This window comes from Arachis stenosperma, chromosome 4 (assembly GCF_014773155.1).
Source record: "Arachis stenosperma cultivar V10309 chromosome 4, arast.V10309.gnm1.PFL2, whole genome shotgun sequence".
NCBI lineage: Eukaryota > Viridiplantae > Streptophyta > Magnoliopsida > Fabales > Fabaceae > Arachis > Arachis stenosperma.
In genome coordinates this window covers 139,423,419-139,495,507 of record NC_080380.1, presented here as the reverse complement: position 1 = coordinate 139,495,507, position 72,089 = coordinate 139,423,419, and the positions used below count along the sequence as shown (strand labels likewise).

The following is a 72,089-nucleotide window of genomic DNA, read 5'->3' as shown; positions in this document are numbered from 1 at the left end:
AAGCCATAAATCATTTTCTCAATTCATTTTTCTTTGAAATCAAGTTTCAACTCTTTTCAGCCTTGGCTTTAAAGGATCTCATTTCTCAAATCATCTCAGGCTCATAAGCCAAATTTACTCAAAGTGAGTTCCCTTTTTAAAACAAAGCCACTCTCGGCATTCTCTTTCCAAAACTTCCAAAACCATGGCAAGTTAAGGATTTATTTCAAAGCATTCGAAATCACCCATCCAACAATGGGATTTTATAACAAAAGTTTCTTGGCAGAGTCCCAAGTCTTTAGGGGAGAATAACATAACTCATTTCGCCAAGTTCATTTAAATTCATTAAAAACCTTGGCTTCCTGATTTGAGTAATAAAATAGAATCTAAGCCAAACCGAGTCACGTGATCATTCACTTCTTTCAAAGGCTTTTCCCTTTACTTAAACAGAAACCAGCTTCAACCCCATGAGGGATTCTAAAGCGTTTCAACTGCTCAGAAACAGTTTTAGTCTTGCAAAAATTCAAAACTCGAGAAGTACTTAAAACCTTTCCGAAAACACTTTAAAATGAGACTTGTCAATAGACACTCGGGTCTTTTAAAAACCATTGAAAACTTCTTTAATTGAAAACCCCCAAGTCAAATTCGAAGGCATAAACCTTTTTCACATTCCAACGGCCTTAAAGCATAAGTTTCATTTAAATAACTTGTTCACAAAGGAAATGTAATACCTTTCTTGAGAAACAAGACTAAATCATAGTTTCTTTTTTAATAACTCATTTCAAAGGCATAAATCGTCATTTTCTTGATAATTCAAATAGAATAGTAGAAGTCTTTAACTCATCATTATTTCAGACAATATATCAATAAAGACTCGGATTTTATAAAAATTTTGGCAGCATCTCCCCTAAAACTTGGACTTTTGCCACCCGGTTCGGGTCCCAACTAAACCATTTCTCATTCCTTTTCAACAGCTCAAAACCAGAAATCAATTTAAAGCAAGCTAAATCCAACAATCGCCTCAGTGGCGTGTCTCAAGGATACCATTTCAAAATCAACTCAATATCAATTGATTTAACTCATTTCCAAAGCTTTAAAGAATCGGTTTAGCAATAAATCATTTATCAAAACCAAATCAATTAAAGCAAACCCGGCTGAATTCAAAAGTACATTCAACTTTTCATATCATCAAAACAATTAACTCAAATCAAATCAATCCTCAGCGGATTAAACTCAGATTTCAAATCTTTAAAGAATCAACTTCAAAACATTACATTTCACAAAGCCGCACAACAATTCAGCCAAACCAACATCCATAATCATTCGAATCAATCAAATAATACATAAGGCAGATACAATCACCAAATACATAATATCTCACATCAGTATCCATATGTAATAATTCCAATACATAAAACATAGTTTTTGGAAAGCGCCCCTACCTCAAAACGCAATTCCATAACCCAAACGTCTCACAGAGTCCTTTCCGCCTCGACTCGAAATCAACAATCAAAATCCCGGCAGCCAAAACCTCGGTTCCAAGCCACTTTCGCAACAGTCTCAACAACTCTAATCGTAACATACAACAACCGAAACTCAATCGTATAGCAAATAACGCCACAAACCTCAGCGTATGATAACAGAACAGTAACTAAAGGGTTTCAAATCGAAACGCTTACCGAACCGAAGGAGGAACGGTTGAACCGAAACAGCGACGATCTCTGAACCGGTTCGGCGGCAGCCCGGCAGCCACTTCAAGCGGCAGCGGCGACGAATTCCAATCATGACGTCTGAAACCAGCAGACAGTGACCATGGTAACCTCGAAATTCAAAAAGGATAGAAACCTCAAACAAAACCCTTACCGGAAGAGTTCTCCGGCGACGGCAGCAAGGTTCTCCGGCGACAGAAACGGGCAGAAACTCCGGTGTGGTTCCGGCGGCCAGGCACGACGGCGTGAGTCAACACGGAACCAGGCAGAGCGGCAGCAGCTCGTTGGCGGCAGCGGCTTCCTCAGGCGGCGCGGACCACGGCGGCGCTGGCTTCTGCAGTAGCTCCTCGCGAGCGTTCTTCCCTCTCTCCCCCATCGATGGTGACAACGGTGGCACTGCGGCGAGGCGCGGCGGGGCACGCAAAGGGCTGAGCACGGCGGCAAGCCCCCTCCGCTCTCTTCTTCCTCTCTCAAATCTCCCTTCTGGCCGCGACGCTGACCACATGCCTCCCTCCTTCTTCGACTCGACCTGACGGCGGACTCCTAGGCGGCGGCAAGGACTTCGGAAGCGTGCGGTCTACTCAGCGATGGCAGTGAGATGCGACCGGTTGGATGACGGCGCGGCATGGAGGTGAACTGAACGGCTACACCGCGGCACTGCAGACAGCTCCCCTCCAGCTCAACGGCGACGAGACGCGCCTCCCTCTCTCTCCCTCCCGCTGGCTCACGGTTTCTTCCTTCTCCGCGGGTATGGGGAAAACTGTGAGTTCTGTGTGGTGAGGGGTGAAACGGCGCTGGAGTGAGGGATGAGTGGGTTAGGATTTTTGAGTAAAAATTAGGGTTAGGGGCATTTTGGTAATTTCACATAAAATTGGGAATAATATAGTAATTGAAACTCAATGTAAATCCAACACTAATTGTACATAGAAAATACTATTTGCTCATCAATTTCACAAATTATTTTTCGTAAAATGCCCAAATCAAAATAATTAGAAGTAATATACTTAATTTCTTCATTTTTCAAAATAGCAGTAATAATATTTAAAATATTATTTATCTAATCCAAATCATATAAAATTCTTATTATTTCATAACTATCAACCTTATACTTTGAATATAGAAAATAATCCAATAACTATAAAATTGGATAATAATTATAACTTATCTCAAATCCAATAAATCAAAACTCGCCTTAATTATCCTTAATAAAATAATCTTTGAAATTAAGGCTATAAATAACTATATGATTTGAGACTTGATCATAAAAAGACTTTTCAAAGATTCTGGGTCTTACAATCTTTCGAATGAGCGGCGATTATGGCCAATGCCACTATTTAATCGCAGCTATCCTCCGATTCTACCGTAGTGTGAATACTGTATTATAAAACTATACTTAACTTAAAATAAAGTTTAAGTTGATAAAAAAATAAACAATTATATTTTTAACACATGTTTGTCACAAAATTTATTATTTTATTCTAAAAATAATTATTGGATAACAAATAATGTGTATTTTTTTTCTATAACAAGTTTATTTTTTACCATTAACATATATTTTATCATCAAAGAGAGAAACGACTGAGAATATATGTAAAATAAAATGATAATATTTTTAATACTAGTAGTATTATCATTAGTGATTCGATTGATAATATGTAAAATAAAATAAAGTCAATATTCAACGTTCAAAAATTGAATGTGCTTCCAAATCGATAATCTTCTCAATAATTATGAGAATATATATAATATTAAAAAACATTCAAATTTTATTAATTTAATATATAAATGCTTTAATAATTATTTAGATCTTAGTCTTACCATCGATATATGTTCATGTGTTTGATTCGAAATAATATATAAATACAAAAACTTCATGGGATCATCAAGAGTTCATATGAAAAATTGATATTGATCAACCATGTTAGATGTTCATTCCACGTTATTTGATCCTTCCATTTTGATATGGCGCTTCCATTTTCTATAAAAACTTTTCTCTTTCCTATTCATCAGTGACCAATATATACAACCTTCAACTGTAAAGAACTTCAAATATATCATCATACCAAGTCAATAAAATACCAAACGGTTAGATTATTGAAAAAAAGAACATCCGAAAATACAAAAATAAAACATCTAAAATTATTTAAAAAAATAATTCAAAATCTGAAAAAAAAAGAAACATCAAAATTAAAATATAAAAAAAGAAATATCCAAACTATATAATAAAAAACAACCACAAAAATTAAAAAAAAAAACCAAAAACATAACAAAAAGAAACAACAAAATTATTACAAAAGATTATCCAAAAATTTTTTAATTATAATAAAGAAGAACGCATCACTTTCGGATATAAAAACATCCAAAAACTAACAAACGATAGATATCGAAAAACATTTTAAAAGCTGCAAGTTATCGGCGAACAGCAAAATCTGACGACAAACAATTAATCTGACAATAATCTTATTATCAGCGGATTATTTTTTTTGTCAATAAATTCGACAGTATTTAATGTTTTTTTATAATATTAGCGGTCATTTATTTTACTTCTAGTGATAATAAAAAAAATTTATCCATTAAGTTTTCTTTATTTTTGGAGTATGAAAATAATCTTCTAAACCTCTTCCTCTATTTTTACTCCACCTATCCTAATATTTGGTACCTCAACTCTTACGAAACAATAAATTATTATTTTAATTATAAAAAAATATGAGTGTTAGCCATTTTAACAAAAAAAATTTGAATTACCCAGATACTCATCAAATAACAGGTTAGGTTAACCAAATTAGCCAAAATGAACTTATAATTAAATTTCTTACAAATGTTGGAGCCTTTTTTTCATATTTTTTTCCTTGTTTAATACTATGTTAATTTTATTTTTTTTTTCAATTGCATAGACTATATAGCATTTTGTCTATATTTTTTTGGTGATTTAATTTTGTTTATATTTTGTTTGTTTGCTTTTTCTTTTATTTTTAGTATAGAGTTTTAGATGCATAACCACTTATTTATTTTTATCTAATAATTTAAATTTTTTAAATAACTGATTTTGTGATATGGTATAAAAAATTTTATGATTAAAAAAATTTATAATTTAATATTTGTTGCTCCTATTCTTCTAAAACAAATTTAAAGAATTCAAATATGGCGAAAACAAAAGAAAAAAATTATGCACAAGTACTCTTTAAGCCTAAAAGAGGATTAAATTTAAATTTTTAGAATAAATAATTTTATAATTAACATAGAGTAATAATAATGGCAATTACTGCCGTGCCGTTTTGAAATTAGAGGATAATTAACTCTAGTATATAGGAGAGGTGAAAAATAGGAATGAAGTTGGTATTATTGTGGATAAGCAGTGGAAGAAGGACGTAGTGGATGTCAAGAGGGTGGAAGATCGGATCATTTCTATTAAACTTGTAGTGAAGGGAGGTGTTTTTCATGTAATTAGTGCCTATGAACCGCAAGTGGGTTCGGACGAACAACACAAGATAAGGTTTTGGGAGGATCTAGAGAGTTTAGTCCAAAACATACTTTCGGGAGATAAGATTTTCTTAGAATGAGATTTAAATGGCCATGCTGGAAGAGAAGTGACTGAGTATGGAAGTATTCACGGAGGCCATGGTTTCGGGGTGATCAATACTGAGGGTAAAACTATTTTGGACTTTTCCTCAACCTTTGACCTTCTCATCGCAAATACATGTTTTAAAAAGAGAGACAAACATCTTATAACCTCTAAGAGTGGCATGACAAGCTCTCAAATCGAATTCTTCTTATTGAGGAGAGTCGACCGAAAATTTTGCATTAATTGTAAAATTATCCCGGGAGAGAGTTTGACAACACAATATAGGATGCTCTCATGTATTTTCGCGTTGAGCAAAAGTTGAAAAAAGACATCATACGAAAAATTCAAGGACGAAGTGGTGGCGGATGAAAGGTGAGGAACAAAGAAGCTTCCTAAGACGGGTAGAAGAAGAGGCAAAGTGGGATGGGAATAGAAGCGCGGAAGAAATGTGGAGGGAGATGGTAGAAGCTATTAGAAGAACAGTAAAAGAAAGTTTTGGTGAATCTAAAGGAATAGGACCAAGAGATAAGGAGTCCTGGTAGTGGAATGCAAGTGTACAAGAAAAGATAAAGATAAAAAGGGAGTGCTTTAAAGAGTAATTTTTATGTCGCAATGCAGATAATTGGAAAAATATAAGGCAGCTAAGAAAGAGACAAAAGTGGCTGTAAGTGAAGCAAGAACAAGAGCATATGAGGGTCTCTACTAGTCTTTGGACACGAAAGAATGAGAAAAATGTATATATAGAATCGCAAAGAGCCATGAAAGAAGAACGAGAGATTTGAATCAGGTTAAGTGCATAAAAGATAAGGATGGAGAGGTGCTGGCTCAAGAGGAGAAGATTAATGAAAGGTGGAAGAGCTACTTCTACGAGTTATTTAATAAAGGATATAAGACTCTTCCGAGCCTTGGTCGGTTATGCACAAGGGAAGAAGATCAAAACTTTGACTACTATCAAAGGATTCGAGACTTCGAAGTAAAAGAGACTCCAAAGCAAATAAAAAATGGCAGGACAGTAGGACCTGATAATATCCCAATTGAGGTTTGGAAGGCCCTTGGAGGAAAAGGCATTAACTGGTTAACCAAGCTTTTTAATGAAATTTTAAGGTCAAAGAAGATGCCTGGTGAGTGGAGAAAGAGCACATTGGTACCTATCTACAAGAATAAGGAGGGTATACAAAATTGCGAAAACTATAGAGGGATCAAACTCATGAGCCATACCATGAAGTTATGGGAAAGGGTGATAGAACGGAGGTTGAAAAAAGAGACACAAGTAACTGATAACCAATTTGGATTTACGCCAGGCAAATCCACCACCGAAGCGATATACTTGGTAAGAAGGATGATGGAGAGGTATCGTAGTAATAAAAGGGATCTACATATGGTGTTTATTGATTTGGAAAAAGCGTACGATAGGGTGCCAAGGGAGGTCTTATGGAAGGCTTTAGAAAAGAGAAGAGTAAGGACTGCATATATTCGTGCAATTAAAGACATATATGACGGGGCCACAATTAGTGTGAAGACTCAAGGTGGTGTGACAGAAGAATTTTCTATTGGTATAAGATTACACCAGGGATCATCCTTAAGTCCATACCTTTTCAAATTAGTCTTGGAAGTACTCACAGAGCACATCCGAGAGCCTGTGCCATGGTGCATGCTTTTTGCCGATGATATCGTCCTTATGGAAGAGTCAAGGGAAGACCTAAATAAGAAGCTGGACTTATGGAGAAAAGCTCTAGAAGTGTATGATTTGCGCATAAGCCGTAGTAAGACGAAATATATGGAATGTAAGTTCGATCTGAGAAGGAAAAACCCTAATATAGAGGTGAAGATTGGAGAAAAAATCTTACGAAAAGTTAAAAGTTTTAAGTATTTTAGGTGTATTATACAGGATAACGGAGAGATTGAACAGGATGCAAATCATATGATCCAAACAGGTTGGTCAAAATGGTGGAGTGCATCTGGTTTTATATGCGACAAAAAAAGTGCTTTTAAAACTTAAAGATAAATTCTATCGCATTGTTATAAGACCATCTATGCTTTATGGTACGGAGTGTTGGACAGCCAAAGGGAAGCACAAACATAAGCTGAGTGTGATAGAGATGAAAATGTTGAGATGGATGAGTGGTCATACGCGATTGGATAAAATAAAGAACAAAGATATAAGGGAGAGAGTTGGAGTTGCACCCATTGTGAAAAAGATGGTAGAATCGCGTCTCAGGTGGTTTGGACATGTGAGAAGAAGACCGATGACAGAACACCCAGTCAGGAGGCTGGATGAGATGGAAGATGGAAAAGGGGTGAAAGACAAAGGAATACCTTAGAAGACCATTCATGAGGTGGTCAAACGAGATCTACATGTAAACGGTCTCTCTGTAAACATGATACATGATAAAGTTTAATGGTGTCGTTTGATTCATGTAGCCGACTCCATTTAGTAAGATAAGATTTTGCTGTTATTTTTTTGTTGTATCATATAAAGCTTAATTATATATATATATATATATATATATATATATATATATATATATATATATATATATATATATTTAACACGCACGTTATATAAATATCTTAACATATCTTATTTGAATATAGAGTATTATGTTTAAACTAAATTCTAAATAATTAATTTATTGTATAATTTCCATTTTCATGAACGTATAAAACTTCAGAAATACTTATGTGATTCTAGAATACATTTAATGTGCATTGTAAAAGCTTATTTTTTTATCTAAATTTTAACTATGTATAAGATTGACTAAAGTGTATAATTATTTCATTTGTTAAAAATGTACAATACAGATCATTATGCAATAATACATGATCCAACAAAAAAATATTTTTCGTTCTTTGATCTTTTTAACTTATAAGTTTGGTTAGTTTTTTTTTAATAATTTTTTTTTCTAAAATTAATAGAGCAGTTAAAAATAATAGAATTAACATTTGAAGCTAATTATACACAACTTTATAATAGAATTAACATTTTTTAAAACAAGTCTTAAATCTGTGTGAAGTTATTATGTATATTTAAATAAAACATAAACAAATTCTAATTTTTGTCTTAAATAATCTGTTGCTAATTTGTTTAAAAAATTCATCAAAAAATATTTGACCAGAAATTTTGGGACCAAATTAACTAACTTTGAAACTATTTTTTTATAACCTACAGAAATCCATTAAAAAGTTAATTTTAAATAACAAACACATGTATTTATTTGATATATACTTGATTTGATGATCAATTGTTTTTAGGTTTAATTACTCTGTTGGTCTCTATAATTTCGCAAAATTTTCAATTAAGTTTCTATACTTTTTTTCCTTTTAATTGGGTCTCTGCACCAATTTTTTTTTCAATTAAGTCCCTTTTAGTAGTAATTGGCTTAATTGTATAGTAGGAGTATTTGCGGTGCAGTTTGGATCGGTTTTGAGTAAAAAACTCATCCGATCCGAACACTAATTTTGTTTGCGGTGCAGTTTGGACTTTGGATTGGATGACTTCTTAAAAAAAATCCGATCCGATCCAATTTCAAGCGGTTTGGATTGGATTGGATTTGCAGTTTTGTAAATTAAAAAAATTAAATACATATAAAAGTCTTAACATCAAATTTTAAATAATCAACAATAACATAACAAGTATCAACAATATCTTTAAAAGCCAACAATAACATAACAATAGAAATAAAATTATAGGTTAGTTAAAATAAATAAATAAATAACATTTTGAACATAAAATATTTATTAAATAATAATAATACTGAATAATATAAAAATGTATAACAAATTAAACATGTTATAAGTATAATTGTAAATATAATAATAAAATAATAATATTATAGTACATTGTGCGGTTTGGATTGGATTGGATCGATTATGAAAAGTAGATTCGAAATCCGATCTGATCCAGCGGTTTGTGAAAAATAGAATCCAATCAAGTCCGAATTAGTGCGGTTTTAATCAGTTTTCGGTTTGGATTGGATTGGATGAGCGGTTTAATTTGGATCGGTTTGGATTTAAATAAAAGGAAAAATAAATTGGTGCAGGTACTCAAATAAAAGGAAAAAAGTGTAGGGACTCAATTAATAAAAAAATTGGTGCAATGATTCAATTAAAAGAAAAAAAGTATAAGGACCTAATTAAAAATTTTACGAAACTATAAGACCAACAAAGTAATTAAACTTTTTTTTATAAACTAAATTTACATGATTAGACAATAATAAATTAAATTCACATTTTTCAACAATAAATTTTTCCCATAATTATTCCGGACAAGATTCTAGGCTTTATTTTTTTCCTTAAATACTCATAATTTTGGACAATAATTTTTTCCCATAATTCTAGGCTTTATTTTTTCCCATAATAATTAAAAAAATCTGAATAGCTTTAGACTTTATAATTAATGTGTTCATGCATCTAGTTACAATTTTATTCGGTATAATGCAATTTGTTTGAGATACAATGGATGTATAAATAATCCTTCTATGCGGTGCAAAAATCCATATGATCTTTTGCTACTCATCATGCTAGATATATTTATTCCATATTATTTAAAGTCTCATATGACCATTCTTGTCTTCGTCATACACTTTTCTTCTTTCATATATGTACTATGTCTTCAAAAAAGATCTACATATCAACTCAATAAAGTACCAAAAAACTATATTATAATGTTCCTTCTTTGATTGATCTCATATATAATTTGAGTGATAATGTTTGTTAAACATACTTTTTATGAGTGTTTTGGGCAAAGCGACTACCTGCGATTGCTACCTAGAAAGGGACATCAAATTATGCATAATTTGAATGTTTCTTTAGAACACATTCATCTAAGGCTCATTCACATACATACCTTGGTGTGATTGTGTAAAAAAAATAAGAACAAGAGAATGCTCATAATGAGGTTTGGGTTACCATTCAAGGTTTTACTATTGTTTTCTTTTTTGTTGAGAATGTAATAATGGAAGTATCTTTTTGAGTTTGTTATGTAATTAGATTATCTTATTAGAGTGACAATGAAAATTTCTGTCAATAATTAATCGAAAAAAAAATTTATTAGAGGAACAACAAAAATCTATGTCAATAATTAATCAAAAAAAATTATTCATTTAAGAATTTAATATTAGATATTTAAAATCTAACAATCACATTTAAAAAACATGCTAATCGGTTTGATTGTTTCCTGTGATTTATCCAAGTGTATAATATATAAGTTATAATATAATTGTATTTAACATTTTGCTTCGGTGTGTACAAATAATGTATGTTTTTATTTCTCTTATTGAGAATCAAGCACTTTATTTAAAGAATAATAATTTAAATTGATACCAACTCAATTCACTAACAATTTTGAATTCAAATTTTGAATTTCTCGATTGTCTTCTCTCATGGATTGCTTTGAATCCTGATCAACTTTCTCGCGATAAAAATTTTATTGAAATTTTTTTTATACAAAACTAGTATTAGATTGAAAATAGTTTTTACAAATAATTATGTTAAATAATCAACTAGCATGCAACCAACTGCAGTCAACTATTGAAAAAAAGATGCCCATTAACGAAAAAAATAGTATTGCAACTTCAGAGCCACCCTAATTTTACTTTTACTCTCATTCATAGTAAAAAAACACAAAAGATAAAAAGAAGCATTCGAAACGTAACAAAAAGAAACATCTAAATCATTGTAAAAGATTATCCAAAACTCTTTCAATTATGATAAAGAAGAACGCATCACTTTTGAATATAAAAACATCCAAAATTAAAAAAAAAAAGAAAAATTCAAAATATAAGAAAAGAAATATCCAAAACATATAACAAAAGCACATCCAAAATCTAGGAGAAAAAAACATCCAAAACTAGTAAAAATAATCATCCCAAACATAAAAGAAGGTTTGAGGCTGGCGAGTATGATGTCGAGGCCACTTGTTAAAAGGCTTTTGCCGAACTTGGGAGCGGGTTGATGTGGCCTTGCGCTAAGAATGCCACCAATAGAACGTGAAGCTCTTTTTTTGTCTCAAAAGCCATAGTTTCACAAACAAAAACTAACAGAGGATGGAGATATTATTAGAGCGTTACTATTTTTTGTTATGAATATTGATTAGTAAATACGTGGGACGACAAGTTGCAGGGGGAGGTGTCGCGGCATGAAGAATTGTAGGGGAATGCGCACGTCATGGCACGAGGGATTATAGGGGAAGGCGTGCACATCACGAGACAAGGTGTTACATGCAGAGGCGCGAGGTCACTGTGATCAAGATTGGATGGGGAGGCGCGTGGCATCACGAAGAGAAGAGTTGGGGGAAGGGGGGAAAGACGCGGAGGCGCGCAAGGAGCGATGGACCTTGAGGGCGTTCGAGAGGAATTGCAGAGGGAGGTCATGGCATAACGGGGGAGAGGAATTAAAGGGAGAGGTTGCGTTCAGTGACGGATCCAGAAAATTTTGGTAGTGGGGGCAAAATTTATATAACATTATAATTATTTTTATAATAAAAATAATATATGTATATAAAAAATTTAATATTAAATTATTTATTAATTATTATATATCTATGTATAAATATATGTATTGTTTAACTTATTTTTAATGTGTATTTTATATTTTAATATATATTTTATACAAATAATTATTTTTTATGTACATATAACATAATTATTGTTATGATTATATTTTATTATTGTAAAATATGATTAGCCTTCAAAATATCTAATATATAAATTACAATACTAAAATAGTAATTTAAATAATAATATATAATTTAAATTTCTATTATTTTAGGTTTTATATTTTAAAAAATTAAATAATTTTTTTGTTAACTACCATCAAAATTTCTCTCTTTTTATATATATTACTAAATAATTATTTAAAAATTCACTTTCTAACACAGTTAGAAGTCGACTCTTATTTATATTTATAGTTAAAAAAGTTCTTTCAATTAATACAGTTGCAATGCAAAAATTAAAGCTAATTTGAAAAGAAGATAAATAATATTCTTTTGAGTTAATTTTTAAAAAAGAATACTAATTTCGTTTAAATTTGAGAATTGATCATTATAAGTTTTAACGAATTTCTAATATAAAATTTTTAAATTGACGATTAAGTACCAAAAGTTGAGTAAAAATTTATTGTGGGGTCAAATTTAATAATCTAATGGGGGCAAATAAATATTATTATCATATACTACTCAAAAAAATTCTAAATTGTAGTGGGGGCGCTTGCCCCCACAACAATGCATGTAGAACCGTCCCTGGTTGCGTTAGAGGTTGAGATGGGATAGTGCGTGTTTTGTGAACCTAATCCTAATTTTTGGAAATTTAAAATTTTTTTGAAAAGTTGTTCAAATTGGCTGTACATGGTTTCTATACTTTCTCTTTTACAAAAGAAAAACATCTTTCTACATTAAATGTTACAAATTTTTAACATGCATACAAAATCCAGATGAAACACTCATACACATTTAGACGAAATTTACATCGATTATTATTTTCGTCCCAAATAAATTTGTACGAAATCTTTTGGATTATTTTAGAAGGTAGTTAAAACTAATATAGTAAAAAAAATTTGAGGCTAATTATATACAAATTTATAATAAAATTAACATTTTTCAAAGCAAATCTTAAATCTATGTGAAGGTATTATGCACATTTAAATGAAATACAAATGAATTCTAATTTGTCTTAAATATGTTGCTAATTTGTTTAAAAAGTTTTTATGCCAGCTAAAAAATGTTTGTCAGGAAATTTTGGGACCAAATTTAGTTAAATTTGAAACTATTTTTTATAACCTTGAAAAGTAACAGTGCTGAATTGAAAGAGAAGAGTAAAGAGTGGTAGAGTGAAGAGAGTCTGAGGAGACGAAAACTGAGACAGAGAAAAAGAAGAGAGAAAGGGTTTCACTAATTTAGTAAAGGTGAATTGAATTGAGACACACACTTACATTTTGTTACTAACAGCTGGCAATTTATTGTGCCTAATGACAACTAATTTGTAGCTAATCTAACTGAAAGAGGTTTTAATTAACTCTGCTGACTCAGCTACCTGGATTACTGATGAGCGGATAATTTATACGCTTTTTGGCATTGTTTTTATATAGTTTTTAGTAAGTTCAAGCTACTTTTAGGGATGTTTTCATTAGTTTTTATGTTAAATTCACATTTCTGGACTTTACTATGAGTTTGTGTGTTTTTCTGTGATTTCAGGTAAATTCTGACTGAAATTGAGGGATTTGAGCAAAACTCTGAAAAAGGCTGATAAAAGGACTGCTGATGCTGTTGGATTCTGACCTCCCTGCACTCGAAATGGATTTTCTGGAGCTACAGAACTCCAAATGTCGCGCTCTCAACGGCGTTGGAAAGTAGACATCCAGGGCTTTCCAGCAATATATAATAGTCCATGCTTTATTCGAAGATTGACGACGTAACTTGGCGTTAAACGCCAAGTTCATGCTGCTGTCTGGAGTAAAACGCCAGAAAAACGTCATGATCCGGAGTTGAACGCCCAAAACACGTCATAACTCAAAGTTCAACGCCAAGAAATGCCTTAGCTCGTGGATTGATCAAGCTCAGCCCAAACACACACCAAGTGGGCCCCAGAAGTGGATTTATGCATCAATTACTTACTCATGTAAACCCTAGTAGCTAGTCTAGTATAAATAGGACATTTAACTATTGTATTAGACATCTTTGGTCTCATCTTTGGTCTCAGTTTTGTTTTATTCTTCATCTTAGGAGATCATTGATCACGTTTAGGGGGGCTGGCCATTCGGCCATGCCTGAACCCTTTGCTTATGTATTTTCAACGGTGGAGTTTCTGCACACCATAGATTAAGGGTGTGGAGCTCTGCTGTACCTCAAAGATTAATGAAGTTCTATTTTCTTTTATTCAATTCCTCTTTTATTCTTATTCCAAGATATTCATTCGTACCCAAGAACATGATGAATCTAATGAGTTAGATAACCCTCATTATTATTCTCACTTATGAGCGCGCGTGATTGACAACCACTTCCGTTCTACATGCAACAGAGCTTGAATGCGTATCTCTTAGATTCCTCAACAGAATCTTCGTGGTATAAGTTAGATAGATGGCGGCATTTATGAAGATCCGGAAAGTCCAACCTTGTCTGTGGTGTTCCGAGTAGGATCCTGGGAATCTGGAAAGTCTACCTTGTCTGTGGTGTCCGAGTAGGATTCTGGTAATGAATGACTGTGACGTGCTTCAAATCTGTAACCTGCTGGGCGTAGTGACAACGCAAAAGAATCAATGGATTCTATTCCAGTAGGGGAGGGAACCAACCGGTGATTGGCCGTACTGTGACAGAGTGCGTGAGCATTAGCTTTCACTGCGAGGATGGGATGTAGCCACTGACAATGGTGAACCCCTATACAAAGCTTGCCATGGAAAGGAGTAAGAAGGATTGAGTAGAGGGAATAGGAGAGCAGGCGTCCGTGAGCTCTACAGCACCTCCATTCCGCTTATCTGAAATTCCTACCAATGAATCTACATAAGTATTTCTATCCTTTTTATTATTTATCTCTTATTTCTATTTTCGAAACCCATAAATCAATATTTAATCTCCCTAACTGAGATTTGCAAGGTGACCATAGCTTGCTTCATACCAACAATCTCTGTGGATTCGACCCTTACTCACGTAAGGTTATTACTTGGACGACCCAGTACACTTGCTGGTTAGTTGAACGGAGTTGTGAAGAAAATAAACAGTGCCATAAGAGTATACATCCTTTATAAACAAAATAACAAGTGATCACAATTTCGTCCACCAAGTTTTTGGCGCCGTTGCCGGGGATTGTTCGAGTATGGACAACTGACGGTTCATCTTGTTGCTCAGATTAGGTAATTTTCTTTTCAAAATATTTTTCAAAAATTTTTTCTTTTATTTTTCGTTTTTCTTCACATTATTTTCGAAAAAAATTAATAAAAATACAAAAAAATTAGAAAATCATAAAAATCAAAAATATTTTGTGTTTCTTGTTTGAATCTTGAGTTAATTTTTAAGTTTGGTGTCAATTGCATGCTTTAAAAATTTTTCTTGCATTTTTCGAAAAATCTATGCATTCATAGTGTTCATCATGATCTTCAAGTTGTTCTTGATAAGTCCTCTTGTTTGATCTTGATGATTTCTTGTTTTGTGTTGTTTCTAGTTTTTCATGTGCATTTTTGCATTCATATTTTTCATGCATTAAAAATTTCTAAGTTTGGTGTCTTGCATGTTTTCTTTGCATCAAAAAAATTTTTCAAAATTATGTTCTTGATGTTCATCATGATCTTCATAGTGTTCTTGGTGTTCATCTTGACATTCATAGCATTCTTGCATGCATCTTGTGTCTTGATCCAAAATTTTCATGTTTTGGGTCATTTTTGTGTTTTTCTTTGAAAATTTAAAAATCAAAAATATCTTTTCCTCATTTCCCTCCAAAATTTCGAAATTTTGGGTTGACTTGGTCAAAAATTTTCAAAATTAGTTGTTTCTTACAAGTCAAGTCAAAATTTCAATTTTTAAAAATCTTATCTTTTCAAAATCTTTTTCAAAAATCATATCTTTTTCATTTTTTTTTATTATTTTCGAAAATTTTAAATATTATTTTTCAAAAAAATCTTTTTCTTATCTTCATATCATATTTTCGAAAATTAGCTAACAATTAATGTGATTGGTTCAAAAATTTGAAGTTTGTTACTTTCTTGTTAAGAAATGTTCAATCTTTAAATTCTAGAATCTTATCTTGTAGTTTCTTGTTAGTTAAGTCATTTTAAAAAATTAAATCTTTTTCAAAATATCTTTTTCTTAAAACTTTTATCTTATCTTTTTATCTTATCCTTTTTAAATTTTATCTTTTTCAAAATTTGATTTCAAAATATCTTATCTAACTTCTTATCTTCTTATCTTTTTAAATTTTGACTTCAAATCTTTTTCAATCAACTAACTAACTTTTTGTTTGTTTCTTATCTTTTTCAAAATCACCTAACTACTTCTCTCTCTTCTATTTTCGAAAATATCTCATCCCTTTTTCAAAAATTCTTTTTAATTAATTAATTGTTTCATGTTTAAATTTTAATTATAATTTTCGAAAATAACTAACCACTTTTTCAAAAATTATTTTCGAATTCTCTCTTCTCTTTTCCACTTCTATTTAATTAATTAATTATTAACACTTCTCTTCACCTCTCTTCATCCAAAAAAATCCGAACCCTCTTCTTCTTTCTTCTACCCCTTTCTTTTTCTACTAACATAAAGGAATCTCTATACTGTGACATAGAGGATTCCTCTTTCTTTTCCTGTTTTCTTCTCGTTCATATGAGCAGGAACAGGGAAAAAGGCACTCTTGTTGAAATAGATCCAGAACCTGAAAGGACTCTGAAGAGAAAATTAAAAGAAGCTAAATTACAACAATCCAGAAGAGACCTTCTTGAAATTTTCGAACAAGAGAAAGAGATGGCAGAAGAAAATAATAATAATAATGCAAGGAGAATGCTTAGTGACTTCACAAAGCCAACGTCCAAGTTTGATGGAAGAAGCATCTCCATTCCTGCCATTGGAGCCAATAACTTTGAGCTTAAGCCTCAACTAGTTGCTTTAATGCAACAAAACTGCAAGTTTTATGGACTTCCATCTGAAGATCCTTACCAGTTTTTAACTGAGTTCTTGCAGATCTGTGACACTGTAAAGACAAATGGAGTTAATCCTGAAGTCTACAGACTCTTGCTTTTCCCTTTTGCTGTAAGAGACAGAGCTAGAGTATGGTTGGATTCACAACCCAAGGATTGCCTGGACTCATGGGATAAGCTTGTCACTGCATTCTTAGATAAGTTCTTTCCTCCTCAAAAGCTGAGCAAGCTGAGAGTGGATGTTCAAACCTTCAAACAAAAAGATGGTGAATCCCTCTATGAAGCTTGGGAAAGATACAAGCAGCTGACCAAGAGATGTCCATCTGACATGTTTTCAGAATGGACCATATTAGATATTTCTATTATGGTCTCTCTGAGTTTTCGAAAATGTCACTGGACCATTCTGCAGGTGGATCTATTCACCTGAAGAAAACGCCTGAAGAGGCTCAAGAACTCATTGACATGGTTACAAACAACCAGTTTATGTACACCTCTGAGAGGAATTCCGTGAATAATGGGGTACCTCAGAAGAAAGGAGTTCTTGAAATTGATGCTCTGAATGCCATATTGGCTCAGAACAAAGTGTTGACTCAACAGGTCAACATGATCTCTCAAAATCTGAATGGATTGCAACATGCATCCAACAGTACTAGAGAGGCAGCTTCTGAAGAAGCTTATGATCCTGAGAACCCTGCCATGGCAGAGGTTAATTACTTAGGTGAACCTTATGGAAACACCTATAACTCATCATGGAGAAATCATCCAAATTTCTCCTGGAAGGATCAACAAAAACCTCAACAAGGTTTTAACAATGGTGGACGCAATAGGCTGAACAATAGTAAGCCATATCCATCATCTTCTCAGCAACAGACAGAGAACTCTGAACAAAACACTTCTAATTTAGCCAATATAGTCTCTGATCTGTCAAAAGCCACTTTCAGTTTCATGAATGAAACCAGATCCTCCATTAGAAATTTGGAGGCACAAGTGGGTCAGCTGAGTAAGAAAGTCATTGACACTCCTCCCAGTACTCTCCCAAGCAATACAGAAGAAAATCCCAAAGGAGAGTGCAAGGCCATTGACATAGTCAATATGGCCGAATGCACAAGGGAGGAGGAGGACGAAAATCCTAGTGAGGGAGACCTCCTGGGACGTTCCTCAAGCAAGAAGGAGTTTCCTATTAAGGATCCAGAGGAATCTGAGACTCATCTAGAGACCATAGAGATTCCTTTGAACCTCCTTCTGCCATTCATGAGCTCTGAAGAATATTCATCCTCTGAAGAGAATGAAGATGTGACTGGAGAGCAAGTTGCTCAATACTTAGGAGCTATCATGAAGCTGAATGCCAAGCTGTTTGGTAATGAGACCTGGGAAAGTGAACCTCCCCTGCTCATTAGTGAACTAGATACTTGGATTCAGAGAACTCTACCTCAAAAGAAACAAGATCCTGGCAAGTTCTTAATACCTTGCACCATTGGCACCATGAGCTTTGAAAAAGCTCTATGTGATCTTGGGTCAGGAATAAATCTTATGCCACTCTCTGTAATGGAGAAGCTGGGAATCATTGAGGTACAACCTGCCTTGTTTTCATTACAATTGGCAGATAAGTCCATAAGACAAGCTTATGGAATAGTGGAGGACGTGCTAGTAAGGGTTGAAGGCCTTTACATCCCCACTGATTTCATAATCCTAGACACTAGGAAGGAAGATGATGAATGCATCATCCTAGGAAGACCTTTCCTAGCCACAGCAGGAGCTGTGATAGATGTCAACAGAGGTGAGTTAGTCCTTCAATTGAATGGGGACTACCTTGTGTTTCAGGCACATGGCCATCCCTCTGTGACAAAAGAGAGTAAGCATGAAGAGCTTCTCTCAGTTCAGAGTCAAGAAGAGCCCACACAGTCAAACTCTAAGTTTGGTGTTGTGAGGCCACAACCAAGCTCTAAATTTGGTGTCCAAACCCCATATCCAAACTCTAAGTTTGGTGTTGGGAATATCACACTTAAATTGACCTGATCACCTTGTGGCTCCATGAGAGCCACTGTCAAGCTACTGACATTAAAGAAGCGCTTGTTGGGAGGCAACCCAATTTTATTTATCTAATTTTATTTTGTTTCTTTGTTATTTTTATGTTTAATTAGGTACATGATCATGAGGAGCCACGAAAAAATCAAAAAAATTAAAAACAGAGTCAAAAACAGAAGAAAAAAATTTTTCACCCTGGAGGACGCACGGGCCGGCGTTCAACGCCCAGAAGATGCATCTGGCTGGCGTTCAACGCCAGAACAGAGCATCTTTCTGGCGCTGAACGCCCAAAACAAGCTACATCCTGACGTTTAACGCCAGGATGCGCACACAGAGGACAATCTGGCGCTGAACGCCAGAAACAAGCATGAAACTGGCGTTCAACGCCAGACACATGCATTACATGGGCGTTTAACGCCCAGAACATGCACCAATGGGCGTTTGAACGCCAGAATGATGCATGAAGGCATGTTACATGCCTATATGGTGAAGGAATGGTATTTGTTTTCACCTCAGGATCTGTGGACCCCACAGGATCCCCACTTCAGGATCTGTGGACCCCACAGGATCCCCACCTAACATATTCCCACCTTACTTCCCAATCCTAGTTTTTGTGATGTGATTCCCCATGTCACAATTCCCAACATCTTCTTCATCAATCACCCAATTCCTCCTCCCAATTACCCCATTCACCATTCACATCAACCTCCTCTTCCCCATACACCCACCTACCTCCATAAAAATTCAAATTCAATTTCCCACCCATTCCCCCAAATTGGCCGAACCTATACCCCTCTCCCTATAACCCTTCTTTTCTTTTACATTTTCACACAACACAAACCCACATTCTCCCACATAGCCGAACCCTCTCTCTCCCTCTCTACCATATTTTCTTCTTCTTCTACTCTTCTTTTCTTTTTTGCTTGGGGACAAGCAAATTTTAAGTTTGGTGTGGTAAAAAGCCTAAGCTTTTTGTTTTCATTCACCATCAATGGCACCCAAGACCGGAGTTTCCTCAAGAAAAGGGAAAGGGAAAGCAAAAGCTTCCACTTCCGAGTCATGGGAGAAAGAGAGATTCATCTCCAAGAGCCATCAAGACCACTTCTATGATGTTGTGGCAAAGAAGAAGGTCCCTGAGGTCCCTTTCAAGCTCAAAAAGAATTAGTATCCGGAGATCCGACATGAAATTCAAGAAGAGGTTGGGAAGTCTTGGCCAACCCCATGCAACAAGTTGGATTATTGATGGTTCAAGAGTTCTATGCCAATGCATGGATCACTAGGAACCATGACCAAAGTATGAACCCAAGCCCAAAGAATTATCTCACAATGGTTAGGGAGAAATACTTGGATTTTAGTCCGGAAAATGTGAGGTTGGCGTTTCACTTACCCATGATGCAAGGTGATGAACGCCCCTACACAAGAAGGGTCAACTTTAACCAAAGGTTGGACCAAGTCCTTATGGACATATGTGGAAGGCGCCCAATGAGAGTAGACTCCAAAGGCAAGCCAGTCCAACTAAGAAGACTGGACCTCAAGCCTGTAGCTAGAGGATGGTTGGAGTTCATTCAAAGATCCATCATCCCTACAAGCACCGATCTGAAGTTACTGTGGATCGGGCCATCATGGTTCATAGCATCATGATTGGAGAGGAGGTGGAAGTTCATGAAGTTATCTCCAATGAACTCTACAAAATAGCTGACAAGCCTTCATACATGGCACGGCTAGCCTTCCCCCACCTTATATGCCATCTATGTTACTCAGCTGGAGTTATCATAGAAGGAGATGTCTCCATTGAAGAAGACAAGCCCATCACCAAGAAAAAGATGGAGCAAACAAGAAAGTTCCTCACGGCCCTCAAGGAGAACATGAAGAAGTCCATCATCAACAAATGCCTCAAGGAATGCACTTTCCTCCCAACAACTATTGGGAGCAACTCAACACCTCCTTAGAAGAATTGAGCCATAATGTGGAACAATTAAGGGTGGAACATCATGAGCACTCCATCATTCTCCAAGAAATAAGAGAAGATCAAAGAGCAATGAGGGAGGAGCAACAAAGGCAAGGAAGGGACATAGAAGAGTTGAAGAACATTATGGGTCCTTCAAGAAGAAGACGCCACTAAGGTGGATTCATTCCTTGTTCTTTATTTTTTTTCTGTTTTCGGTTTTTAATGCTATATTTATCTATGTTTTTGTGTCTCTACTTCATGATCATTAGTATGTAAACCATGCCTTAAAGCTATGAATAAATCCATTAGTCCTTCACTCTCTTAAAAGAAAAATGTTTTAATTCAAAGAACAAGAAGTACATAATTTTCGAAATTATAGTGAATTTAGTTTATTATTTGATGTGGTGGCAATAATTTTTGTTTTCTGAATGAATGATTGAACAGTGCATATGTCTTTTGATCTTGTTGTTTATGAGTGTTTAAAATTGTTGGTTCTTGAAAGAATGAGGAACAAGAGATGTTATTGATGATCTGAAAAATATCATGAAATTGATTCTTGAAGCAAGAAAAAGCAGTGAAAAAAAAAAAAGAGAAGAGGCGAAAATTCTAAAAGCAAGGATCCAAGGCTTTGAGCATCAATGGATAGGAGGGCCCAAGGAAATTAAATCCGGGCCTAAGCGGCTAAATCAAGCTGTCCCTAACCATGTGCTTGTGTCATGAAGGTCCAAGTGAAAAGCTTGAGACTGAGTGGTTAAAGTCGTGATCCAAGCAAAGAGTGTGCTTAAGAGCTCTGGACACCACTAATTGGGGACTTTTAGCAAAGCTAAGTCACAATCTGAAAAGGTTCACCCGTTATGTGTGTCTGTGGCATTTGTGTATCCGGTGGTAATACTGGAAGACAAAGTGCTTAGGGCCACAGCCAAGACTCATGAGTAGCTGTGTTCAAGAATCAACATGCTTAACTAAGAAGTCAATAACACTATCCCAAATTCTAAATTCCCCCAGAGACGCCAATACCTCTAAACTACAAAGGAAAAAGTGAGATGCCAAAACTGTTCAGAAGCAAAAAGCTACAAGTCCCTCATGTAATTAAATTAATATTCATTGATATTTTTGGACTTTATAGTATATTCTCTTCTTTTTATCCTATTTGATTTTCAGTTGCTTGGACAAGCAACAATTTAAGTTTGGTTTGTGATGAGCGGATAATTTATACGCTTTTTGGCATTGTTTTTATAGTTTTTAGTAAGTTCAAGCTACTTTTAGGGATGTTTTCATTAGTTTTATGTTAAATTCACATTTCTGGGACTTTACTATGAGTTTGTGTGTTTTCTGTGATTTCAGGTAAATTCTGACTGAAATTGAGGGATTTGAACAAAACTCTGAAAAAGGCTGACAAAAGGACTGCTGATGCTGTTGGATTCTGACCTTCCTGCACTCGAAATGGATTTTCTGGAGCTACAGAACTCCAAATGGCGCGCTCTCAACGGCGTTGGAAAGTAGACATCCAGGGCTTTCCAGAAATATATAATAGTCCATGCTTTATTCGAAGATTGACGACGTAACTTGGCGTTAAACGCCAAGTTCATGCTGCTGTCTGGAGTAAAACGCCAGAAAAACGTCATGATCCGGAGTTGAACGCCCAAAACACGTCATAACTCAAAGTTCAACGCCAAGAAATGCCTTAGCTCGTGGATTGATCAAGCTCAGCCCAAGCACACACCAAGTGGGCCCCAGAAGTGGATTTATGCATCAATTACTTACTCATGTAAATCCTAGTAGCTAGTCTAGTATAAATAGGACATTTAACTATTGTATTAGACATCTTTGGTCTCATCTTTAGTCTCAGTTTTGTTTTATTCTTCATCTTAGGAGATCATTGATCACGTTTAGGGGGGCTGGCCATTCGGCCATGCCTGAACCCTTTGCTTATGTATTTTCAACGGTGGAGTTTCTGCACACCATAGATTAAGGGTGTGGAGCTCTGCTGTACCTCAAAGATTAATGAAGTTCTATTTTCTTTTATTCAATTCCTCTTTTATTCTTATTCCAAGATATTCATTCGTACCCAAGAACATGATGAATCTAATGAGTTAGATAACCCTCATTATTATTCTCACTTATGAGCGCGCGTGATTGACAACCACTTCCGTTCTACATGCAACAGAGCTTGAATGTGTATCTCTTAGATTCCTCAACAGAATCTTCGTGGTATAAGTTAGATAGATGGCGGCATTTATGAGGATCCGGAAAGTCCAACCTTGTCTGTGGTGTTCCGAGTAGGATCCTGGGAATCCGGAAAGTCTACCTTGTCTGTGGTGTCCGAGTAGGATTCTGGTAATGAATGACTGTGACGTGCTTCAAATCTGTAACCTGCTGGGCGTAGTGACAACGCAAAAGAATCAATGGATTCTATTCCAGTAGGGGAGGGAACCAACCGGTGATTGGCCGTACTGTGACAGAGTGCGTGAGCATTAGCTTTCACTGCGAGGATGGGATGTAGCCACTGACAATGGTGAACCCCTATACAAAGCTTGCCATGGAAAGGAGTAAGAAGGATTGAGTAGAGGGAATAGGAGAGCAGGCGTCCGTGAGCTCTACAGCACCTCCATTCCGCTTATCTGAAATTCCTACCAATGAATCTACATAAGTATTTCTATCCTTTTTATTATTTATCTCTTATTTCTATTTTCGAAACCCATAAATCAATATTTAATCTCCCTAACTGAGATTTGCAAGGTGACCATAGCTTGCTTCATACCAACAATCTCTGTGGATTCGACCCTTACTCACATAAGGTTATTACTTGGACGACCCAGTACACTTGCTGGTTAGTTGAACGGAGTTGTGAAGAAAATAAACAGTGCCATAAGAGTATACATCCTTTATAAACAAAATAACAAGTGATCACAATTTCGTCCACCAATTACCTAATTCAATTCAGCTTAACCATTACTCTATCATATATTCTGCTATCTGACTCCATTATTTAGCTCAACACTCATTCCATCAACCTACACCGAAATTCATTAAAAATAATTAATTTTAAGAAAAAATATAGGTAGACAATGAAAATACGTACTAAACAATGTGAACAATGGATATATCAGATGTTCATTTCACTAGGTGTGCGGATGGTTATTCTAATATTAAGATTTAGGTGCATAATTTAGAAGTGTAATGTGTTTTGATTTGATTGTGCAATGGTTATTCAAATTGTTCAAAAAAGTTATTGGTTACCTAACATAACTCTAATTTTAAACAACTTATTTGATATTTGATTTGAGGGCAAATTTTTTTATAAACTAAATTGACATGATTAGACAATAATAAATTAAATTCACTTTTCAACAATAAATTTTTTCTCATAATTATTCCGGACAAGATTCTAGGCTTTATTTTTTTTCCTTAATAATGAAACAAAAAATCTAAATAGCTTTAGACTTTACAATTAATGTGTTCATGCATCTAGTTATAATTTTATTAGGTATATGCGATTTGTTTGAGATGCAATGAATGTATAAATATCCATCCATGCAGTGCAAAATCTGTATGATTCTTTGCTACTCATGCTAGCTAGATATATTTGTTCCATATTGTTTAAGGTATCATATGGCTTGTCTTTTCTTCATTATACACTTTTGCTCTTTCATATATGTACTATCTCTTAAAAAAAGATCATTGTATATCTACACAATATATCAACTCAATAAAGTACCAAAAAACTATATTATAATATTCATTGATTGATTGTTCTCATATATAATTTTAGCGATAATATTTGTTAAACATATCTTTTGTGGGTGTTTTGGGCAATGCGATTACGTGCGATTGCTACATTGAGAGGGACATCAAATTGAGCATAATTTGAATGTTTCCTTGAAACACATTCATCTAAGGAGCATTCACATACATATATGTTAGTGTGAGTGCTAAAAAAAAATAGTTATGAGCAAGAGACATGTTTCAGAACTTAGCAATTATGTACAAAAAGGGAACAAAATTCAAGGAGAGGAAAAAATGAGAGCAATGGGCGACTAAAGAAACACATCAACAGCTGCTCTGGGACTTTGACGGTACAGGATACAATATGTGATGTGTTGATTTTGTGGATTAGAATATGTTGATTTTGTGTTTGATTTTATGCGTGAGTTATCATATTTTTATTGATATTTTATATACTTTTGTTTGTTTTGCTAATTGATATATTGTATACAGGTGTTGTTCGTCATTGATGGCAATGAGGAAGAAAATAAATAATATCTATTACAAACTCTTTCTCCCCTTCATCCGGTCGAGTAATTTGGAACGATCAAAAAAAGAATTAGAACAAGAGGATGCTCATGATGAGGTTCGGGTTACCATTCAAGGTTTTATTATTGTCGTTTTCTTTGATGTTGAGGATGTAATAATGAAAGTGTCTTTCTAAATTTACTATGTAATTAGATTGCCTTGTTAGAAGGACAATGAAAATCTCTATCATATTAATCAAAGAAAAGAAATATTAGAGAGACAACAAAAATCTGTATCAATAATTAATCGAAAAAAAATATTCATTCAAATAGATTCAAAATATTAGAGAAACAGGATCTCTTGAAGTTATTTTTGGCTGTACCTGTTCACCTCCTCGGCTTGCAATCTGATGCTCAAACTCTTCTACAACCTTGATTAAAATAGATTCAACCAACTGTTCCATGAAGAGAAAAATATTACTTAGATGCTTGTAGGCTCAAACGCACTCTCAATAGTACTGAAGCAGTGGAAGACTAGTGATTGGACTATGCTCCAACTCTCTAGTTCTGAATGAGAAGATTGGACTATGCTCCAACTCACTTCGAGCCTTCTCAGATTAAAAAACAAATAGATGCTGCAGCTCTTAAATGTTTTTGTAATGCATCAACTCTATCATTTGTACATTAACTCCCCTTACCAAAAACCTATAATTTTTAACTGTGATTAATCACATTCCCTTCAACTACAGACATATTAAATTCACACTGAAGACACAAGCATGATGTTGCATACATCAGGTCTAAATCTGGAAGTTAGTAGCACAACAAAGAATAAAATCAAATGCAGCAAAAATCCACCATCATAAAATGTATAGTCTTTGATCAATTAAGCAATCAAGAACTATCATTAAGTTGAGGAAGAGAAGATGCTTCAATTCACAATAATTATATGAACATGAAAATGCAGCGTCTGAAGAAAAAATAACATAAATGAATCAATTAAATAAATAAAAAAGAAAATAGCAAGAATTGAAGTAGAAGATGATGATGGAGAAAGAAGAATACCTCTTCCCTATGTGTTGCTCTCTCAACAGCATCAAGGTTCCTTCTTGAAGAAGCATTCTTCCTTGCCACCACACAATCCACAAAAGCAGAAGCATGATCTGATGCGAGTCCAATTCCAGGGCCACACCATACATCCTGAAAAGAAGAAGATTTTCCATTTAATTTAGGTAAAATCTAGGCTTCGATAATGTAAGTCCTGGGACCAGAATGGCTAGATGGTAGAAGAGTTTTTCTAGAAAACTGTAACATAATAAGAGTCATAATAGTAGTCATGAACCCTCTCTATTAAAATTTTAAACTCTTAAGCAAAAGGCACGTAAATGGTTATATATTGATTACTAACTCCTACAATCTTCTTACCATTGCTTCAGAGCTCACAGAAGATAAGAATTAAAGGGTTAAAAATTGATTAAGTATGTCTTCAAGACTTAGGAGAGACAAGGAGGGCCAGCTTTACCTGGGAACTAATATAATTCAGTGAACCCTGATGAACAAGCTGCAAAATACATAAGCCAACAACACATAAACCAATACATATTAAATATTGAACTAAACCTTATTTACCAGAATAACAATTCTGAAACATAAAATAGAACTCCATAAGGGTTATGCAATTGAAATATTAACCTGAGTATTTTGACCCACTAGACCAACTTGATCTCGTCTAACAGATCCATCACCAATTTTAGCAGATCCTGAGTATTCCTTCTGTATCAATCGAATCGAATCGATGCAACAGATGCAGTCAAGTCACCAAGAGAACCCCACTGCTCAGCCACCCTTTTATATATTACATTGGAAGTCTGAACCCTCTCCAACATACATATTATGCACTGTCATGCTCTGCAACATTCACAATCTCAATTACTATCAACATAATCTCATAATTAGCATATAATTAGAGACATGAAGCCCTAACCTTGAGTAGAGGCGTTATAGATCCATCGTTAAGAGTGAGGATATCGGAAATTTATAAGCAAATTTAGAAGCATAATGTCAACAAGATCTTGAGCTGTAACACTGAATAACAAGCAAATGATTAGCAAACAATGAAAGTTGTAAATAATTATCAAACAAATAGCTCAAATTGAATTACAAATTACTTGAATAGAGCATAACAGAACAGATTCAATGTTCGTCCAAGCAAATGATTCAAACGAAAGCTTCGATTGCAGAAAAAATTCAACAAAATCAGAGTAAACCTGTAGATTCAAACGAAGCACAAAAGTAGAGTATGATAAACCTAAAATTGGCACAGAAAAATTGAGCCCGAAGGTTTATCACGAAGAACAGAATCACAAAATCAGGATTTATATACCTGAAATTTGAGATGGTTACAAGAAGAACTGAGAGAGCGAGTTGAGGTTAGATGGAAGAGGCGCCAGAGGGAGCAGATGCAATGAGAGCGGCGGTAGAGAGAGCTCTGCGACGATGGGAGTAGACACGACGAGAGCGGCGGCGGGGGGATTTTGGAGGACGCAAGGGATGACAGAGAGAGATTATGCGATGCAAGCGGCGGCGGTAGCAGCAACGGCCACGGCGGAAGAAGCAGAAGTAGCAGCCACAGAGAGAAGAAGTAGCTCGTGCCAGGGAGAGAGGAAGAAGCTCGTGTTTGATTTGTGAATGGAGCTCGAAATACAATTTGAATGGGGGCTACCACGGAGAGAGAGAGAGGGTATAGGTCAGGTCTAAATTAAAATTTTCAAACGGAAAATTTTAAATTACAGACGGATTTTCCGTCTGTAATAATTTAATAAAATGCAGCGTTTTGCCTATTTAATTACAGACGGATTTTTCGTCTATAATCATTTCCCACGAAAAAAATTTAATTTTATCGACAGAATTATCGACGGATTATGTTTTCCGTCTGTAATTTATACTAATTCATTTTTTTTGTTTTTCGACAAAAAAATTCTTCTGAAATTCCGTCTGTATTTCCGTGGGATAAAATCCATTGGAAATATCCGTCTGTAATAACTAGTTTTCTAGTAGTGGACAATGAAAATACTAAACAATGTGAACAATGGATATATCAGATGTTCATTTCACTAGGTGTGCGGATGGTTATTCTAATATTAAGATTTAGATGGATAATTTGGAAGTGTAGTGTATTTTGATTTGATTGGTACAGTGGTTATTCATATTGTTCAAGAAAATTATTGGTTACCTATCATAACCCTAATTTTAAACAACACGTGTATTTATTTAATATTTGATTTGAGGGCAAATTTTTTTATAAACTAAATTGACATGATTAGACAATAATAAATTAAATTCACTTTTCAACAATAAATTTTTTCTCATAATTATTCCGGACAAGATTCTAGGCTTTATTTTTTTCCTTAATAATGAAACAAAAAATCTAAATAGCTTTAGACTTTACAATTAATGTGTTCATGCATCTAGTTATAATTTTATTAGGTATATGCAATTTGTTTGAGATGCAATGAATGTATAAATATCCATCCATGTAGTGCAAAATCTGTATGATTCTTTGCTACTCATGCTAGCTAGATATATTTGTTCCATATTGTTTAAGGTCTCATATGGCTTGTCTTTTCTTCATTATACACTTTTGCTCTTTCATATATGTACTATCTCTTCAAAAAAGATCATTGTAGATCTACACAATATATCAACTCAATAAAGTACCAAAAAACTATATTATAATATTCATTGATTGATTGTTCTCATATATAATTTGAGCGATAATATTTGTTAAACATATCTTTTGTGGGTGTTTTGGGCAATGCGATTACGTGCGATTGCTACATTGAGAGGGACATAAATGAGCATAATTTGAATTTTTGAAAACACATTCATCTAAGGAGCATTCACATACATATATGTTAGTGTGAGTGCTAAAAAAAAATAGTTATGAGCAAGAGATATGTTTCAGAACTTAGCAATTATGAACAAAAAGGGAACAAAATTCAAGGAGAGGAAAAAATGAGAGCAATGGGCGACAAAAGAAACACATCAACAGCTGCTCTGGGACTTTGACGGTACAGGATACAATATGTGATGTGTTGATTTTGTGGATTAGAATATGTTGATTATGTGTTTGATTTTATGCGTGAGTTATCATATTTTTATTGATATTTTATATACTTTTGTTTTTTGCTAATTGATATTTATATACAGGTGTTGTTCGTCTGGCAATGCCAAGAAAATAAATAATATTATTACAAACTCTTTCTCTCCTTCATCGGGTCCAGTAACTTGGAACGATCGAAAAAAAGAATTAGAACAAGAGGATATTCATGATGAGGTTCGGGTTACCATTCAAAGTTTTACTATTGGCGTTTTCTTTTATGTTGAGGATGTAATAATAAAAGTGTCTTTCTAAATTTACTATGTAATTAGATTACCTTGTTAAAAGAACAATGAAAATCTCTATCATATTAATAAAAAAAATATATTAGAGAGACAACAAAAATCTGTGTCAATAATTAATCGAAAAAAAATTATTCATTCCATTTTTTTTTAGATTCAAGAATTAATATATATTATTAGAATATGTTGATTATGTGTTTGATTTTATGCGTGAGTTATCATATTTTTATTGATATTTTATATACTTTTGTTTGTTTTGCTAATTGATATATTATATACAGGTGTTGTTCGTCTGGCAATGCCAAAGAAAATAAATAATATTTATTACAAACTCTTTCTCTCCTTCATCGGGTCCAGTAACTTGGAACGATCGAAAAAAAGAATTAGAACAAGAGGATATTCATGATGAGGTTCGGGTTACCATTCAAAGTTTACAATGAAAATCTCTATCATATTAATAAAAAAAATATATTAGAGAGACAACAAAAATCTGTGTCAATAATTAATCGAAAAAAAAATTATTCATTCCATTTTTTTTTAGATAGATTCAAGAATTTAATATTATATTTTTAAAATCTAACAATCATAAATTTAACATACAAAATCAATATCTTAAATAATCATGTAGAACAAGAAGTATAATAATGCAAATACTTACTTACTTATTTTTTCTATTTATTTATTCTATTATATAAAAATTGAGTTTCCGCACTTAATGATGGAGCTGACGTAGCATGCTCCAGAGAGTGTTTCTCGATTTAATTATTTTAACTCATTAAATACAATTTATTACAATAACTTAATTATATTAACTAATTAATTTGATTGAATATTTAAATATTAATATAATTTATTAAAATTTATATTACTTAATTAATTAGACTACGTTAATTATAATTTATTATATCAGTAAAGTAGTTTTTTCATTTATGAAATCTAAAATAAAATAAATAATTTATTGTTTATTCTAATTAAATTTATTAAATTGGATGACGCATAGCAACGCACACGGTGGCAGAACAGACACGACAGCAGTAATAACTGGGTAGGTGGAATAACGGCGACAAGATGGAAGTTGCATGTTCTTCTTTATTGCATTTGAAAGCAAGTCAAGCAATATTCTACTCTCCTGGGTTCTTGGGAGTGAGGTCAAAGAATTGAGGGCAAGAAAAGTTGGGTGGTTATTTGGTTTTTCAAGGCATTTTTTTTTCAAATTTCTAAATACCTAAAAGAGCACCGTGTTAAAGATTATATATCCTTCATTTCTTTCTTTTTTCTTTAATGTAGATGAATATAAAATATATTAGGAATTGTCTACGAGAAAATTAAATTAAGTTAGACAAATATATATATATATATATATATATATATATATATTATTGTAATTGAATAAATAAAAAAAATTAATTAAAAAACATCGTTATCCTTGAATTTAACTCTACCTATTATGCAAAATCTCTATTTATATGATTTATTTCTCATTATATCTAAATTATATCTCATTAATAATTATAGATAAAAAACTTTTATTAATTGTATTTTAAGTTTTCAATTATATGTCAGAACTAATTTTTTTTATCTAAAGTTAGTGTAAAAAAATTCACATCAAGTTATCTAGACTCTAGAGTCATTAATAAGTTTTTTGACCAATAAGATGTCATTAATAATCTTCTCTAAAAGTTTAAGTTGCATAATATAATTAGATAATTTTAATAAGAATAATATTACGCATTTAAATTTATCTATTCTATTATATTTTAGGTAATTGTATATTTTTTTGTTATGTTAAAATTATTATATAATTTTAAGATAATTTAGTTATGTTTATTTTTTTAAAAGTATTGTCATTATTGGAGAGTAACTAATGTTTGTGATAGTATAAAATTAAAAATAAAAATACAAAATATTAATATACTGTATTTTTGAAGTATAAATCTTGAAGTAAATATATGTAATTATAATTAATGATCATAATTAAAAGTCTTTATTTTATTCCAATTTATTCAGGACATGTTTATCTTAAATTTTATTCCTTTATTAATTAGTATTTTTTTGTACATTTAATTATCATTAATTTATATAAATCAAAATATATAACTTAAAAAGATAGATACGTGTCTAAAAAATGAAAAAAATATTTTTTTGTTAGTAAAAAATTTATGATGCTTTAGTTTTTTTTTTTTTTGTATCATATCTTACATTTTTATCATAAGTTAGAGGTAAATTATTAAATATAAATTAGATTTATTACTTATTACCCTACTTCGAATTCATTAAATTCGATTTAAATGGAGACAACTAGGTAACGTTATTGAGTTTAGGGGATTCAGGTAATTTTAGGGTGACTTTGGTTTATCAACGTAAATTAACCTAATATGTGATATTAGTTTTTGTTATATATATATATAAAAAAAATGTGACATATTTATGCATTGTTTAGATTAGAAGAATTTGTAGAGAAATAACATGCTGGGAAAGAAAATGGATGGAAAAATCAATTTTTCATTATTTGGTTCAACAAAAAAATTGAATAAAAAACATAAAAGTGTATATGAAGCTCACATAAATTTTTTCTCTTCAAAGTTGCGAAGAAAACTGATTCAAAAGTGCAAACATGGATAAAAATACAGAGTTACCATTTGAAATATAATTTATATATAATATATAAAACCATTAATATAATTTTTCTCTATTATAATTTTTTCTCTTCTTACTTTTCCTTCCATTCAAGTAAAAGAAATTTTTTCCTCTATTTTTTTTTCATTCATTTTTTTTAATCTAAACATCACGCAAAAAAAAATAGACTTTTCTTTCCATTTTCTTTCCTCTTATTTTTTATCTTATATCCAAACAATAGTTTAGTGTTTATCCATTTATCTTTTATTAATATTGTTATAACAAGGATACATGTAACTTTATAAAAATGATATAACCTAAACTTTGATTATTTATGAATTTATTGAGTGGCTAGAATAGCTCCAAATCACGAACCAATGAATGCTAGCAATAAGGATGATTACAAAAACAGCCGAAACGGGTATTTGCAGGGATTACTCGCGTTTTGGAACTAGATGGGAACTCCTGAAATCCTCACGACCTGCCATGAGAAAATGGATGGGGACTAGGGGTGGCAAACGGGTCGAAACCTGTCGAGCTGGTCGCATAACCCGCCAAAAAATGCAGGTTGGGCTGAAAATTTATGGCCACCAAACTTAAAAATCCCGCCTACTCTGCACCGCCTAATTCACGGGATTTGGCGGGCTTCGGCGGGGTGGGGCAGGCTTTTCCGCTGAGTCAAGCTTTTATTTTGGTAGAGCTATTTTTTTACAAATTTCTATGATGTTATTGATCTACAAAATGATGAAGATGATAATTGAAGAAGTTTTAAGTTATATTTTGGATAATATTTGTTTTGCTTTGGACAATGCTGGTTTTATTATTTAGTTTCAAAAAATTGATTTATAATTATATTTATTATATATTTATAATTATAAAGACGTTAATGTGCGTGAATTTAAAAATTATAAATTCTTTATATTTTTAGAAATTATAAATTTATTGAAATTGTTGTGAAATTATATATATTGTTTAATATTTAATGGCTTATAAAAAAAGGAGATCCCGCCAGCCTACCATTAGGCAGACGGGGGGAAATTCAGGACCGTTTTACTAGGCGGGGAGGGTTTTTGGCAAGACAAGGCGGACTTTCCCGTTTGCCACTCCTAATAGGGGAACGGACATAAGTACCCGCCCCATGAAACTTATTAAATATACGCGAATATAAAATTATTAATTTATCATAATTTATATATATGTAAATCCATTTCTTGAATTTAGTAATCCTAATTTCTGCCTCCAATTCGAATTTTTTCTTTTTCTTTCAGACTCATTCTCAGCCTTGATCCCCTCTCTCTCTAACTCACTTTCTCTACGTCTCATCAAGTCCGTCACTATGTCGCTCAGTATCGTCCTAAAAAATTATGTTATGTTATTATGTTGGATTATTTTTTTATGTTTTCTCCTTTTGAAATGTTATTTTTCATAACGAATATGTTATAAATTATGTTGAATTATATTGAATTGATTATTTTATGATTTATTATATTATGTCTTTTTGTGTTAATTTTTTTAAAAGTTTTCAAAGAATATTCGTAGATACCCGAAGAGATCTACGTTCTCTAAGGAGTAATTAAACAGGAACTTGCAATGACGGAGAAAGAATGGGGACATTTTTTTAAATAGGAATGAGGGATGGAAAATGGGTTTCTCACGCTCCCCTGAGTCCTCATTACCATATTAATTTATTTTTCAATAGAATAAATTATATATTGAATAACAAAAGATGTTATCGGTTTCTTTTCACACTAACTAATACTCAACGATGGTGTTTCAATACACCATATTACAAAAAAATATTAATCGATCTAATAACTTTTGTAATGACATAAGTTTATGAATTTGAAAATTTAAAAATTATTTCATAAAATGTAAAGTTTTAACAAGTAATAATGTTGATCATATTGTTTTGATTTCAAGAATGAATACGATAGCAATAAATAAAATTGTTCCAAGTAAATTTCAACAAAGACAAAAATTCATAAGTATTTCTATTAATGAAAAATTAATCTATTTTAAAGACAAATACAATTTTTTTTTATGGATTTCCTAACTTGGCAAGTCGAGAATTAATTCACTACATATTGATGCTCTATTTATTAAGGGTTTGTCGCTAACTAATGGATTGTGATACACACAAGGCGAGATTCAAACTCTAAATACTTGCTTAAGTGGGCAAATGAGATGACCATTTAATAAATTTAAATTGACTAAAATAAATATTAATTATTTTTAATATTTTTAAGTTGTAAAATATTTATAATAATAATTACTATGTATATTTTTTATTTAAATTTTAATAAAAAATTTTATATAATTTTATGTATTATCCCGTGTAGACACGGGAACATACACTAGTACATACTAATTATTGGTTGATTATTCATAATATAATTGTAGGCCTATATTACTATGTAGATAGCAAATTTATCTACATGTGTATATTACACATGTCAATCTCTCAAGACATCATTTCTTAGCCCAAAACGACAAATTCCTTAGTGGTGGGGTTCACGAAAAGACCGACCAGTATTTACTTTTTGCAGATCCTAAGTTATGTTAATCATGTTAATAATCCTGGACATGGTAAAAATTAATCTGAAAAGTTAATTTCTAAATTTTGCAGAAATAAAAAATATTTAATATTATTTTGTATTATTTAAAATGTTAGTTATTTCGTATTTTTCCTTATCATCATTATTACTTACACATGTTTTGACAAGGAAATAAGTAAAAATAACTGTTAAAATGTTGAATCTTCAGCAAAGTACTAACAAATTATTTGTTTTAATTTTAATTTTAACATTTTAATATTTTTAATTATATATAAGTAGATGTAACAATAATATTTGTCACAATTCTATAGTGCAATGTTAGATTATGATTGTCACATTAACACGTTTAAAAAATGTTAAAAAACATGCTTTACCTTTAATGAACTATTGTATCTCATATTCAACGTTAAATCTCTGAGATTACATTTATTAAATGACCAAGCTAATGACTCAGAAATTTTTTTATTTAAATTAAATAAATAGAACATTTATCCAAATGGATAATATATAGACAATTTATAATTTTAAATATACATATACATCTTGGATATTATGCCAAAAAAAAAAACAATTTTAAACGCAAATATACGGAATATGCTAGAAGTTAAAAAAAAAAAAAAACAATTCCGATACAGCTGGAATATGACAAGTATTAAGTTGTGCATAAACTAGGACTGAGCAATCGAGATATGGCATAATAAGTTTCATGTCCGTGTATTTAAGAAACATATATTATTGTGATGATTTAACTATAATACTAGGTACGGTTAATTAAATATTCGATTTGAAAAAAAAAATATTTAAAAAATAAATATTTTAAAATTTTAAAATTTTATAAAATATATACAAAATTTTTTAATATTAATATTTTAAAAATCAGACTGGATCAATTAGTCGAACTGATTTCTCATAAACGCCATCATTTTGAACTTAAAAAAAAAAGAAACCAACGCTTAAAATCTTAAACGCGTCACCCTCTAACACCTCCTTCTTCCAACACCCCCTCTTCTCGTGACATTCAGAATTGAAAAGCAAAAAATTAGAGTTCTGCCGCCGCCGTCTGTTGTTGTCGGTGTCTTCGCGGCCCCCTCCTTCCCCTTGTCTCGAATCCAGGCACTCTCTTGTAGCTCAACACGTTGTCTGGTTGAGGTTTGGAGATGCTCACTGTCTGTTCGTCATCCTCATCTCGCCGTTCACCATCGTCTGTTTGATGCTGTGCTCTCCGTCGAAGGTTAGTGACACCGTTTATAGGCTTACAGGGTTTTTCACTTTTTCGGATCTTGCTTTTATGTTCTGTTTAGTGATTTATTGATTTTTGAATGTGGGTTAAAATTAAATTGTTGATTCTGTGTTGTTAAAAATAGATTTATTACTCCGCTGCTGCTCTTTTTAATTTCTGAGGAAATGAGTATGCTGTTTTTGAATTTTAATTGATATGTTTATTGATTTCTGGTTTAAGGTGATTAATTGTTGCTGCTTTTTTAATTTTAATTGCTGATTGTTCTTGATTCCTGGTTGTTGTTCAGTCTGTTGTGGTATTGGTAATGGTATTTTTTATTGGGATCCTTTGAGAGCTGCTGGTAATGTGTTACCTTATTGATTTCAGCTATGAAATTATGGATGATTAATTGATATTTGGCGAACTTGAAATAAAATGTTGGGGGGCCAAATAAAAAATAATTATCAAAATGGTTTTGATATGGACTCCATTTAAGATAAGCTCGTCTAATCTCATCTCTCTAGTTTAGATGATATTGTCAAATTTAAAGCCATTTTTCAAGATCTCGTTCTAAAAAATTAAAGTCAAACTCATTAGATATAACTTTTTAAACTTTTGAAGGTTGTAGCTCACTTTTTTTGTGATTCATTAAAGTAGAAGAACTATCTACAGATGTTGATATTGTAAAAGTTATATGTTCTCCTTCTTAAATATTAGCATTCCTTTTAAAAATGCATCAATTCTTTGATCTTTCATTATTATTTTATATAAAAATTTGAATATATATCCTGTAGAATATTTAAAGAAGAAGTTAGAGGGACAAATATTAAAATTTATAATATTTATTGAATTTTTTATCAATTTATATAAATATAATAATATTAATATTTATTAAATATTTTATTATTTTTTATCATATAAATAATTAAATTAAATAAATAATAAAATATAAAATAATATTAAATTAAATAAATAAAAAATATCTAATTTTTTATATTTGAACTTAAAGGTAAAGAGAATGTTGTTTATTGAACTTATTGAGTACTTTAAGTTATAGTAAAGTATTTAAACCAATTGAACTATTTTTTATCTTTTGAAAAAATACTACTAATTTTTTTATAAAAAGTTTGGGGGGGCCATGGCCCCCTGTTGTCTGAACTAAGCTCCGCCATTGACTACTGCTATTTTTAACTTTGTGAATGACTTATTGATTTCAGTCACTTCCTCTTCTCCAACCCTAGCCTCTCTTCGAGCCACTGTCGCCGCCCATCCGTCGAGCCACTGCCACCGTCCGTCCATCAATTTCAGTTGCCGTCCGTGCTCTCCAACTCCTGCTTTTTTATTCTTTTTTTCCTAGGTTCATTGAAGATAAGATTGGGTTGAATTTTTTATTTTTATTTATATTCTAAAGCAGATATAGATATGCTGCAATTTCTTCTAACTTCTATTAGTTAGTTTTGATTCCAAGGTCTTTGTTTATTCTACCAACAACAGAAAACATAAACAAAATAGAAAAAAAATTGACCCGTTTTCATCCTTTGATGGAATTTTGAGACTTGAACATTAAAAATTCTATTTTTGTGACTCCTATTAAAAAAATGAGATTTTTTATATTTGGGTCTTTTTATATGTCATTTATGACTGAATGTATGGTATATGTGACTTTGTGTTGATAACTCATATGTTCATATTTTTTTAATATCAAGGCATGTTTAGCTTCTGATTTGAGAGTTTTTGATTAACTTAAATAGATAAATAAATAGATAGATAGAGTTCTTAGTATTTTGTCTCAACCAAGGGATAAAGTTCATAATAGAAATTTAATAGTGGAAACTGGTGAAACTGTGTTAAAGTTCAAGAAAGTTGTTTCTTTGCTTCACAATGGTTTTGAGTCATGCAAGAGTGAGGAAGCATAGAAAATTTCAAGTACCCTTCTTTTAAAGCATACTCTTAGATAATCCGAATTACTTCAAGAACAACAACCACCTTAATTAAGATCAATCAAAGAAAGTAGTGATGCTACTTGAAATTTTGATAATCTTTGTTAATTTTGAAAAAGTTTGTTATTCTTTTGTAACTTATTATTGTGTTATTGTGATTTAATTATTGGTGGTGTTGTTGTGTAATTGTTATTGTGATTTAATTATTTCTTCTGACATTAAAGATTGATTGTTAATATTTTGATGTTTGTACTTTTTTTAGGATATTTATTTATAATTTATTTGTTATTTTATTATAAACAGTTTTTTTTTTTGTTAAACCAATGAACCAGTGATTAAAACGGTTCGATAATCGGTCTAATTTTTAAAACTTTGCTTAATACGTCAATATAATATTTTAGATAGTATTATATTAGTTTAATTTTTATTTTATATTTTATTTAATTTCATTCAAATAATTTATAATTTTAGTAAGTCTAAATACACTAATGGATAGTAATGCACATTAAAAAAATATTTTTGATAATATCATTCACACAGTAATGAATGATGAGTGAACAAATAATAACGATAAGGCTACGTTAGATTTGGTGGACATTTATAAGGAAGAGACTTTATAACGGGTAGTGGGCTAAACTAAAGACAATGTTCGCTTTAACGAAGGAGTAGAAACAAAATATTTATAAGTGAATTAGAGAATTAAGATTTTCTTATAGTTATACCTCTAATTTAGACAGGTGTACAAACGTGTTACAAAATAAATTTGTTGGATTAAAGTCATGATTATCCCGTTTTATAGAATATTTTACATATATCAATATATTATATAATATTAGTAACAAATATTAGGACAGAAATGTGGATATTAATGCATGATTATGAGAAAAATAATATTTATATGTTATTTGATTTAGAATATATATTAATATTTTAAATCATTTAATGGTAAGAATATATGTGATTATATTATTAGACGAAAAGGATAATATTTTAATTTATTATAAATTATACTAAAGGTAAATTATTTAAATTATACATAAAATTGTATATAATTATTTGTTCTTAAATAATTAAATAATCAAGTTATTATATTATTATCAATAATTAATATTTTTTTAATTTAAAAATATTATAATTAAATTCATATACTCTAACCAAAGAATAAACATGTTAGTCTATTAAATAGAATTTTTAAATTAAATTTTAAGAATTAAATAATATTTCAAATTTTTTTGGTTCAAAATCAATAATTTATTTTAGATAGTTTAGATTTTTTTTGGATGTATTGAACACGACTTTATTTTTATTTTTTTATTATTATATCATTAATTAATAATTTATTTTTTACTCTTAAAAGTATTATACTAATAGAAAGAAGAAGTATATTAATATATGATTATGAAAAATAAAATATTTATATATTATTAAAATTAGAATGCGTGCATTAATATTTTAAATTAATTAATGATACAGACATATATGATTATATTATTAAAAAAAGATAGTATTCTAATTTATTATTAATTATAACAAACATAAATTGTACAAATTATAGTAGAATTATACATCATTATTTATTCTTAAATTAAAAAAATAAATTATTGTATTATTAATTAATAATTTATTTTCTAATCTTAAAAGCATGATAATCAAATGGATAAATTCAGATTAAGGAGTAAATATGTTAATCTCTTTAATATATTTTTCAAATTAAATTTGACAAAATTTTTAAAGTGATTTCGGATCCGTACATTAATATTATTCTTTAATTTTTAATTGCACTAATTTGATTCTCAAATTGAGCTCCGAATAACTTTCTATCTATTTTCAGCATGAATCAGCAAGTGGATTGCTGATGTATTATTACCATTGCTATGCTGTTAATTATAATTCTCCAATTTAATCCCTGTCTACATTGATAAATCTTAACACTTCTTCTTCTTCCTTTCTAATAAATATTTTTGTGCTTTAGATGATGAAAAATCTAGTGCATCTTCTTTACCGAAAACAAATGCAAAATTAAATCTTGGGAATAGAAATATTGATCCTTGAGCAAACTACCTACAGATACTTTAGATGTAGATTCTATTAGCAAAGCAAAAATAGTTGGCATATCAGAGACTTAAAGAATTAAATCCAAATTTTTTTCAAAAACTTGAAAGAAGGGGTTCAGATAATTTGTCAGTGAAAGTGGAAACTCAAATTTTCAAACTCAAATAATGAGGAGGAATCTAGGATAATGCTAAAGATTTGAAAGAAAGAAGCATTTTCAATCACGTGTTAAAAAGAAACAATGATAGAAATTTAACTTCCTCCTCCTCCTTCTTTTTCTTCCAAAAATTACTATTTATTTAAGATCCAACTTGTACTCAATTCTTTCCAGTTTTGATTTGCACCGTATAAATATTATAGATTGCATTTCACTCTCACTCTTCAACTCTTCAACAACCTTCTCTTTTGCATTCGAATTCAAATTCTTCACATCCTTCAAAAACCCTAACTTTGCGTCCCTTTCAGATACCCTTTTCACTTCTTCTTCTAAAACTGAATCTCTTTGTGTGCTTTCTTCACTTGTTTCATTTTTCTTTTTCTCTTCTTCTTTTCCTTCTTCTTTTTCTTCACTATTCCATAGCGGCAAACTCTGTAACACCTTCACTATCATAATGTTACGCTTCCGGCTGTGTTATTCTGATAACAAAAAGTATTAAAATTACTTTATATATTTAATAATAAGGTATGAGCCTCTATGCTTAAATCTACCAATAGTTTCACTAAACACTTAAAACTTTTTCAACAAGAACAAACAACGTATATTCACATACTTAATATTTATAATACATTATAGTATTACATACAAAACCAATTACAAAACCTACTCCTCTGAATAAAACTCTAACTAACAAGGCAAGAGGAAAATAAATTCTAACAACCCAACTTGTAAACATACCCTTCTATATTCCTGTAGCTCCGCACTAAATCTTTGCACCTGTAGTTGAAAGGGGGTGAAAATAGGGGGTAAGAACTGGGGAATTCTTAGTAGGATCGGAGTGTATAATTATGTTCATTTTATTACCATAGCCAACAACAAGAAGTAGTAGAATACATTTAGACTTAGCAAATAAAGGACACAGGATTTAAGCAATCACATAGCACACCCACAATCACAGAAAACACACTCACAAATAAATATGCACAAACAAATATGATGCATGTCTATCCTATGGCCAATGAGCATGAGCTCATTTGTCGGTTGTATAGCCAAACTTGACATGTCCGGTAGCTAATCTGGACACTATCTCTCTGTTATACTTTAATATCATTAAAGGGAATACGTGTCCTGTCACCATTAGAGGAAATTGCCCTGTCACCCTTACAATCAGAGAGAAAATGCAGACATACTCATCATCAATCATCCTCATTTATCATATTTATTCAGTTTTATGATTCAAACACAGTTTTCATCATTCTTCTTCCTCATCCCCTATCTGAGCAAATGGACAACGCCACTGCATCTTACCCGATAATTCAAAACTTAAATCTCCGCTTTGTGACATTCTCCAAAAACCTTCAAAACTATTTCACTTAAACCAAATCTTCTTTGCAAACTCAACTCTTCTTTCAAAAGACAAAAGAATCATCATTTATTTGTTAAATCCATCCGCAAGGCCTCTAGAATTTGAGGGGAGCGATAACCAAATCATTTAAACTTAAACATAATTCATTCTTTTCTTAAATAAATCAAAATAAAATAAAACAATTCTTCAATCCAAATTAACTGAAATAAAACTTCTCAAAATTCTTCTAAAAATTTCAGAAGCACCTCCCCTAAAACTCGGATCTTGCCATCCTTCTCGGGTCCCATCCAAACCATTTTCAACAGCAAAATCATTTACAAAATCGAACCAATCCTAATATTAAATATCTTTCAAAATCAACCCAACTCAAAATTCAACTGCTTCTAAAATTAAATCATTTTTTTAAAAATTCAAAATCAACTAATATAATTCTTAAAACTTTTGAAAATTCATTTTGACTCCCAAACTTTTTAAAAATTACACTTTAATCATTAAACTTTTAAAAATTCTATTTTAACTCAGAAATTTTCTTTTATTTAACTTCCATTCCCAAAACTCTTTCTTATTTATATTTTGGCCACAAAGTAGTCAAAACATGAGGGTCGTGTGTTTTTCAAAAAACCAAATCAAACTCATCAAAAGTTCATCAAAATTACTTAATTTTTAACTAGTTTTTCAACGGTTTTGATGGTAATCAGTGGCTAAGAGAAGGAGGTCGAATCTTAGCCCATTTTTTTGGTTCTATTACTTTCTGCCTTTTAAGATAGCCTCAGGAGATTTTTCAATTTTTTGTCTCATAACCAGTCATGAGACATTTTTTTTTGTCTCGTAACCAGTCAGGAGATATTTTTTCAATTTTGTCTCCTACACAACGGAAACAGGAATAGAGTAGAAGAGAAAGAGAGAATCACACCCAAAAGTATCCTGGTTCAGCTGCTAAGTGCAATGCAACCTACATCTTGTCTCCATCACAACTGTGACAGAATTTTACTATAATCAGCTTGATTACATACACAAATTCTTCCATAGGAACTACTCATTCCTATCTGGAATAAGTCCAGAATCTATCCCCAAAACTGAACTTGACTTGGTCACCTACCAAATTTTCAACTGCAAAGTGTTAATAACCCAACTTGCAAGGGAATCCCCACAGGATCATGAAACACAACACAGATGTACAAAGGAACTCTCAGACATCTATGCCTTTTTCTTTAATTTTGTACTCTCTGCCTTTTTTCTCTCATTGGCTTTTTCTTACAAACTCACTCTTTTTGTCTTTTTCACCATGCGACTCAGACAGACAAAACTAAAGAAAAGAAAACAAAATGAAACCCATTGAAGGAGAAGAACTTCTGTTAGCTTAGGGTAGATATGAGAATTCTGTGCTTTCTCTCCTTGTCTCAACCCTTGGTCGTTCACCTTTATTATAGAAGGGGAAGCTTCCAAGGTTGAAACCGGTTCAACCAAGCCACCAATCTTCTTCTCCAACACAAATCCGGTTCTGACAGAGAGAAAGGAGAGGGAAAACTGAAAGCAAATCAACATGCATGTACCTCTCTCTCATCCCTTCTCATCAAACTTCATCAATGTGAGCCTTCCATCTTGACTTTGTCCCCAAAAAAGAATTCTGACCCTTGATGAACTCTTGATCCTTGACAGTTCCATCTATTCCATTTTTACTTCTTCCTCCACGTAGCTACAGTAGCTACCTTCTGTCTTGGATGAACAAAAGCCACGCCATGCTGTAGATCTTCTTTTCTCAAAGGCAATCACCCTAGCCTTTTGCTTCTTCTTAGCTCCTCTCATGATTTCTCTGATAACTTTTACCTTCTTCTTTCCTGTTGACATGACCGAAGAAGAGAGAGAGGAGAAAGAAAAAAGTAGAAAACTTTGGAAGCAATTAATGAAATTAAACCAAATTAAATCCCTTCCAATTTCCTATGCATAGTAACGTGTGAAGCATTAAAAACAATCAAATCAATTTGAATTTTCTCTTTTCTGTTACTAATGCATGTAATTAAACCAATTGAATTCACTTTGAATTCCATTCCAAAGGGGAGTGGGTAACCGAACTCATCATGCTCCATTTCCTTTCTTTTCTTCTTCAATTTCGGACCAACAAATTGTTGGATCCAATGGAAGCATTGTATTGGGCTACTCAAAAGTTTTCTGGCCCAATTCATCTTGCTAACCAATTAAATAATTCAGCCACATATCATATAGAGTTTTTTGCACAAGGCTGAATATTTTCTCATCACATTGGGCTTATGTTATTTTTGACCCGCTACCAAAATCTGCACACTAACAGCAACATTAAACCACCAATTTGAATCACAAATTATATTAACAATATTTCTAATTAACAATTTTAATAATGTTTGATCATCACCGTAATTTCAAATTTTCTAAACCCATCAGGTTTCAATAACTAATTTTTTACAGCTTTTAATTTAATCTCGTAGCCATCAAAATTCATCAAATTTATCTTGAAATACCACATCACAACAGCTCCAAAATAATCAAAATACCCCAACTGGCTATTCATACATAGCCGAACCAAAATCTCAAGTAAACAACAATAATTTAATAAAAATTCAACATAAACTTAATCAAACTTAAACGATAATCAATCAAGTCAACATTTACTTATCAAATTTATATTTAATTATTATAAAATTACCAAATCTTACCTCCGTATGAAATAAAAACAACAAAAATTTTGGAGAAGCTTTTTAACTGAGCTGCTGAAAAAGAAAACGTCAGAAATCGTCTATGCTGTTGGGTTTTTTCTCTCCTTTGTGAGGCACAAGCCCAACATTTTGAGAGTGTATTCTTTCACCCTAGTGTCACAACCCTAATTCAGTTTTTTGAGGTCTTTTGAGAGAAAGAGAGTAGCCACCAAAAGAGAGAAAAATGGGGGAAAACAGAATTTTCATTTTTGCCCAAAGCAGTAAATTTTAAATGGCAGTTTCTCAATTGTTCACTGTTGGATCGGCTTGAAATTTAAACTACGTGTTCCTATCATCTTGTTCTTCATTCTGGTTGGTGGAGATGTTGATTGAAAGTTTGCAGTAGGAGAAATTGACTTCGCAATAGAGAAATTAGGTTTCTCATTTTTACACAGAGCAGCAATCTTTGAACGGAAATTTCTCATGATTTCACCGTTGGATTGACGTGAAATTTGGACTGTAGATTTTTCACATCTTGTTTTTTATTCTGAACGGTGAAGATTTTAATTAGAGGTCTGCATAAGGAGAAATTGGCTTCGATAGTAGCTCTATTTTTTGGGTATATTTCATCTTCTTGCTTCTCATTTATGAGCTTTGGTGCTTTGATATTTTGGCTGGTTATTTGCACATTTTTGTGCTTTGTTTGAAACTCTCTTGTACCCCCATTTGATTATAGTGGAGCTATTTCATTGGTCTGGACGACCCGTGATTTTTACCTCTCACATTGAGGGGTTTTCCACGTTAAAATCTTGGTGTGTTCTTGTTATTGCTTTACTTGCTATATTTGCTTGTTATAGTTGCTGCCATATTGTATTGTGAGTGCTTCCATATTACTCTTGTGTTGGATATTTGTGTCGTTTCTGCTGTTAGGCTCTTTCATACTAGTATCTGAGCTTGTTGGTATTTTTCTAGGCTTGTGATTCTGTGAACAATGGAAGCTAATACTAATACTAGTAGGATGATCACTCTTAATGGTCATAATTATGATTTGTGGAAGTTAAACATGGAAGATTTGCTTTATGTCAAAAATTTTTATCAACCAGTTTTTGGTACAGAGAAGCCTAATGATAAATCTGATGATGATTGGACTTTGTTGCATAGACAAGTTTGTGGATATATTAGGCAGTGGGTTGATGAGAATGTGTTGAACCATATTATTGGAGAGACACATGCTCGGACCCTTTGAATTAAACTTGAACAGTTGTATGCTCGAAAAACTGGGAATAATAAGATGTTTTTGATCAAGCAGTTGTTGGCTTTGAAGTATACAGATGGGACATCAATGATAGATCACTTGAATAATTTCCAAGGAATTATGAATAAGTTATCTTCTATGGGTATCAAGTTTGATAAAGAGGTTCAAGGATTGTTACTTCTTGGCTCCTTACCAGACTCGTGAGAAATTCTCAGAATGTCATTGTCTAATTCTGCTCCTGATGGTGTAATCTCTATGGATCTTGCCAAGAGCAGTATTTTGAATAAAGAGATGAGAAGAAAGTCACAAGGTACATCGACTACATATTCAGATGTTCTTGTTTCTGAGTCTAAGGGGAGAAACAAAAGTCGAGATCAAAGCAGAAGCAAGTCTCGAGAAAAGTATAAGAATATTGAGTGTCATCATTGTGATCAAAAGGGACATGTGAAGAGATTTTGTTGGTAGCTAAAGAAGGAGAAAGCCAAGGCAAGTAAAGACAAGAGCACAAATAAAGATGATGGTAGCAAGGAAGACAAGGTTAATGTAACTCATGATGATTTTCTTGTTGTTGAGGAGTTTGAATCTGTTAACCTTGTTGATAATAGCACTAGTTGGGTGATTGATAGTAGTGCTTCTATTCATGTTACATCTAGGAGGGATTTGTTTACGTCTTATACTCCTGGTGATTTTGGTGATGTAAAAATGGCTCATCAAGGTGTTGCAAAATGTGCCGGTGTTGGACAAGTTTGCTTAGAAACCTCCAACAGTACCAAGTTGACTTTAAAGCATGTGAAGCATGTTCCAGATATTCGGTTGAATTTACTTTCTGTTGGTAAGTTGTGTGATGAAGACTTGGATAGCTCAGTCTCTCGTGATATTTGGAAGCTCACCAAGGGTTCCATGGTTGTTGCTAGAGGTACTCGACACTCTACTCTTTATTTAACTCAAGCAAAGATTGTGAAAGATGTTGTTAATGCTGCTGAGTTTGTTGATGAAACTGATTTATGGCATAAGTGATTATGTCATATGAATGAGAAGGGCATGAATATGTTATCCAAGAGGAATCTTTTATCTGGTTGTAAGGTTGCTTTGCAAAAGTGCAACCATTGCTTTGCTGGGAAACAAAATAGGGTTTCTTTCAAGAGCCATCCACCTTCAAGGAAGTCGGAGATACTTGACTTGGTACATTCTGATGTATGTGGACCGATGAAGACAAGAACACTTGGAGGGTCTATCTATTTTGTAACCTTTATTGATGATCATTCTAGAAAATTATGGGTTTACACTTTGAAGAGCAAAGATCAAGTTTTGAATGTGTTCAAGCAATTTCAAGCTTCTCTTGAAAGAGAAACTGGGAAGAAGTTGAAATACATTCGTACTGATAATGGTGGTGAATACTCAGGTCCATTTGATACTTATTGTAAAGAGCATGGTATAAGACATCAGAAGACTCCTCCGAAGACTCCTCGGTTGAATGGCTTGGCTGAAAGGATGAACAGAACATTGGTTGAAAGAGTTAGGTGCTTATTGTCACAATCTGGATTGGCAAAATCCTTTTGGGGTGAAGCTTTGAGCACTGTTGTTCATGTCTTGAACCAGAAACCATGTGTTCCCTTGCAATTTAAAGTGCCAGAGAAGGTATGGTCAGGTAAAGATATTTCTTATGATCATTTAAGAGTCTTTGGATGTAAAGCTTTTGTTCATATTCCTAAAGATGAGAGATCTAAGCTTGATATAAAGACTAGGCAGTGTATTTTTATTGGCTATGGTATGGATGAGTTTGGTTATAGGTTTTATGATCCTGTTAGCAAGAAGGTGATTTGGAGTAGAGATGTTGTCTTTGTTGAAGACCAAACATTGAAGGATGTTAATAATACGGAGAAGCCAATGGTTCAACCTGGTGATGATTTTTTTGACTTGGATATTACTCCCTCTATGCCTATGGTAGAAGATGGTAGAGTTGAAGCTCAAAATAATGAGCATGATACAAGTGCACGTGAAGATGGAACAGTTGATCTGATACTTGATGAAGTTGGTGATAACAATCAAGATGAACAACCAACTTTGGAAATTCCTGCAAATGCACTTAGAAGGTCTACAAGAGAGAGAAAGCCTTCATTAAGGTATTCTCCACATGAGTTTATTTTGTTGACTGATGGGGGAGAACCTGAATGCTTTGGAGAGGCTGTTGAAGATGAAAGCAAAACTCAATGGCTTGAAGCTATGCAAGAAGAAATAAAGTCCTTGCTTGAGAATGATACCTATGAGTTAGTGAAGTTACCGAAGGGTATGCGAGTTTGGAAGAACAAATGGGTATTCAGAATCAAGAATGAAACACAATTCTAAGCCTCGATATAAGGCTAGATTGGTTGTTAGAGGTTTTAGCCAGAGAAAAGGTGTTGATTATGAGGAGATATTTTCTCCTGTTGTGAGGATGTCATCCATTCGTGCTGTGCTTGGATTAACAACGTCTCTTGATTTGGAGATTGAGCAAATAGATGTGAAGACAGCTTTTCTTCATGGTGATTTAGACAAGGAGATCTACATGGAGCAACCGGAGGGCTTTGTTGTTAAAGGAAAGGAAGATTTTGTGTGCAAGCTTAAGAAGAGTCTTTATGGGTTGAAGCAAGCTCCAAGACAGTGGTACAAGAAGTTTGAATCTGTTATATGGGAGCATGGTTACCGTAAGACAACTTCAGATCATTGTGTATTTGTGCAAAAATTTTCTGATGATAGTTTTATCATTCTTTTGCTTTATGTGGATGATATTTTGATTGTGGGCAAGAATGCTTTGAGGATTAATGAGTTAAAGAAACAGTTGAGCAAGTTCTTTGCTATGAAGGACTTGGGTCCTGCCAAACAGATTTTGGGCATGACTATTACTCGTTATAGAGATTCCAAGAAGCTTTATTTGTCATAGGAGAAGTACATAAAGAATGTGCTTCAAAGGTTTGGCATGAATGATGCCAAATGTGTTGCTAGTTCTTTTACTCCTCATTTTAAGTTGAGCACCATGATAAACCCCATTTGTAGGGTTTATCTTATGCTTCATTTAAGGGATTTTATGACCTTTTACCCACATTTATTCAATGAAATAGCATGGTTTTATAACTTCTCCTTTAATTGTGCTTAAGAGTGAAAACATGTTTTTTAGGTCTTAAAATAGCTAAATCTAATTCTCCTTGATTCCATTAGATGCCTTGATATGTTTGTTAAGTGATTTAAGGTTTAGGAGGCAAAGATTGGATCAAGAGAATGAAGAAAGAAGCATGAAAAGTTGGAGAACTCATGAAGAAATGAAAGAACCAGAAAGCTGTCAAGCCGACCTCTTCGCACTTAAACGACCATAACTTGAGCTACAGAATTTCAAATGATGCGGTTTCAGTTGGGTTAGAAAGCTAACATCTGGGGCTTCGAAACGATATAAGATTTGCCATAGTTGCATCGCGCATAGGGGCGCGCACATGCACGGTACGCGGACGTGCCGATGGTGGCACATGACCCACTTAATGCAACATGTGGCCAGCGATTTTAGAAGCCTTGTGGGCCCAATCCAACTCATTTCTGATGCTATTTAAGCCAAGGATTGAAGAGGAATCAACTAACTTTTAACCATTAGTTTAGTTTAGTAGTTAGAGTTAGTTTCTAGAGAGAGAAGCTCTCTCTTCTCTTTAGAATTAGGATTAGGATTAGGTTTGGTTCTTAGATCTAGATTTTAATCTTTGCTTTCTTCTACTTCTACATCTCAATTCCTTGTAGTTACATTCATTCTTCTTCCACTCTTTTGTTGTAATTTCCTTTATGTTGTTCTTATATTTTGTTGTAGATCTAGTATTGTTCCTTCTACATTCTTCCAATTCAATAAGAGGTAATTCATACTAAATGTGTCTTCTTTGCTTTTCTATTGTTGATCTCTTGTTTTTGTAGTTGTAGATTCCTTTAATTCTTGCATTTAATAATGATTACTTCTATTGCACTTTATGTGTTTGTTGAAATGTCTCTTTTAGTTTTAGTATAGATTTTGTTCCTCTTGGCCTAGGTAGAGTAATTAGTGACACTTGAGTTATCTAATTCCTTTGTTGATTGATAATTGGAGAGATTGCTAATTGGTTTGGAGTGCACTAAAGCTAGTCTTTCCTTGGGAGTTGGCTAGGACTTGTGGCTCAAGTCAATTCATCCACTTGACTTTCCTTTCTTTAGTAAGGGTTAACTAAGTGGTAGCAATGAACAATTCTCATCACAATTAAGAAGGATAACTAGGATAGGACTTCTAGTTCTCATATCTTGCCAAGAGCTTTGTTAGTTGTTAGTTTATTTTCTTTGCCATTTATATTTCTTGTCCAAAAGCTTAAAAACCCCAAATATAATTCACAACCAATAACAAGACACTTCATTACAATTCATAGGGAGAACGACCCGAGGTCCAATACTTCGGTTTATAAATTTAGGGGTTTGTTTTAGTGACAAACAACTTTTTGTATGAAAGGATTAGTGATTGGTTTAGAAACTATACTTGCAACGAGAATTCATTTGTGAATTCTAAACCGTCAAAAATCTAATCATCACACCAAGCAGTGTCCAACCACTGATGAGAAGAAACAAGCAATGGATGAAATTCCTTATACCTCAGCTGTTGGAAGCTTGATGTATGCTATGGTGTGTACTAGACCAGACATTGCTCATACGGTTGGTACTGTGAGTCGTTTTCTCTCTAATCCAGGTAAAGAACATTGGAATGCTGTTAAATGAATTATGAGATATCTCAAAGGTACAACTAACTTGAGTTTGAGTTTTGGTGGTGAGAAACCTTTGCTAGTTGGCTTTACTGATGCAGACATAATAGGAGATATTGATTCTCGAAAGTCTACTTCAGGTTATTTGGTCAAGTTTGCAAGGGGAGCTATTTCATGGCAGTCAGCAGAGTTTATTGCAACAACTGAAGCATGTAAAGAGTTATTGTGGATGAAGAAGTTTCTTGCAGCACTTGGTTTCAAGCAAGACTGTTATGTGTTGTTGTGTGATAGCTAAAGTGCTATTCATCTTGCCAAGAATTTTACTTTTCATCCAAGATCTAAACACATTGATGTTAGGTATAACTGGATACGGGATGTGTTAGATTCCAAGTTGTTGGAAATTGAGAAAGTTCACACTGATGACAATGGTGCTGATATGATGACAAAAGCATTGTCAAGAGAAAAGTTTGAAACATGCTGTTTGATCGCTGGAATGGCGAGGGCCTCCACCTAGTCGAGAAGGGGGAGATTTGTTGGGTTTTTTCTTTCCTTTGTGAGGCCCAAGCCCAATATTTTGGGAGTGTATTCTTGCACCCTAGTGTCACAACCCTCATTCAGTTTTTTGAGGTCTTTTGAGAGAAAGAGAGTAGCCACCAAAAGAGAGGAAGAAGGGGGAAAACAGAATTTCCATTTTTGACCAAATCAGTAAATTTTAAATGGCAGTTTCTCAGTTGTTCACCGTTGGATCGGTTTGAAATTTAAACTGCGTGTTTCTATCATCTTGTTCTTCATTCTGGTTGGTGAAGATGTTGATTGGAGGTTTGCAGTAGGAGAAATTGGCTTCGCAAGAGAGAAATTAGGTTTCCCATTTTTACACAGAGCAGCAATCTTTGAACGAAAATTTCACATGATTTCACCGTTGGATTGATGTGAAATTTGGACTGTAGATTCATCACATCTTGTTCTTCATTCTGAACGGTGGAGATATTAATTGGAGGTCTGAAGAGGGAGAAATTGGCTTCGACAGAAGCTCTATTTTTTGGGTATATTTCATCTTCTTGCTTCTCATTTATGAGCTTTGGTGCTTTGATATTTTGGCTGGTTATTTGCACGTTTTTGTTCTTTGTTTGAGACTCTCTTGTACCTCATTTGATTATAGTAGAGCTATTTTATTGGTTTGGACAACCCGTGGTTTTTACCTCTCACATTGAGGGAGTTTTCCACGTTAAAATCTTGGTGTGTTCTTGTTATTAATTTACTTGCTATATTTGCTTGTTATAGTTGCTGCTATATTGTGTTGTGAGTGCTTCCATATTGTTCTTGTGTTAGACATTTGTGTCGTTTTCGCTACTAGGCTCTTTTATATGCCTCTTACAACTTCAATTGGCCGAACTCAAGGGAAAGGGGAGCTACATCACCATCAACTTCTACAAAAAAAAAGTGATACCAATGTGTAAAAGAGGAGGATACGAACACTTTTATCGGATTAGATTTTTTATTGGATTATCATCAGTTATTTGATTGATAATATGTAAAATAAAACAAACTCAATATTCAAGGTTTAAATATTTAATGTGCTACCAAATTAGTAATCTTCTTAATAATTATGAGAATATATATAATATTAAAAAACATTGCAAATTTTATTAATTTAATATATAAATACTTTAATTATTTATATCCTAGTCTTACCATCGATATATGTAAGTGACGGATTTAAAAAATTTTGATAGTGGGGGCAATAAATAAATATATATATATATATATATATATAATAATTTTTATAATAAAAATATTATGTATACATAAAAATTAGTTATCAAATTATTTATTAATCATTATGTATTCGTATATAAATATATGTATTGTTTAATTTATTTTTAATGTGTATTACACAGATAGTTATTTTCGATGTAAATATAACATGATTAGTTTTTATAATATCTCATTTTACAAATTAAAATACTAAAATAATCATTTATAAATAGGGTAAAGTATGTTTTTTGTCCTTAAAGTTTGACAAAAGTTTCAAAAATATCCCTAAGTTTTATTTTGTTTCAATTTTGTTCCAAAAGTTTTTGATTTGCATCAAATATACCCCTGACGACTAATTATTCAAAAAATGTAAGATCGATTCAACAACAATTTCATAAGAACAACCCCTCAACACAAGCAAATCAAGCATAATTTTCATGCATTATTGTTATATTGATCTTAAATTTTTTGAAAATTTATCCTCTGAGGGTATATTTGATGCAAATCGAAAACTTTTGAGATAAAATTGAAATAAAATAAAATTTAGGGATATTTTTAAAACTTTTGCCAAATTTTGGGGACAAAAAATATACTTTACCATTATAAATATCTGTCTTTTTATATAGCATAATGCTACATATTCATATTTTTTATTAACCAAATACAATCAAATTTGTCTAAAACAACAAAAATCAGTTTTGACTAATATTATTTTAAATTTTATTGTTTAACTTAGTTAGACTTAGTTCATAAAAGACTTGGATGTGTAGTATTTCTTTTACATATATATAAGTAAATATTTATTTAGAAATTTACTTCTTATACAATTAGAAGTCAATTCTTATTGAGATTCATAGTTGAAAAAGTTCTTTCAATTAGTGTAGTTGTTAAAAAAAAATTAAAACTAATATAAAAAAAAATAAATAACACTTTTTCGAGTTGATTTCTAAGAAAAAACACAAATTTTATTTAAATTAAGAATTGGTCATTCTAATAATATCTAATATGAAATTTTTAAATTGACTATGAAGTACCAAAAATTGAGTAAAAAATTATTATAGAGTCAAATTTAATAATTAAATGGAGGCAAATAAATATTATTATACTGCTCAAAAAAATTTCAAATCGTATATGTACATACGTCCGTCCAATATGTTCATACATCTCTACACGATTGTTTTAGATGAAAACATGATGTGTGTTTGAATCGAAATAATATATAAATACAAAAACTTCATGGGATCATCAAGAGTTTATATGGAAAATTAATATTGATCACCTTGCATTGTTAGATATTTATTCCACGTTATTTGATCCTTCCATTTTGATATGGCGCTTCCATTTTCTATCAAAACTTTTCTCTTCCTATTCGGTAACCAACATATACAACCTTCAACTATAAGGAACTTCAAATATATAGATCATCATATCAAGTCAATAAAATAGCAAAGGCTTAGATTGTCTTTGATTTTGTTATTGCTAACACCATGATGAAGTATCACTTCTCAAAAGAAATAAGGTGTTCTTTCGAAGTGAAGTATATCATACGTTTTTAATCATGACAGTATTTTGGAATTCATGAGGTCAATAATGAAAGCAAACCTCTCCATTGTTAGGTGATAATTAATACTGCAAAAGTTTATTTTCCCTTGAAAGCTTCACCATTGCTGGATTTTACGTTATCCTTAAATGTTGTAGTGAACTTAGGTGAAAAATAAATGAGATCTAATTAAAGTATGTTATAATGATGTGTTCAATTTAAAACTTTTCATATGTTACAATGACTAATTCGTCCGGTACTGAGCTCGAATTAAGAGTTTGTCGTTTGCCAATGAGTTGCTGTATACACAACATGGAATTTGAACTCCGACACTTATTTAAACAGACTAATGAACTAACTATTAGACCAATCTTATTTGGTTTAATTATAATTATCTTATGGACCAATACTTTTTGTCTTCACAAGTTGGGCCTGTAATGGACTTCAATGCATCGTTGTGACCTATGAGATGGGGGTTATTGGTAGGTGAGATAGGTGAAGCGTTGAGTCTGTCTATGTTTGTAGGCTTTGTTTTAATGATTCTCTCTCAGCTTTATAATTTAAACAAAAAAATAAAATGAGGCTATATTTTCAGCCCAATTAGTGTTTACTTTTCAACTGCATCACACCTTTATTTTTCATATGCAAACCAAAAAGGGCCTGATTATTGGGCTCTATTATTGTTGCGATTTTTGTGATCTCTAAGATAAGTAAGTCATAATAACGTAAATTGCCCAAAAAAAAAACCTTAACAGCGTAAGTATTAGTGAACTTTTTTTATTAATTAAATATGTAATAATCAAACCAACGTTGAATTGGTCTACTAATTATTTCACTAATTGCTTAAATAAATATTGACAGTTCAAACCAAGTTAATTAGTTAATTATTTTTAATAATATAATATTATATAATTGAATATTTATACAAAATTATTTGGTAGTACATTAAAATTAGATTGTAAATTAATAATGTAAACCACTACTGCCAAAAGAAAGTAAATTATGTATACATCATCATATTTTGGTTAAAAAAAAAAAGAAAAGTCTCGTAAAAAATTTTGTAAATCAAGTTTCAATTTATTATGAATCACTTTTTATATTTTCGTTTTATTGGTATTGTCATTGATATTTAATTATTTATAGAGCAATTGATGTTTATAAAGCCGCTACAAAGAGTAGAGAATTAGATTGAACCACCGTGATCCATCCTAGTTTATGATGTACGTTTCCATTTCTTTTGACAGTAGTAGTTTATGCATTTTTTCTATTTTTCGGGTAAATCACGATACAAACAACTTTTGAATACCTTCATCATTTTTCATTTATTGTACTTGTATAATAATTTTTAAATTATTTAATTTTGTAAATTATCCTAAATTAGTTTTCACTTATTAGTTTGTAAAAACTAAAAAGCATTGACTTGAAATAAATATTAAAAACAAAAGGGACGACACTTTGATTTGGTGGTGACTGGTGATGAGGCTTGGCAGAAGCGGGCGATCTGCGGTGAAGCAAAGAGCAAAAAGTGAAGAGTAGAGAAAAGAGGAACGCAGCGAATCACAGAAACTGAGAGAGAGAGAGATAGAGTTCGGAATTGTATGCTGCAATGCCTCATCGTAACAACCCTGCGCCACTTCCCTTAGTGGTCACCCTAAATTGCATCGAGGACTGCTCCATCGAGCTCGAATCCCTAACCGGCGTCGCCGCCGTCGAGCACGTCCCCCTCAGCCGCCTATCCGACGGCAAGATCGAATCCGCCGCCGCTGTCCTCCTCCACTCCCTCGCCTACCTCCCACGCGCTGCCCAGCGCCGCCTCCGCCCCTACCACCTCCTCCTCTGCCTCGGCTCCTCTGACCGCGCCGTCGACTCCGCACTCGCCTCCGACCTCGGCCTCCGCCTCGTCCATGTCGACACCTCTAGAGCTGAGGAGATCGCTGACACTGTCATGGCCCTCTTCCTCGGCCTCCTCCGCCGCACTCACCTGCTCTCCCGCCACGCTCTCTCCGCCTCCGGCTGGCTCGGTTCCATTCAGCCGCTCTGCCGTGGTATGCGGCGGTGCCGAGGACTCGTACTTGGCATCGTTGGCAGATCTGCCTCCGCCCGGTCGCTTGCAACTCGCAGCTTGGCATTCAAGATGAGCGTGCTTTATTTCGATGTTCATCCGGTACCACCACCTCCGCCTTCTTCTTCAATTGCTGGTTTTCCTTTTTAATTATATTTATTTGTTGTAAAAAAAGTGAATTGAAGGAATGTCCATATTTTGAAATTTGAACTGGTCAGTGGTGTTTCCTTCTGTGGATTTCATGCTTTCATTTAATAGGTTCGTATATTCTTCTTACATTTGATGCAATTGGTGTTTGGCAGCTAGGATTCATGATTAGGATGTTAATTTTAAGAAATGGTCGGTATTTTTTACTCTGCTTTCTTAACACGAGGCTTTTGGTCTAGTTTGAGATCTCCTAGTTTGGATTTCATGGTGTAAATGTATTTGTGAGTGATGGAGAGTGGATTACGAGGAAGGTAGTAAAATAGGTTCCTAGGAAGTAGGAAGGTAGAGGGAGATCTAGAAAAACTGTAGAGAAAACTCTTAAGAGAGACTTAGAATTTAGCAGGACAATATGTCATTGATTTAATGATTCATGACTTTATGTTGTTGACCACCTGGTGGAACAAGACTTTGTCGCATATAATTATGAGTGACAGTATTGGTGAATATGTGAAGATTATGATGCTTTTGTTTGAACATGAGGCTTGGGTTTTGCATGATTGGTTAGGCTGTTTAGTTTATTCATTTCATAATGTTGTTATGCTATTCCTTGACATTGTGAGATTAAGGTCCAACTTTGTTATAATTTTCGTTGAACCTTCTTTACTCTGACTTTCAGCAATATGTGAATGATATCTTTGCTTAGGATTCCTTGTGGATTAGGGCTTTTGTTGCCTTAGCATACATGTCACATACTCACATGTGCATATTACACAATTAAATAACTAATATGCATAAAGTGACTGTTTACTTCTGGGCTTTTGCTGATGGGGATGACCAAGGGTAAGGCTTGGATTTGTTGTAGTCTTCCACTTCTAGATGTGTATCAGAGTCTTATAACTTGCATCACTTATTTCCTTGGAACATTGGTAATCTGTAGCAACCTAACATGACATGCACTTAGTACTACTATCCAACTCCCGTCCGTTGCAAATAGTAAGCCTGAACAGCACAATTGCTATTATTTTTGGCTAACTTTTTCCAGCACCTTGCACTTGCAGGGAAAAGGGACAGTGAGCTTCCCTCCAGCAGCACGAAGAATGGATACTCTTCATGATTTACTTGCTGCAAGTGACCTTATATCACTCCATTGTGCTCTAACAAATGAAACAATGCAGATCATTAATGCTGAGTGTCTTCAACATGTAAAGCCTGGTATGTATACAATTATACATATTTTAGAGATATTTATTTGAATGTTAGTTATTATGTTTGAATTATCTTAATTATTGATGATATTCCGATATTTCAACAGGTGCTTTTCTTGTAAATACGGGTAGTAGTCAGCTTTTGGATGATTGTGCTGTAAAGCAGCTCTTGATTGATGGAACCTTAGCTGGATGTGCTTTGGATGGTGCAGAAGGGCCCCAGTGGATGGAAGCATGGGTATGGTAACTTTAGGTTTTGAATTCTTTAACTTTCAAGGTATTATAGGAATTTGTAAATGTCTAACCAGTTGAGTATTTTCTAACTTACGTATAATGTTTCAGAGGGTTGAACTTTAACGTCTGTCAAGTGAACATAATATTCTCTCTGGCCGCATAGAATATCATATCATATATTTTCTATATGAGGTGATATATGTTTGCTGTTTTTTTCACTATATCCATGTAGTTGCTGTTTGTGTTTCTTGTTGTGTTTGAAATAAGCAGCCTTTAACAAGTTGCCACCCTAGGCTGTCCAAAAACTGATGAAGAATAGAGTTATTACAAATGATAACAGTGATCTAGCATGTATGCAAGCTCTGGTCCAAAAACAGGACATTGTTCAAATTGATTTTGGCATTTGATAATTCTCTCAGAGAAAAAAATGAAGCAAATGAAAAACTGTATTCTGAAGATAAAGTGTAGGTTTCGCAAAAGTTGGTCAGCATAAATTGGATTATCTACTTATATTGTATATTTCTCACTATCTGTTAGCATAGAATAGTAAAATATAATAATGAATGATGCTAACATCTATTGCATGTGTGCTTCAGGTTAAGGAGATGCCTAATGTGTTGATACTTCCACGAAGTGCAGATTACAGTGAAGAAGTCTGGATGGAGATAAGGGAGAAAGCAATATCTATATTACAGACATTCTTCGTTGACGGGATTATTCCAAAGAGTGCCATGTCTGATGTGGAAGAAGAGAGTGAGGTGGATGATGAAAATGAACAATCTGATCAACAGTACAAAGAAAATTCTCTACAGATTATTGTTAGAGAGCAACTAGATGATGTTCAAGTAAGCCCAAGTCCTGAAACCTCCCAAAAGAAAGGAAGCATTCAAGTAAAAGAATCTTCATCCCAGAACCAGGTTTCAAGTTTGACTCAGAGTACATCCACTAGATCTGAAGGTAGGCGCAGCAGGTCTGGTAAAAAGGCCAAAAAGAGGCATACACGTCAGAAGTCCCAGCCAAAACCAGAAGATCCATCTGCACTGGAGAAAGAAGGCACATCTCAGAGAGACGATACTGCCATGAGTGGCACAGATCATGCCCTAAGTTCCAGCTCTGAAGATTCAAGAAGTAGAAAAACTCCAATAGAATCGTTGCAAGAAGCAACTGCCACTTCAGTTCTAGTGCCAAGCATGAGACTTAGTGGAAATTGTACTGAACTTTTAAGAGATGGATATGTCATAGCCCTTTATGCAAGGGATCGCCCAGCACTTCATGTATCAAGACAGAGAGTTAAAGGTGGTGGTTGGATTTTGGATTCAATGTCAAGTGTGTCAAAAAGAGACCCTGCTGCACAGTTCCTCATAATCTTCAGAAGCAAGGTTAGTTTTACAGAAATACACCCATCCAATCAGCTTGGTTCCAGCTTGCTACAAATAATAATTTAGAGCGGTATATCCTGTCTTTACTTTTAGCTTTCTAGTTGTAATGCAAACTAGCTGATATCAGAGTGATGCATTTATTTCAGGACACAATTGGCTTGCGATCTCTTGCAGCTGGTGGAAAATTATTGCAGGTAACTGAATAGAATGCCAAAAGTTTCTTAATTTAAAAAATTGTGTGGACTCGACAGTTATGTTAATTACTAATTCTTTTATGTACTATATTGCTACTCTAAATATTCTATTTCAGATAGTAGCTAGAGATTTTTATGCATGGTTCCTTCCCCCAATTTATATTCACATTGCTAATGCAATGAGAGCATTTTAATTTGGTTACATGGATCCATTTGATTTTTCAGATCAATAGAAGAATGGAATTTGTATTTGCTAGTCATAGTTTTGATGTTTGGGAGAATTGGACGCTGGAAGGTTCCTTACAGGAATGTAGACTGGTGAACTGTAGAAATCAATCAGTAAGTTCTCTTTGTCATCTTATTATGTTGCTGTTCACAACATATTGGTATAATGGTACAAGAATCATATGTTTCCCCTTTAATTTCCTAGCTACTTCTGAAACAAACTTAATTGGCTGCATTTTACATTGAGGATTTCCAAAATAGTTATTTGATTTATTTCCTTTACAAACCTATCTTTTTAGATTCTTTTCACATCCATATACAAGAGAATTTGTGTTGGTGAGGTCTAGAAGATATCTTAGTTCCAAGGGATCATTGTGTTTCTTGACTTACCCTTTTCTTGCAAAACCTCATTGCAAACTCGATGCATTGGGAAATTACTTGTGTCTTATATTTGGTGGTGTGGTTATGGAAGATATTGCCTTTGAATGAAGTCATCACTCCTTGACATCGCACTGTTCTAGTCAACCATTACATTATAATTACATTCATTTTGGTCTGTCATTATTTTATGCGTTATTTAAAGGGCTGTGATAATATTTAAGTTGGTGATTTGGTTCTTAAAATTTCTTCAACCTGATTAGTTTATCTTCGTTGATACAAATCCATAGGCTGTTTTGGACGTGCGTGTTGAGATTTTGGCAACTGTAGGAGAAGATGGAGTAACTCGTTGGATTGAATAGACTGGTATGGTGAGTTTGAGCTTATTTCCTGTCTGGGTCTGTATTATTTAAAACAAAAGTGATGAGCTTCTAAATCTTTCTTGTGCCCAGCGGTATTTGATCTCCAAAAAGTTTCCTTATGGAAAGATTGGAATGTATTTGTAGTGTTGAGCAGACCTCTCTTGGTGATTTTTTCTTCTTCCCTTCTTTCTTTTTTACTTCCTCCTCCTCTTTCTCCTCCTTGTTTTCTCTTTCCTTTTTTTACTTTTTTTCTTTCTTTTTCTTTTTTGGGGTGATGTTATCATTGATTGAGGAAATCCATGAGATTATATTGAGTGTGATGAAATCTATGCCCTCATTGCCCTGACATGATGCGTATTTATTCTAATGTCGATCATTGAACTGTTTTTGAAATAATGAACTTAAAAGTAGAAAATAAGAAAGGGGAAAAATTATTTTTGATATATTATTATTATTATTATTATTATTATAGAAAAATTGTCAAGTGTGCCGATATACCGGTGTTCTAGTAACTTTTAACCATTGATTTTAATTATAAAAAATATATATAATATATATAATTAAGATCAATGGTTAGAAATTATTGAATCACCGGTGTTCCGATATACTTGAAAACTTTCCATTATTATATAGGTATGATATGACATCCGGTATTTTTTTTTTAATGGATTGCATCCTTTGTTTCCCGGTGGGCTAACATTGTAAAATTCCGAACAAAAAATAAATAAAAACATGAACAAAGAATAATTTGGAAATCAAATATAATGAACATGAAACAATTTCTAAGATTATTCCATGTTCCATCGAATGGTTTAATAGACGTTATGTTATGTTATTATTATTTATAATTAAAAATACAATGAACAAAGAAAGAGAAATGTTAGGAGATTATCAAAATTTATTGTTTTTGGTTTTTATTTAACAATTAATTTAATTTTTTTAATTTAATTCTTTTAGACTGATAATCTAATAATATTTTATTCTATACTTTTAAATATTGATAACTAATTAATGACTAAAAACAATAAATTTATTAGTATTTTCTCTTTTTAATTTAATATTTCTTAAATTAGAATGCAAGTCCTCTTTTTTTTTCTTTCGACAACGAGTGGAGCCCTTTTTAATAGGTGGGCAGATTTCTACAATGAAAATTCATGCAGTGGATTTCGGATTCTCTTGCGTATAAAATGAGGTCATAAAGATTAGTATGCACTATGGAGTGCCTTTGCATGAGGAGACTCCTCTTGAAGTTGGTAGAGGCAAGTGTATGTATCGATAGAAAGTGTGATCCGTAACGGATGAAGCAGCTTAGCTTGATTCCACTGTTTGTAGCACAACTGAAACGTTTTGAGTTTGAGTATTTACCCAAATTGGTCTCTAAGAAATTCTAAAATAGACATTTTAATCCCTAACTAAAATTAATCACTCCGTTAACTCTCAACATTTTCTGGTGTCAAACAAATTGATTTAATAGAGTGATTAATTTTAGTTGAGGACTAAAACGTCCACTTCAAAAATTTTTAGGAACCAATTTGGATAAATACTCTTTGATTTTAGATATGTCATTTCAACATTGTTACACTGTATTTACTTGATATAAGACTGCCAAAGGATCGACTGATCACTCCTCTCAAAAGTTACATCCCCAGATCCTCTCAATTTTCCCCCCTCTTGCAGGAAATTTTCTTAGTCCCACTTAAAAAAATTTTAATAGAACACTTCATAATACCACTTGAAAAAAACTTTGGGAAAATACATTTCCTACTCTCCCATGTGCAACAATATCACGTCAAAAATGGCAGAATCAAACATATGGGCATCAAAAATAGTAGAATCAAACATGTGGATGAAAAAAGGTTAACATATTTTCTCAATTTCAACTATTTTATTTTAGGGTTAACATGCCACACGAAGCACTCTTAAGGTTTACCTCATCAATTTAGTTAAATATCACATCTGGTTTTTAATCTGAAACCCTAGTATGGGAAAGATCCTTGATCTTTTGTGTCGCCAGAAAAGAGTCAGCAAATTCAAATCCTAGCAAAAACATTCCAATTAATGAGAATTTACTACTTTAAAAAATAGAAAGTGAAAGCCAACTAATCTGCAAAAGAAAAGGATGATATTGAAAACCCATATTTCATGCATGAGTTATAGATGAGCCACAACACGGGGAGAATACAATTGTAGTATACACATCAACAATGATAAAATACACTATCTATACCCAAAACCCAAGTCTAGCTCTTGACCATACATTCCCCCCTGGCTATGCCCTGAAGCATGGATTGGCTTTGAGTTTGCCCTCAGCTCCATCTCAAAAAGCCTCTGAAGTGCTTCTGGATGATTTCTACCACCACCTACTTCTGGCGCTGATAACAATAGTCCAAAAGGAAAAAGAAAGTCAGGATTGAGAACACAGCAAGAGACTAAAATGATACTTTGGATCATGGGATCCTATAATTGGTAGATGTTTGCCGCAGCAAATCTGGTGTCTTTGACATTTTTGCAAAATAGGTTGAGAGCAATATGCAAGATAACTTTTGTGCATAAATCAAAGGGAACAGTTCAAAACAAAAATATGGCGGATTAGGGAATGGATCCTCTCATTTTTTTCTCTCAATTGATGTTGTAAAGTGTGATCTTTCACCATACATTTTTTAAGTGGGATCAAAAGAAAACATGTAGAAAGATATTGTATGGTAAAAGATGACACTTTATAACATCAACTCAGAGAAAATTTGAGAGGATCCATTCCCAGTGTATTCCATTTGATTGAGGCAAGGATGATTCAATAACACCTTTAGCCATCAAGCCCAACAAAAAACACATGCAAGAACAATGAAATTACATCAACCTGTAGATAATCATGCATGCAAATAAATAATTCACATGTAACAATTATATCAAATCATGAAAACAGATTATTCCAAATTAAAAAAAAAAAACAAAGATCCATAATTCACAGTCATCCAAATAAGTTAGGGCGTGTGAAATATTCTGACCACTGAAATCTGCGACAATCATACAACAGAGAAGCATGATACTAAAGCACATAAAATGGAAATACCTTGCACTTGCATTCCAGGGCCAAAATTAGGATGCTGGTGACCACTAAATGGGATGCCTTGCATTGGGTTCGGTTCCTGCATAAAACCAGTCATGGGGTTGCTTGCATGAGGAGGCATTGGCCCACCCCTCGGGAATCCTCTTAATAAATGAGGAGGGGGAAGGTTCCCCTGCATCTGCATCTGTTGAAGCATTGAGTGCTGAGCATGATCAAACCCAGGATTTGGTTGATGGAAAGGAGGACCAAGCATATTTCCAGGAAATTGATGATTTGGTGGAGAGTCATGACGAACCATGCCCTCGGGAGTTCCAAGCTTCATATAAGAACTAATATGGGGACGATGAGAATCCATTTGATTGAACATTGGACCCATGTGATTCATCTGAGGGGGATGCAGCTGTGGAGCTCTTTGGACATTAAGATTATACGGAAGCCCGGGTTCCCTCATATCATAAGGACCGGGAGGGTATGGTAGACCTTCTTGATTTCTCACAAGTCGTTCATCTCTAAATCCAGGATTCAGAGCAGCCAGCTTTCGGGTAATGTCAATAGATGTGTCTTGGGATAAATCTGTTTTAACTGAATTTCCAGCAGACAAAAAGTTTCGAAGAGGATCACCAACTGAAAGCAAGCTGTCTTCTTCAGGAAGGTGAAAATCACGACGCCGATTGAAACCACTGATATTGGAAGTCTCATTTTCAAGTAGCAAAGGATTAAGATCTCTCTGGGAATCACCATAACCTAACCATTGCTCCTCTAATCTACTTGATTTTGGTTGATGAGATTTTTCTGAAGTAACACCACTTCCATGCCTGGCCAGATGTTCACCTGAAGAAGTGTGAATAGTGTCTGAGGTAGGAAAAGGAAATAACATCGAGTCTGAAACATCACCCCCTGCAGATCCAACTGAACCCCTTTGAACAGAAACAGGTGCACCAACTGATTGCAACTCCTTCATAAAAGCTGTCCCAAAAAGGGTTTCCAGGGTCAATGTCTTTGATGAACTGGAAACATCTGCATTTGCTTCTAGTGGATTATCAATAACATTGCCAGCAGTGGCTACTTCGGGATTGAGCACCTTGTCGTTAGAATCTAGAGTGGATGAGAGTTCCACATCTTTATGTGAGGTTCCTTTCTGTAACAAAGAAAGGAGGTGGTGGGATGCATGATTATCTATATTTGGAGTTGACGGCTCCGTCTTTACATCAGAATCTTTGTCCTGCATGGGCTGCTTACTAGACGAGCCATTCTCACCAACTTGTGACAAAATTGATTGTTCTAGATCTTCACAAGTAAGAACCGCTGGTACAACCTCGGTTTTCTCACTCTTGTAAAATTGTTCAGAGTTACTAATATTGGCATGTGCTACACTTGATGCCAAGTGCTCACCAACAGGTTCAAGATTTTGTGAAGGGAAATTAGGTGTAGTGTGCTGGGTTGCTGTCATATTAGGCATCTGCAAACCGCCTTTTTCACCACCAACAATAAGTGATAGCAAGTCATTTGGCCTATGTGTCAAGTCATCTGCTGACTTCTTTTCTGCACCATGTTGTGTGGAGATTTAGACAATAATCCGACATGAAGTCAAATAGTGCGAATTGAAAATATTGATGCACTAAATCACCATCATACCTGTACCTTCTTCAACAAACCAATGAGCAAACTTCGAAGATTGGAAGGTGTTTGGACTCCAAGGCTCATCTGCTTTAGCATCAGGCTGCTACAAGAGCATAAATAGTAAAATCCACATTATTGTTACAAAATAACAGCAGAAATATATAAGACTTGTAGAAATCATAATATCTCTAACCTACTAGGTATAATAATCATTTTCAATGAAACGTCTGCCAATTGTGGCTTCTCAAATGTATGTAAACCCAATCACACAGAAGAGTAGTTCATCGACAGATCACAAGTTCAGTGAAAGCTTTCTTGAGATTACTGATATGGAATTCGAGTAAGTGCCACAATTACCTCAATAATACTAGTTGGTTTTCCACTGTTTAATGTTGAAGTATTGCCACCGAAAAGCTTGAATAGGATAGAATTTGAGTTTTCTTGATCAAAACCTCCTGCAGCCTCCTTGCCTTTTACGTCAGCATTAAGCTGAATAAATTCACTATCCTCTGATGATTCCAAAGCTTCAGAAAGAGCAGATCTCTTCCTCACTTGATCAGCCATTCCAAGTTTAATGCCTGGAGTATCCACAGCCGATAAATCTGCTTCCTTCACTGATAATGCTTCTTCTATGTTTTCAGAATTCATATTGAATGCATGACTACCATTTGTATCCCCAGGCTCAGACGGCCCAACCTAGTAAGCACCAGAAGAATCAACAGAGTATAAAAAGAAAGCCTAGAAGAATGACACATTTTCGTGATTAAAACACATTAAAGTGCACTTTAAACATATAACAAGCAAAAGAACAAATCATTTGGTATCAACATTCTAATCTGATACCATTTGAACTAGTGACATCGGATTCAATGTGAATTATTAAAAATTTAGGAAGACATTATGCCATCCTTTCAGTTTAAATTGATTCCTAATATTACTAACTTTATCTTCATGGGGAGAAATGAACATTTGGTACTTGAATATTATACATTTCAGTGAAGGATGGTTTTGAAACAACAAATCACAATCTAGAATCTTCTAACCAACTGTAGTTAAATGATGTTAGTGACAATAAGTCAAATTACAGTTCACTACCCCAAAGCATCTCCTTAATTCTATGAACAATTGAACATTTTATTGCTCTCCATAGACTCCATGAGATTCCCTAATGTTTTGTCTCCTAAGGATTAGACCTGAAACCAACAACGTGCATGTGCTTGCTGAGGTTCCAGACTCGGATTTTATTTGTCTTGAAATTCCCAGCATAAAAGAAACATGTCTCCTGGACCCAGTCACCTTTTGCTTTTAAAATAAAAAATAAACATCACAAGACTTGGATCACTCTCCAAACACTCATCCACACACTAAAATTATACGACACAAAACACCAATAGGATAAATTATAAATTTTAAATTATCAGAGAGGAATAATGATTTAAAATTATAAAAAAAAATCATCTTGAAGCAAGTAAAAAATTTATTTATATAATATGGTTTTCACTTTTAGATCTATACAGGCCTAAAGAAGGTTCAAGTAAATACATAAAATATCTTATACAGAAAATCATGGCTACTTTAGAAGTATTCAGGCCTCATAACTCTGAACAATAACAGAAAATCAGAAATTCCCTCCACAGACATAAAATTTGTACAATAATGGCTAGTTAGACTGGAGAGGAAGTTGCATGCCTAATTCAATACTTTAAGCAACTAAGACTTGAGCTTAGGATTTGAAAATGACAGCATTTTAAGATTAATTATGCATCAAAAACAATGAATAAGATACAAGCCAAAAATGCAACTATCTACCTCTGTTGCGCAAATGTTAGACGATGTTTTGGTGACTGAATTCCTTTCCAACATTGCGCCTCCAAAACCAGGGGGAACAAAACCAGGGGGTACAAGTGGTCTAGCAGCTGAAGGAGCATGTGAAACAGAAGATTTCTCATCATTGCTTAATGCTGATAGATTTGCAGCAGGCTCCACTGACTCATCATTTCTATTAATTAGCTTTTTCTCATCATCATCTAGAAGTGAATTGATGTCAAATTCATCCTTACTCTTGCCTGGGTTCAGCTTATTCTTTTCTTGGAAAGATTTCTGCTGTTCCTTTCGCATCAATTCAAATGAAGCTGGCAAGAAAGTTGTCATCCAGTTAGTTAAATCGATAAGGAAAAACTTATGAATGACCCCAAGTATAATGATAAACATAAATAGTGAGAACAAATATTGCCTCTGCCACAATATCTTCCAAAAGAAAGTCGTTACCTCTCCTCTTTCTTTCCTCTTCCACCCTGTCCTCACTCGTACATTCCAAAGAACCGAAAGTTTCATCATTATAAGAGTCATTAGTCTCCCTCCGAGAGTGTGGTGCCTGAAGGCATCCAAAGCCAAAAGATGAACCAGACACACGATATCAATTCTCTTGTGCGCAGCTCCACCGAATGAAATGAAAATCATTCTCCAGAGTTGATACTTATGTTGTTTAAGATATAACAACTGTAACTAACCTTATAGGGACGTGGGGGGTGATAAGGCTCATTAGATCGATTTAGCTGGTGGCTGTCATTAGCTCGAAACTTGGAAGCAGACAACCCAGGTGAATACCCAGTAGGTCTTGGAAAAGAGCCACTACCAAGAAGTCCATCATGCTCAGGGCTTTGCCATGATCTGCGAGATTGGTTGCCAAAACGTTTTCCAGAATCTATAAATTGACATGAAAATGAAGTACATCAACATAATACAACAACAACAACAACAACAACAACAACAACAACAATAATAATAATAAAGAAATCTTCTTACAGAAACAGATTTAAAATAGCCTTCTATATCAGTCTAAATAGTTGAGATTTGTTAGGGCAGTTGTGGATTCCTTTACTAAATAAATGAGTATTCTATTCTTATTAATCAACTATAGAGCAAACCTGAATCCCATTCAGATTGAGAATCACTATCTTTGTCAGACCGTCCCGAAGAACGGGATTCCCATTTTCCATGGACCCCGCGCGAAAAACTATCACTTCGAGTGGGAGGGGATGAACTGTATTCATTTCGTCTGAAACTATGCATTGACAAACCACCAGTACTTCTCTGTCGTTCTTGGGGTGCATCTTCAAACTCACTGTTTAAACAAAGGGGCATAGATCAAAAACAAAAACAAAGCCTAACACAATAATGGAAGAGCACCAATCACCAAAATAGGGTATATAAGACAACATAAAGAAGCAAAAAAAGATGTAGCATTCCGGCATTCGCTTTTCAAATTAAAAATTGGACGATGTGGTGTCGCAGAATTTACCTTAGAAGTGACCGATCAAATCCACTAGGCAACTCTCTGCAGACATCCAATCCACTGAGTGATAACATAAATTCTCGAGTATATGTTATTCTCCCCTTCCTGAACCACCAAACAAGATGAGTGTCTCATCATGACCATAATTTGATGAAACAAGTTACAATAAAGCAGAAATACTTATCAATAAAGGAAGAAAATTTTACTTCTGCAATCCATGATCAGTTGCATGATCCAACAAGATTTTATCTTCACTTTCCATGCTCATTTTTTTTCTCTCCAAGCAAGAGCTACGCCAAACGAAGCAGACGAACAATGCCAACTACCTCAAACTGATGAAAAATGCAAAACTATCAACTACCAAGAAGTGCACTAGTCACTACCCATCACTTATCCAATTCAATAACACAATCTCACACTCATTGAGAACCCAAACTATAAAATCTACCAAAAACTATTATGCTCCCAACTCCAACACCAGCACCAACACTAAAACAGAGTTAAGTACAAAGATTAATCAAACGTAACTATTGTTCTTCTAGTGCAAGCACAAGGTCAATCCTAGCTAATCCATATAACCCAATACAACCCTGAAATGGAAAAATTCTCAAATCTACCAAAGCTGGACCTGAGAACTTATATATACAATCACAAGCAGAACAATTCCCCACTCACTGATCCAGCTCAATCAACAAGACCTATCATCCATAACCCTCCCAAGCTTCCTCCTTTACGAAAGATTACCAATATCCATCACCTAAAAAGCCGTGAAAAGGAAAAGGAAACACTCAACCTACAACAAAATCCGCGAACCAAAGAGATTCAATCTATGTGCATATACACACGTTAATCGCCTCTTTGAGCAAAATCAACACAAAAAGGAAAAAAGAAAAAAAACTACAGGTTTTTTTATTGGAGGAAGAGATTCGATGCAAAAACTCGTGGAATACCCATGAATTCTGAGCTCCGAGAAATTTGTGCCTAATCTAATTGCTCCGCCATGGGAAATGGAAAACAAAAACAAAAAAAAAGGGACACAATTTAGGGTTTTGATTCTTTTTTCTTTTCAGAGAAATTATGCGGATCTAAGGTGTGAAATAATGTGAATCGATGAAGGTGAAGTGTGCGAAAAATTTTTTGGGGTTTTGCAGTGATGGATCGCGAAAGAGGAAGAGGGAGTAAAAAAAAGAGCAGAGGGATTTGAAGGAAAGAGAAAGGTGTTTGTTAAATTAGTTTTTTTTCTTTTTGGTTTTCTACGCGCTTGGATTCTTCGCTCTCTGTATCTCCCTGATTTGCTATGCCTATTTTTACAGTCTCTTTCTTCAAATGGAATGGATTAATCTGTTAGATTAATTGATTACTAATTAATTAATGTAATTAATACTACATAAATTAGTAAAAATATAAATTTTAACTAGTTCTAAAAATACATATTAAGATTAAAAATTAAAAAATTATTAAAAATACAAAAAAAATTAAATTTTTAATACATGTATATTATAGTTATTAAAAAATTAAAAGTTTTTAGTTTTCACTAATATAATAATACAAACTTTTATTTTCGATGAATTATCGGAATAAAAAAATTTATACAAAACTAACTATATTTTATATGAACTGTATCTACAGTTATCCAAATTATTTTATATTTATCAGTTTATTAAAATTAAATTTAAAATAATACAAGATTCATTTTAGTTACATAATAAAGAATTGAATAATATATTTTTTTCTAATATTTAAATATCTTTAACGTTTAAATCGTCTTATCTTAGTCTTTAACGTTTTAAAATTGTTTTAATATTATTATGTTGTTAGTAATCTGTTAATAGAACTAACGGTATGACAATATTGAGATAATTTTAAAACATTAAAAAATTAAATAGAACAAAAATGATATATTATTTTTAGAAGAATTAACAAATCAAGTAAAATGAATTTTAACAAAATAAATTGTATTATAAATTTAAAATTTTTACTCATGCTTATAAATGGTTAGTAGATAAATTTCTAGAAAAAAAATATTGTACATATACAATAAAGTATAAATTATACATTTTTGTTTTTGATATATCGAACATTTTTAATATTTTATTTTATTTTTAACTTTTAAAAAATATTTTTCTTCAAAAATTTTATTTTTTTACGATAGAAAATGATTTAATTTATTTTTTTAATTTTTTTAATCAAAAATAAATTTATTTAGAATGAAAGTAATCTGATTAAGAGTAAAATTGAAAAAATAAATTTATTTAAAATAAAAGTAATGTCACAAAGAGTAGTTTATTTAAATGTGATTAAAAAATAATTGAATAATTATCTACCATAAAAAATTGATATTGTTGAAAGATAAAATTAAAATTTTTTAGAATTAAAATAAAATTTAATTTAATTAAATATTAAACAAGCTCGGTAAATTAAAGACAAAAAAATATAATTTATACTTTATAATATATATTATATTTCTTTTGCAAGTTTATGTACTAATTATTTTACAAGTATTTTATAATGAGTAAAAATGAAAAAAAGTTACTTAGAATAAAAGTAATATGATTAACAATAATTTATTTAGATTTAATTAAAAAATAATTAAATAACTATGTACCATAAAAAATAATATTATTGAATTTATTTTAAAATTAAAAATAAAATTTATTTAAATTAAATATTAAAAAAATTTGATATACTAGAGATAAAAATGTATAATTAGTCTTTATTATTTAGATCAAAAATCAAAATCATTCCTAAATTTTTTTTGAGTTCTAGTTCGTCCTTGACATTGAATTTTGTTTTAAAATCGTCATTTCCGACAAAAATACTTTTTTTTCTACTCACCATCATTCTCAATTCTCCAAGTTTTTCCTCTTTACTGCCTCCACTATTCCCAACCCCAACATAGAATAACAACGCAAAAACAGTAAGGCTTAGTTTGGTAAAGCTTTTGCTTTTTAAAAGTAGCTTATGAAAGCTGTCTTTTAAAAGACAGCTTTTTAAAAGTTGCAGCACTTACGTTTGGTAAAATCAAATTAAAAATGGCTTTTAATAAGTACAAGCACCATAATTGTGTTTGGTAAAACAGCTTTTAAAAGTTGAAAAAATTATAATAAACATGTTTATAACAAAAAAATATTTTTTTTTTCAAATTCTTTAAAATTTTATATAATATTTTAAAATAAAATAATGTTAAAATAAAAAATTCATAATAAACATAAATATAATAAATAAATTCTTCTATTTTTTAACTTTAAAATTTTATATAAGTATCATAAAATTTGTATGTAATCCAATGTTAGTACTGGGTACGTCCATTATCCACCTATGTATATTGGCTCACCTTTACAGATCATAAAAAATGGGACACATATCTCAAATAAACTACTCTTATGATTATATATCTATATTTACATATGTATATACATGTTGTTATTATAATTTGGACTAATGCTCATGCAAAGAAAAATTTATGATTGGTTTTCATCAACCTCTTCCCGTTTCAAAGAACAGAAAAAAACAAACAAAGATAATAGATCTACTGAAAAAATACAAAATTAACGCAAAAAAAATAATATAAATAGATAGAAGTTCATACCTAATATGTGATAGAGATGTATTTGTGTTGAAATTTGTGAAGATTAGGTTGAAAAATAAAAAATATATGAAGATTGTGTTAGATTTTATGAAGGTTAGGAAGAGAAGTTAGAAATATATGAAGATTTTAATGGCAATATAATAGCGGGAAATATGTGCGGGAAAATGAAAAAAATTTGGTAAGCACAGCTTTGAAAAGCTCCCTCCTAGGCGCTTTCAAAAACACTCCTAACTTTTAAAAGCCGCAAGCACAAGCACTTGAGCTTTTTAATTTACCAAACGTAAAATGACGTGCTTGAAAGCACAAGCACCTCCTGAAAAAGCTTTACCAAACCCAGCCTAAGTCAGTAACAACTTCCGGTGAGGGCGACAGTAACTTAGCTTTCCTTCTATTTTTCTTTTCCACTTGTAATCTATAAATTTCAGAAAAACACCCACCAGTACAATAATTAACACCACCAACAAACCCATTTCGAAACAAAATTTCTCCTCCAAATACATTCAACAACAATAATTTATTTATTTTGATTAACATAATTCAAACTAAAATTCGTAAAATAGGTAGATATTTAAAGTTGGAGAGAGCAAGAATAACGGATCTATCATTGCAATCTTCATCTTTGTCTTCTCTTTAACCATCTTTTAGCACACAATTAACAAATACATAGAGAAAAAATAGAGAACAAAGAGAAAAAAAGAAGAGAAAATAGAGAAGAACAAAAATAAAGAAGAAAGACACCGCTAGAAAAGAGAGGAAAGAGAAAGAGCATTGTGACAGAGAAGATGTGAATAGAAAAAAAGAACAAAAAGAAGTTGGAAGAGGGAGAAATGACTTCACTTGCGAGTATGATGAGAGAGTTTAGTGTTATGGACGATTTTGAACGCAAAATATGATCAGAGAGAGAAAGTTTAATGTTATGGACGAATTTTGAATGGAAAAAAAAAATTAGGAACGATTTTAATTTTCAGTTTAAACCATAGAAACTAAAATCGTATTTAATCCTAATTTA

At 32.8% G+C, this 72,089-nt stretch overlaps 2 protein-coding genes across 3 annotated transcripts; one reads left to right on the top strand and one right to left on the bottom strand.

Moving 5' to 3' along the window:
* Window positions 1-54,762: 54,762 nt before the first annotated feature.
* LOC130976166 (C-terminal binding protein AN) lies at window positions 54,763-59,834 on the top strand. The gene is made up of 7 exons (XM_057900941.1): window positions 54,763-55,487; window positions 56,591-56,744; window positions 56,845-56,975; window positions 57,568-58,350; window positions 58,497-58,544; window positions 58,770-58,883; window positions 59,438-59,834. The coding sequence occupies exons 1-7, from the start codon at window positions 54,930-54,932 to the stop codon at window positions 59,507-59,509; spliced, it is 1,860 nt and encodes a 619-aa protein (XP_057756924.1). The 5' UTR covers window positions 54,763-54,929; the 3' UTR covers window positions 59,510-59,834.
* Window positions 59,835-61,612: 1,778 nt separating this feature from the next.
* On the bottom strand, window positions 61,613-68,747 carry LOC130973311 (uncharacterized). 2 transcript variants are annotated; one of them, XM_057897783.1, is made up of 10 exons: window positions 67,698-68,747; window positions 67,498-67,596; window positions 67,124-67,320; window positions 66,707-66,900; window positions 66,465-66,570; window positions 66,006-66,328; window positions 64,554-64,892; window positions 64,212-64,296; window positions 62,580-64,118; window positions 61,613-61,881 (listed from the first exon to the last, which is right to left on the bottom strand). In XM_057897783.1, exons 1-10 carry the CDS (start codon window positions 67,757-67,759, stop codon window positions 61,727-61,729), a joined length of 3,099 nt encoding a protein of 1,032 aa, XP_057753766.1. In that variant the 5' UTR covers window positions 67,760-68,747; the 3' UTR covers window positions 61,613-61,726. The 2 variants fall into 2 exon arrangements, with proteins under 2 accessions (XP_057753766.1, XP_057753763.1); XM_057897780.1 differs by having other exon boundaries at window positions 64,212-64,299; window positions 67,698-68,746.
* Between the last annotated feature and the right edge of the window lie 3,342 nt (window positions 68,748-72,089).

What these genes read in the sequence shown, in the direction of transcription:
- LOC130973311 (XM_057897780.1), bottom strand. Translation starts at nt 67,759, where the DNA reads ATGAGCATGGAAAGTGAAGATAAAATCTTGTTGGATCATGCAACTGAT. An exon ending in ACCCCCCACGTCCCTATAAG is followed by an intron (nt 66,571 to 66,706) that starts GTTAGTTACAGT and finishes GGATGCCTTCAG; the next exon opens with GCACCACACTCTCGGAGGGA. An exon ending in AGAGGAAAGAAAGAGGAGAG is followed by an intron (nt 66,329 to 66,464) that starts GTAACGACTTTC and finishes CTTTCTTGCCAG; the next exon opens with CTTCATTTGAATTGATGCGA.
- LOC130976166 (XM_057900941.1), top strand. Translation starts at nt 54,930, where the DNA reads ATGCCTCATCGTAACAACCCTGCGCCACTTCCCTTAGTGGTCACCCTA. An exon ending in TTTATTTCGATGTTCATCCG is followed by an intron (nt 55,488 to 56,590) that starts GTACCACCACCT and finishes TTGCACTTGCAG; the next exon opens with GGAAAAGGGACAGTGAGCTT. An exon ending in TGAACTGTAGAAATCAATCA is followed by an intron (nt 58,884 to 59,437) that starts GTAAGTTCTCTT and finishes ACAAATCCATAG; the next exon opens with GCTGTTTTGGACGTGCGTGT.